Genomic DNA, 72,089 nt, shown 5'->3' with positions numbered 1-72,089 from the left:
TGTTATTTCAGGCTTGTGGATGAAGGGAATCAATCCACAACATACATGAAGGATGGAGTAGCAATCATTGAAACAACTACCAAACTTGGAGACAGAGAAATTGCCACAAAGTATCCATTGGGCTTGGAGATGGAATCAATAAAACAACCCTCGAACTTAGACATTAAAAAGCAGCAGTGCAAATCCTCAAAGTTGGAGATGAAGAAGCATTGATGAAGTTTCCAATCTTGCATTTGAATTTTTCCTAATGAAATCTTTCAACTTGAATTTGAAGAAACACTAACAAAGCCTCAAAATTGAAGAACTTCTAAACTTGAAGATAAAGTATTGAACTTCATGGGAGTGATACCCTTATAAGCATTTAACATTGCAGCGTCTTGCTTGTGGTGCATCCTCTCTTTGATTTCTTATATTGTAGCCAACAGAGCATCTTCGACTCTAGGTTTATATTCTTTAATGTGAATGAACACCATCGGTTGTCTGATGTCACGCATTACATGGTCACTGCTCTTGTTTATGTGCGACTAAACTAATTAAGATTTATTTTAAGTTTCCTATGTACTGTTATAGAAATAAAGTCATAACGTAGTTTTAACCTCTTTTTTTTCTTTGTTACTAGAATGAACTTAAAGTTTTGTTTAAGCTGCCTACATACCATTTATAATTTACGGATCAAGTTATAACGTAGTTCAACTGAGTTTTGTTTTTCAGCCATTCACCTTTTAAGCTATAGTGGGCTAGAAGCACTATGCAGTTTAAGCTCATAAAATTTCTTGAGATAAAGAGCTCATTCTTCGATAAAGAGCTCTTTACACTTGTAGTTGTGCAAACTTCTTTGATAATGTAGGGTCCATCCAATTTAGGTGTGAACTTATGCCCTATATATTTCATCGTGATGATCGACCTTCTTACAGCTAGTGTAATACTTGTATCTTCTGTCTCATTTCCTTGCTAAGAAGTTGAGAAGAAGCTAAGAGTTTTGTCCAAAGTTCCTGGGCCAGAAGTGTTCAGATTCGACCTTGTTCGCTTGAGAGAAAAGACAAAGAAAAGGCAGCTGTGAGTAATCTCGAGCAAGATGAAAAAAAGAGAGCAAATCCCAATGTTAAGTAGAACATCTCAGTTCATTTCGATCGCATTGAAAAACAGAAAGGTTTTAGAGTTGTCTCTCGGACCATCTTGGGTTGTGGCTGGCCAAGATGGATAATGGAAAGGTTTTAGAGATGGGTCTTGGGCCATCTCAAGGTCGTGTTTGACCGGGACTGGAAGCAAAAAAGGAAAATATTAGGGTTCTCAAGCATGATTTTAGACACGTTCGACCAAGAAGAGTGATCTTGTCGAGCCGATCTCGATCTCGATCATTAAAAGGATGTACGGCAAATATACTTTTTGGATATTTCTTTCACATAAGGGTTAATGATTTTTGGACGCAAATAGTCTTTTAAAAACCATAGACTCTCATTTCTTACAATTTTCACTTCAAGAGCAAAGTGGAGGGAAGAAGTAGAGAGAAGTTGAGTTTCCTTGTAAGAGTAAAGTCAAAACAAGAAGGTATTTGGCGCCAAGTTTTTGTGTTCGGCCAAGAGAAATCAGAGAGGTCAAGGGTGTTAGCAAGTTTGAGATAAAAAGGAAGAGTATAGTTTGAGGTTAGATCTAAATACGTCCAAGTTTCTTATTTCTTGTTTAAGAAACCTAAGAGCAAGTTTGCTAAGCTACATCTTATTGTTTTAAGCTTTAAATATATTGGAAGCTCATGTGGAGCTAGGGCAAACTTGAAGGACTAGACTTGAGCATGCTAAGACCACCCAAAGAGTTCAAAGAAATCAAGGTTAGTAAGAAAAAGTTCTCTTTAGTAGAAGAGGAAAAGAGGAGATAGGGAACATCTATAAACCAATAGTCTAGCCAAAAGTTGTGAGTGACAAAAATACATTCAAAATGAATTTCTAAGCTTGATTTAATAATTTATTATTTAAGGCTTGCTTTGAGTTCAAGCATTTGAATATGCTAGATTTATAAAATTATTTACAAAGCATGAGTTTGCAAGTTTAGAAATGAGTTATAAGAAAGTATGATTGAGTTAAATTTCTAAAGCATTCAAATTGAGAAATGTTTTCTTAAAACATGTGATTATAAGAATATGTTTGAATGTTGAGTTTCTACAAGTATTTGAGCAAAGAGATTATTTAAAGCAAAGCTAGATTTTAGACTTGCTTAATGCAAGAGTTTTTCATAAGCATGTTAACTTAAGTAAGTTAAAGTTTTAGCATGAGAATTTTGAATATGTTTAAGTCTATATCGAGATGTCCTTATCCCGTAGCAATCCTCCGGGGGACTTTATCAGATGCACAGAGGTCATGTGATGAGGGTATCCAGTAAATATCTAGAGTTTCAATTACATAGACAAGGTAAGAATTAGAACCTCTACAGACGCCTAGATCTTCCATCTCATGATAGCGATAGCGAGATAGGGTTCTATTGGCATGTAGAGCTTCATCTTATCGGTACCATGCCTAGAGTTTCATTCCATAGTTACAAGGAATTCTAGGTATAGCAATAAAGAAAAAGAGAAAGTTAAAAGTTAAGTTTGAAAAAAAGTTGCTTTGCTAAGTATATGTATATTTTGCTCAAAGTGTTCATTATCATGTTTTATTTTAGAAGTCGTCATTCACAGAGCTTTATAGCTCACCCTTTTAATTTTTTATTTTCCTTAGAGGTAGAGATCGTGGTTTCAGTGCCTATTAAATCCCCACCTACTCTGCTAGAAGTTATACTAAATTTTTTGTACGGCTCATTCCATTCATGCACGATAATTTGTAATTAAGTTAGTAAAGGACTTAGTCGTCGTTGTTTGTAATAGAGTAGTTGAAAAATTAAGTTTTGTATTGGTGTTGGCTTGTTGAGACTATGAATGTAGTTTTATCTATATAAGACTGTTGAACAAGTTGTCCATTGGTTGGGTAAACCTGAAGATGCTTGAAAAGATTTTAATTTATTATTTTCAAGTTTAGACATTACTTTCCACACTTGATGTCTAAGTTTATATCAAAAGAGATAGGTAAGAGCTACATGTTAAGTTGGTCAAAAAGTGGCACTAGAAGAAGAATGATGTTGGTTGGCTTCACGGCACATCTTAGGTATAGTGAGAAGGTGCTCTAGGATGGAGTGTGACATCAAGTACTATGTTATCAACCTGAAAGGAGCGAGGTTTAACATGCTTATCAAAAGCTTTAGACATTCACACTTGGTAACATTCCAATGTCTATTCGGCCCCTAGTTTTTTTTATCAAGTGCTTCTAACTCTTGAAGGTTTAACTTGGCGTTGTCTTTAGTAGCCAACCCTTTTTACATAGCCATTCATAGTGATAGGATTTCTCTTTTGAAGGGAAGGATAGCTTCCACATCATGAATAAGAAAATTTAGTGTAACCTCTGTAGGAGTGCGATGAGTGGCTAGATAAGCCCATAATGCTTCATCGATCTTTTCTTGCCAATCTCTCTTCGACGTGGAAATAATTTTCATAATAAAGTTGCACATTGTTTTGTTGAATGTTTTTGATAACCCATTGCAGCTGTGTTGTACAAATATGATTTGTACTACTTGAACTTGAATTTCTCAAATTTGTCTACTAAGCTATTAGAGAATTGCCTTCCATTGTCCATAATATTAGTGATTAATTGGTATATTTGGAACTACGTCATCCGACATCGTCAAGGTATTGACCAAATTTGCTAATGTGTCTACCCTCTTACCAAGCATTTGTTGGAATTTATATCCTAAAACTCGTACTTTGTAGTTTAAAATTATATTATATTTAATCTTGAATCCAACAAAATAAGGTCCAAAGGCTATCTTGTGTAGACTTGAATTTTATGTAGAGACATAAACGTAGATCAAGTTCGAGTATATAGCCCAAACAGTCTATAGTATATGAATAAGGTTCGGCGTCTTATTCTGGGAACAATATGGATACGGTCCACTTTGTAGTTAGTGCAAACGATTTAATCCTAAATTGTTCGTGTAAATACATGGAAGTAGGGGCATCCAATGTAAAGAGTTTACATAAGATTGGAACCATGAAATAGTCACTTGTAAGTTATAACATCGTTGACTGTATAAAATTAACTATTTTGATTATTAATAACCTAGGTAACTTAATTTTAATCCCGAGCTAACTATGAACTTCTGTTCAAACAATATTATCCTTAGATCTTCATAGGCGAGGGCAGCTTATCAGAGCTAGCCTAACAAACATTGCATTTTAAGTTTAAGATCGAGTGGATGGCTAGGGACATAGGGAGCAAGACGGAATTTACTCCTACCTGCTTTAGAGTTAGTAGATAGGTTTTTCCCTTCAGGATTGAATCCAAGTCTTGAACAAGGGCTCCCACCCTCTCATTGTCCCAAGAGGGATTCGATTTAAAGGTTGGACCGTAAATCAATTATCAATAATGGATCAGTGGGACTTAATGAACAAGATGTAGTCTCGGGGGTAAAAGGATATTTTAACTCAGTCAAGGTTACGAACAACCTATGAAGGATTAAGTTAATGATAATGGTTATATCAGATGGACCCAAATCACTACTACAAAACTGGGTTTACTTGACGCTTTTTACTTGTCAAGTATTGGTTTACTTGACGCTTTTGAATCTGTCAAGTAATCCAGTGTCAAGAATAAGGGAGGTTTACTTGAGAGTTTTTAAGCGTCAAGTATAATTATACTTGACAGTTTTTATGCGTCAAGTAATCCGATGTCAAGAATAAGAGGGTTTTATTTTTGACAGTTTTTATGTGTCAAGTGAAATTATACTTGACAGTTTATGAGTATCAAGTCTAAAAGGTTTATTGACATTTTAAAATATCCATATAATTTATCCTACACCTGTTTTCAAGTTCAACAACACTAAAATATGCATTAATTGCACAATTGAAATCAACTCAAACTTTCCATCAAAGAAATTGCATATATATATATGTATATATCAATGAACCATACATATATAAGTTGGTCATTACATACTTAATTACAACATATATATATGTGAAGCAAAAACTTCTAACAATAGCCTAAACTTTCCATCTATGTCTAATATAAACAAAATATAAGTGCAGCCCAAGGTATCAAAAAATATCATTGTGTAATGCCCCAAAAATTTGGGATGATTTAGTTTTAATTATCTTAAGTGTAACTATTGAAATTTTGGGTGTTTTGAATTAATTGATTTATGAAGATTTGATTTTTATTAGATATTACGAAAATATCTAGTGGCGGTAGTGTCTGGGAGTTGTGTTTTAATTGGATGTAATTGAGGAGACTTGATTAATGATATTTTTGTTGTGTAATTAATTAAGGTTGAGGATAATATAATTATTTTATTTGGATAATAAAATTGGTAGAGATATTTGTTTGAAGATAAAGATGATTGGGTTGAGGAGAGAGAAAATTGATTTATTTGGTTAAAGATAATGGTGAAATTTTATTTGGAAAAAAAAGGTTGATGTGATTGGTTGATTTTGAATTTTAAAATGGAGAATTGATGGGTTTAAATGAAGAAAGAGATTGAGTGGTTTTATTTGAAGTGTAAACCTGATATTTTCTTAGTTTAATTTCTTTAAATGTGGAAAAAAAAAAGAGAAGAAAAGAAAATGGAAAATAAGTGTAAATATATATATATATATATATATATATATATATATATATATATATATATATAATTGTTTTATTAAGTAAAATAAAGAAAAAAAAGAAAAGAAAGGATAAAAGGAAAAAAAAAAAGAAGAAAATTTTATTTCTTCTTTTCTTCTTCTTCTTCTCTTCCCTTTACCGCCAAATATTTTGAAGAAAAAGTTCTCATCCATCTTCCATTTTTCCTTCTTCAATTTAAAGAGAATATTTGAGAAAGAGTTTGGAAGGAAGAAGAAGAGGAATTTTATTAGAATTTTGAGGTTGAAGAAGAGAAGGAGAACTCAAGCAAAGTGTATCCATGGCTGAACCTTGGTTCATTATGCACATCACTGGTTTTTAATTCGGTTTGAACTCTTCAAAAGGAATTAAAAGGTGAGGTTTATATTTACTGAAAGATAACTCATTTTCAAAAAAAAATTATGAAGAAAGTTGGAGCAAATTCGGATATTCATTGCGTGCTTTTTGATGAAGAAAACGCGGCAGTTGGTTTTCACGCGAAATTAGAAGGTCTCTTGTTTTTCTTGTATTTCAGAGTGTACTAATGAAGTTAGGATCTCTACTTGGTATGGTTGGAAAGCTTATTCAATTTACTACAACTTTCATGAAGAAATTGTGAACCAAAAATGACTAAAAACAAGTTAAATTATAGGGACAAGTTAAAGAGGTCATGTGCGCGTGATTCTTAAAGTTGTTCTGTTTTGAGGGTTATCTGAGTTAATTCACAGAGAATCAAATTTACATCTCTTCAGGTAAGTTTTAGAGGACCTCAAAATGAAGATTTTGATATAAAGAAAACTTATTTTGGTTAATTATTGAATAAGCTATAGTCATTTGAAGTTTATGTTAGAAATCTGGAAATTTCAGAGAGTTGTTGAAATAGGATTTAATTTCTTAAGTTTTGTTTTTGTGAGCGTCATCTTTAGTGCAACATATTATGTATATCTTTAGAAAACCAGAATTTTTAGAGTTCTAATACTCGGTTGGGTTGTTGGCAGGCCGAGAAGAATTAAACCGAGCTTATAGACCAAGGATCTAGCCCAAGACGCTGAGTATCAAAACCAATTTTGAAATATTTTCCATAACTGTTATTTATGATTGAATGCGATAAATGTTTATTTACGAAGCCATGAAAGGTATTTGGATTTCATGACTATTTCAAGTATACATTTGGAGACTAGATTTCTTAAAGAAATTTATCATAGCACGTGGATATTAAATGTTTGAAAAGTATTTAAACCACAATGTTTTAAGCAAAGCATGAATTAGTAAGAAGTTTTGTTTTAAGAACTACAGTTTTCCGCGAAAGAGTTGAGTAAAGTTCGAGCTTTGTGTAAAATTTATAAGCAGACATGTTTTAATATTTTTAGATGATTTATGAAATTTTCATTAACTACATGGCTGAGATCTTGAGCCTGAGGCTAGAGATTATCGTGTGCACACTGGTTAAATTCTGTTGTTGACGTTGAGTGAACTCCGTGACAACGATGCTGTCGTGAGTGTTGGGCGGGCCCCACTACGACAAAGACGATGGGAGTGTTGGGCAGGCCCCACTACATCATAGAGCTTGTAAATGTTGTTGTATTGGGTGTACCCTACACAACGTAGATTTGTCATGTTAGTTAAAATGCTTCGATATACTTGATATGCCTTGCTAGATTTCAATGACGAACATGCTGAGTATTTGAGGAAGCTATTCTTACTACTATACGTTTACATTTAGGACTTGTATAAACAGATTTATATGTGTAAAGTTTTCACATGCTCTTATCTTTAAATTCATAGTTTTAAACTGAGTCACTCACTGAGCTTCATAGCTCACTCTTTCCAAAATGCTTTAACCATTTTCCAAGTAGAGATTGAGTTCCCGATGCCTGATAGACTTTCTTAGTCTGCTGAAGCTCCGTTATCGATTGCCAGTACGTCTTTCGAGTTGGGCATAGAGTCTATTGTGTTATGATGTATATACACGCTTGTATGTTATAAATACTCCACAGTTTTTATAAGCTTTAGGAGCTGCAGTTGTGTAAATTTTTGTTGGTTATATTTTGATTAAGGTGTCTTTAGGTTTACTCGGGAAATTAGTTAATTCCGAGGTACACTTCATGTATGTGTTTGACTAGCCTAGGATCTGCTGTGTTTTGTTGCATGTATAATAGTTTATATACTAGATTGCAAGTTCATCACATTAAAGTTTTAAGCAGAGTCGACAGATACAGGTAAAGAAAAGTGTTGTTCATCGGCTTCACGCCATCTTTCGGTCTAAGCTAGCAAGTAGTCTGGGAGGGGGTGCAACAACTTAGTGTCAGAGCAGGTTGCTCCATGGGAATTAAGGTAGAGCGGTTAGCTCTAAGAAGAAACTGGAAAGTAAATAATTGAAAGTCAAGTTAGCTTAAAGGGAACTAGTGGAGTATGGTCTAGGTAAGGGTAGAAGTAAGTCAAATTATATTAATAAGTGAGTAGACAATTAGTATCATGCATTTAAGTTAAGTATCTATACTATGTCTAATGTGTTGACATATTATAGGAGTCATGCCACCACGTACTGGCAGACGACGCCGGCAGAATCAGGATGGGATGCAAGGTCCTACCCAAGATCCATCTGTAGGAGAATCTAGTACCTTAAGAGTTCGAGGTGGGGCAGGAAACGAGCAGTTTTTGAGAACTACACAGGAGATAGGAAGGCTAGAAAGAGCAGAGCCTAGTGATCTAGAAAAGGCATACGGAATTGAATGGCTGAAGAAGTTAGGGGCTACAGTGTTTGAGGGTTCCACAGATCCAGCTGATGCAGAGAACTGGTTGAATATGCTTGAAAAGTGTTTTGATGTGATGAATTGTCCTGAGGAGCGAAAGGTTAGATTGGCCACATTTTTGTTGCAAAAAGAGGCTGAAGGATGGTGGAAATCTATATTAGCTAGGCACAGTGACGCACGTGCTTTAGACTGGCAGACTTTTAGGGGAATATTCGAAGATAAGTATTATCCCAGCACATACTGCGAAGCCAAGAGAGATGAATTTCTGGGGTTGAAACAAGGATCACTTTCAGTGGCTGAGTATGAGAGGAAGTATATCGAGCTTTCACGGTATGCTGATGTTATTGTTGCTTCTGAGAGTGACAGGTGCCGAAGGTTTGAAAGATGGTTACATTTTGAAATACTTACCCCAGTTACAGCCATTGCTAAGTGGACGAATTTTTCTCAGTTAGTGGAGACTGCCCTTCGTATGGAGCAGAGTATAACAGAAGAGAAATCAGCAGTGAAGTTTAGTCGTGGGACTTCAACAGCTAGTGGATTTATAGGCCGTGAGCAGCGGAGGTTCATGCCTGGAATAAATATTTCAAGTCGTCAAGACTTTAAGAATCGGTCTCGAGGCCAAGCATTGAGGAACGTGAGTTATGGTAGTGTTTTTCAGAGACAGAGCCAGAGAATACCTAGTCAACTCACTAGATCAACAGTAAGATTGCAACCAGGTCAGAAGTCCGTTGCTAGTATAGTCAGGCGAACACCATGCACGAGTTGTGGCAGGAACCATTAGGGTCAGTGTTTGGTAGGTACCGATTTATGTTACCAGTGCGGACAGCCAGGACATTTCAAGTAAGATTGTCCGCAGTTGAACATGACAGTTCAAAGAGATCAGGGAGTTGGGTCCCGGACAGTTGAGCAATCGAGAGTTTCAGTGGTTCCAACAAAAGACACCAGTGGTGCAAGGCAAAAGGGAGTTGTTGGAAGACCTAGACAACAGGGAAAAGTCTATGCTATGACTCAACAAGAAGCTGAGGATGCACCAGACGTTATTACTGGTACGATTCTTATTTGTAATGTATCTGCAGATGTCTTATTTGATCCAGGTGCTACGCATTCCTTTGTTTCTAGTAATCCGCTTAAGTGAAAAGAACTGGGAGAGACAATATGTTTCTAGTAAACCCTCAATAGTCAGGCAAACACCATGCACGAGTTGTTGGAAGAGCTAGGCGATAGGAGTTAAGTGAAAAAGTTATTTTACGCTGCAAAGTTTGTGAACGTTTCTAAGGCTCACCAAAAAAGCTTTGAAAAGAGACAAGAGAAGAAGTTGATCCGCTTACTAGGGGTTCAGCACGTCATCTCTCAGAGAGATATGCGATGGATGTCTAAGCAACATGCCTTCATCTGGTCACATGGAGTGACAATTGGGACGGGGCATGACTATTGATTTCTTATCCTGAATTCAATTTGGTGGCAAGGTCAAATCAATCATCGGCTTTCTAACAAGATGACGTCGCTACTTTCCAGTGAAGGAAGCTCAAATTGCATAACGTAGCTTAGAACGCAAAATGTAAGTTACCTTGCAATCTCTCTAACCACCAACTTTCATCATTTAGTAGTCTCATCACATAGTGGAGAACACGATCAGGGCCTCACAATTGCAGACAATTCGTCGCTTCTCTTTCTTCTCCTCTTCCAGATTTCATCTCCTCTTCCAGATTTTTTTTCTTCTAGTTTTAAATGATTTATTCTTCTATTTAAATCTTCTATTTCATCTTCACAATTTTTGACAAGATTCTTTGAAGCTACTGATAGAAATAAAACGTGCACGACGAAAATAGGATAAAAGTCTACCTTAATTCTACTTAATTAACATGAAACCCTAAACCGTAAAATAAATGGAAATTAGTGTTTTTTAAGAAAATTTATATTCAAAACTCCAATTAATACTTGAACCGCCACTAGGGCTGACATGTTATCCTCCGGACTCTGAATCGAGTTATGAGACCCGCGTTGGGTGAAAGAACTGTGAGAGACAATAAGATGGAAAATAAGAAAAATGGATTTTCTTGTGAGATTGGACATTAGGACTGAAGAGGAATTATTTTGGTTTTAAACTCATCAGCCCAAATTAATTAAAAATACCAAAAGTTCTCTTCATCAAAATAAAGGTCCTATTTATAATGAAACTCATGCAAAATTGCATGTCTCAACCTTATTGTGACCCAACATCTCACAGTCCACTTTCTCTAATGGGTTTTTTGTCTTCATCAAATGACAACACCTAGCCCACTATAGTTAGTAGGATTCTTCAAAAAAATGTTGGATTTTTCCACTAACTATGATCAAAGGGCAAAAAAGTCATTTGGGCAATGTCAAACTTTGACTTTTCAAAACCATATAGTATCCGTTTTAGTCCAACCATCAATTACCTAATAAATTTGAACCCACCACATGCAATTGAGTAAAATTAAAACATGCTCTGATACCACATGAAAGAAATAAAACATGGACGGTTGAAAGTGAATCAAAATTCTGCCCTAACTGCACTTAATTAACATAAAACCCTAAACCATAAAATAATTTGAAATTATGATTTTTTAAAAGAAAACTTACATTCAAAGCTTCGATTAATGCTTAAGCCACCACTAAGTTTGACCTACTATCCTCTGACTCTGAACCGGGTCATGGGACCTGTTCGGTGAAACATTCGGGAGACAGAAAAAGGGATGGAAAATTAGAAAAAAAAATAGATTTTCTTGTGAGATTGGACTTTAGGGATTGAGAGAAATTATTTAGGTTTTAAATTCAGTAGCCGAAATTCATTAAAAATACCAAAAGTTCTCTTCATCAAAATGAAGGCCCATATTTATAAAAAAATCTCATACAAAATTGCATGTCTCAAATTCATTATGGCTCAACATCTCACAATCCACTTTCTCTAGTGGGTTTTTTGTCTTCATCAAATGACAACGCCTAGTCCACTATAGTTAGTGGGATTATCCAACTAAATGTTGGGTTTTTCCACTAACTTTGGTCAAATTCAAACTTTGACTTTTTACAATTTTATCCGTCTTGACTAACTTTAACCTCCGAAGCATGAATCCGCATTTATTTTCTCAAGATTCAAACCAAATTTGAATATATTATCGGTCAAAGTTTGACTTTTCAAAATCAAAAAACATTTTTTACTTTTTACAACTTTGACTATTTCCATCATTTTCGAGCTTCCGACTATGAATCCCCATTCATATCTTTAATATTTAATTCTTATTTAAACATAAAGCTCTATCTTTAGTCTGATAACTAACGACTATATCACATTTACTTATCAGTTTCTCTCTCCTCACATAAATCAAAAAATTTGACTCATTCCATCATACTGTTTTAAGTTATTTCATATGAGCAAGCAGGGCAACCCAATAGACCTATAGATCATGGGCTCTAGCAATTTTAGATTAGCTAGCTAAACTCTTTTAGACTGAACTAATCAACATTCGTTTACTAATAGTTCATTCCACTAAAGTCCCGTAGTTGCAATCCCCTCCCTATAGATACATTTGTGTCCATTTGATACGACAATGATCAATAAGTGAATCCTTCATAGGTTGTTTATAACCTGGACTGGGTCAAATTATTGTTTTATTCCCGAGACTAAATCTTGCTCCTTAAGTCCCACTGATCCACTATTGAAGAATTGGTTTAATGTCCAACCTATAAACCCAATCCTTCACAGGTGGGGCCCCTTATTCAAGACTTAGATTTAGTCCTTAAGGGAACAACCTATCTACTAACCCTAAAGCAGGTAGAAGTGAATTCCATCTTGCACCCTATGTCCCCTGCTATCTACCCGGTCTTATGAAGTTGAAATGGCTTGTTTTGCGAACTTAGCATTCAGTAGTAGTTTTATGTGTTGTGTTCCTTATTCTATGCAATAAGACATGGTCATGGCATGCAATATGCTCTCTATGTTTTGCAACTCGTGTAATTACTAAGTCCTTGTTGATAAAAAATTTTCTATTACTTGTCCAAGTATAAGCGGAACAATAGGTTTATCTAGATGATTTAGAGTCGAACACAGGGAATTACTATCAAAGATTAGTTCTAGGAATCATTCATCATTCAAGCAGTATAGAAGAATTATCTATACAATGTGATGAACTGTAAGTTTAAACTATATCTACTTATCTACACTAGAGAGTCTATAAAAGGGGATAAATATGGAGGCGAGATGGAATTGCAAACTAACTTGTATAATAGAAAGTCGAGGAATTCTCCGCATTACTAGGCATTACACCATGCGAGAGCCCTGGTGCGATATGTCTCAAATAACTAGCTTATGATTAAGACAAGCACCTCTCAGTGTCTTAATCGTCACACTTACTCGCCTCTCGGGATGCAAATGACTAAATTTACAAGGTTTCACTTGTAAAGCTTATAGAACTTTTCTTTTACAGATGAAAACCTCCCAGCGCCTAATACCTAAACTTGTTCTCCTTTCCGGATACAAATGATGGAAGTTATCTTGCCAAGGTGGAGTTTATCTCCAAACTCCTCTTTACACGCATTAGCCATATCCTTGTTACTTACCCTCTCGGGTAGTTGGCGATAAGCACTGGCCAAGTGATGACTATAGCTTAACTAATGGGATAAAAGTTATAAGCTATGCTTCTTATATAAGAAATGATATATCAAGAACTTATCACAAGACCAAACTACAAGTAACACACTGACAGATGAATAGTAAAGAAATGATGGTAGAAAAGGTATAAACATGCAACATATTAAAGAATGTAGGCCTTAGGTCACCATACAATATGAATAAATACATTGTAAAGTAATACAAAAATGAAAAGTGTGGAAATGAACATTACAAGTTACGGGAAATGGAAGGTGCATATTCTCTACTCATACTCTAAGCTCTCACTTACAAATTGATCGGGGAAGAAGAAGATTACTTTTACAGATGGCGGAAAGGCTTTACCTTTACACCCTTCTTTAGGGTTTGGTCCATTCAGGCACTGGCCGGACACAATCATATGGCTCCTCACACAGCCAACCCCCTCTGCTTGGTATAGAAGGAGACTTTATCTAGGCAAGTTTCAACGAGAAACTTCTATTTTTCTAATCATGTCAGTGCCAATTGAAGCCTTTATCAAGGCACATCAGCTCCAACAACTATTATTGTCCTCTAGTAAACCTTCCTCTTGAGATGACATAGATTCTCGCCTAGCAGTTGCTCTCGCACGATGGACTCTTCTTGCATAGCTCTTGCACGAGAACCTTTACAATTCACTAGTGTCTTCTTCTATTTCTATTCCTGCGTTTAGACACTGAAAACACAGTACAATAGGTACGGATACTTCTGTAAAGTGTATTTCTAAATACTTATGCTTTTTTAACATAATCATGGTGTTTTGATACACTTCTTCTACATTTTGGCCTCGTTATTCTATAAAAGAGGCTACAATAACTTGTATCTGTACAAGTTATCATCTTACCCCTGAAATGAGAGGATTATTGGGTCACCATTGATGAGCTGCCCTCACCTTTGCAGACCTAAGGATCATCTTGTATGAACATGAGTTCATAGTTAGCTCAGGATTAAGATTAAGTTGTTTAGATCATCAATAATTGAAAATAGTCAGTTTTAAATAGTACACGGCATTATAACGTATAAGTAACTATTTCATGGTTCAGTCTTATGTAAACTCTTTACATAGGATGCCCTCACTTGCAAATCTCTACTTGAACGATTCAGGATCACATCGTTTGTACTAATTCACTATGGGTCGCATCCATAGTGTCCTCAAAATAAGGGTGTCCAACCTTATTCGTATACTAGACTATTTAGGTTATATATTCGAATTCGATCCATGTTTATGTCTCTACATAAAGTTCAAGTTTATTCAAAATAGTCTTTGAACCTTAGTTTATTGGATTTAAGATTATATTATTTAACTTCACTAACAAATTCTCAATAACGACTTTATTGAATAGAACATGATAGCAAACCACGAGTTTTAAAACATAAATTCCAATAGTTACTTCATCTTTCTCATATTTGAGAACATCAAGATCATTTCAATACCATTTTTTATTTGATATAAACGATCGTTTACCATTGTTAACACGATTATTTACCATGGTCAACATGATCGTTTAAATATGAAGCCTTTTTTTCCATCGTTTAAATAGAACATTGATGGAAAAACGAGACATGTGCAGTGAAAACAAATATCAAAAAATTAATCTATATGCAACTAAAAACTTTAGTGATTAACATATTAAATAAGCCCTAATTACATTAATTGGGGTTAAAAGAAATTCTAACCTTTGAAGCTCCCCAATCCTTCAAATCTTCTCACGATCACGAATCCAGGACCACCACTAGAGTTGATCCACTATTCTTCGGACTTTAAACCGGGTAGTGGGACCCGTTAAGTGAAGGAAAAAAATGGAAATTGGAGGAGGGGATTAGGTTGAGATTTGAGATAGGAAAAGTAGATTTAATTTTGTAATTCAAAATTACAAAAAATGGCAAAAAAAATCTTCTTCAATTTGAAATTTTCTCTTTAAATAGACAAATTACATGCAAAATTCCATGTAATTAGTTTATTAAATCTCAACACCTATTAATCCACTAACAATTAATGGAACTTAGTGGGCTAGGTGATTACATCTCATGTAGCTACCTATTCCACTAAGTGTTAGTGGGATTATGCAACAAAATGTTGGATTATTCCACTAACTAGTTCAAGGGTAATATGGTCTTTTTGAACATTAAAGTCAAAGTCAAACTTTGACTTTTTGAACTCAAAAGTCAACATTTTAACATTTTACCATTTTTTCCATCTTGACTAATTTGACCTCCCGAGCATGAATCCGCATTCTTTTTTCTGAAATTCAAATCACATTTGAATATAAAGCTGGTCAAAGTTTAACTTTTCAAAGTCAAAAGTCAACATTTTGACTTTTTACAACTTTGACCATTTTCATCGATTATGAGCTTTCGAATATGAATCTATATTCATATTTTTAATATTTAAATATAAAGCTCTATGACCAACGGCTATATCACATATATTCGTTAGTTTCTCTCTCTACCTAAGTCGAATAATTTCAATTATTCCAACATATTGTTCTAAGTTAATTCCATATGAGCTAGCAGGGGAACCTAATGGACCTATAGATTATGGGATTCAACGATTCGAGATTAACTGGTTAAAACCTTTTTAGACCGAACTAATCAATATTTTTTAACTAACAGGTCATTTCACTAAAGTTCTTGTCCATCTAATATAACCATGATCAGTAAGTTAATCCTTCACAGGTTGTTCGTAACCTCGGCTAGGTCAAAATATCGTTTTACCCATGAGACTACATCTTTTTCTTTAAGTCCCACTGTTCCACTATTGAACATTTGGTTTAAGGTCCAACCTATAAATCGAATCCCTCTCGAGCCAATGAGAGGGCGGGCTCCCTTGTTCAAGACTTGGATTAGTCCTTAAGGGAACAACCTATCTACTAATCCTAAAACGAGCAAGGGTGAATTCCATCTTGCACCCTAGCCATCCACTCGGTCTTACCCTTGAAATGGGAAGCTTATTGGGCCAATGCCGTTAAGCTGCCCTCACCTATACAGATCTAAGGATAATACTATTTGAATAGAAGTTCATAGTTAACTCAGGATTAAGATTAAGTTACCTAGGTCATCATAATCGGAATAGTCAGTTTATATAGTCAATGGTGTTATAACTTAAAAGTGACTATTTTATGGTTCCAGTCTTCTGCAAACTTTTCACATAGAATGCTCTCACTCCCATGTCTCTACATGAACGATTCAGGATCGCATCATTTGTACTAACTACAGAACGAGCCACATCCATAGTGTTCCCAGAATAAGGCGTCTAACCTTATAAATACACTATAGATCGTTTGGGTTATAAACTCGAACTTGATCCATGTTTATGTCACTACATAAATTTCAAGTCTACACTAGATAGTCTTGGGACCTTAGTTAATTAGATTCAAGATTATAGTATTCTATTTTCACTAATAAGTCCTCAATAACCACTTTATTGAATAGAATATAATTTTAACTACAAACTACAAGTTTTAGAACATAAATTCCAACAAACATGAGACAAAATATTTACACTTCATAGAAAAATCAAGTGTAATAAATTTTATCTTTTAGTGGCTTTGTTCTATGAAGTTTAAATAATTTGTCAATTTTTTCTATTTTTGAAAAAGTCTCATAATAATAATAATAATAATAATAATAATAATAATTATTATTATTATTATTATTATTATTATTATTATTATTATTATTATTATTGGAGTTTTTTTCAAAAATATAACAAACTGAGAAAATATTTATACTGTATAGAACAATTTTAAAAATCAACCCACAGGCCAACAATGGAAAAGACCAAAAATGCGCTAGGCAACACAAGATTAATTGGCTACTCGCACGTGTAATATATTTGTTACACGATCGTCTAGATTTGGTTACACGATCATTTACATTTGGTTACACGATTATTTAGATTTGGACCTAAATCTAATCAATTTTTCTTCAAGATTCTTTATACACAATTGTTTAGATTTGGTTACACAATCATTTAGATTTGGCTTTAGTTAGTAGATTTGGCTTTAGCTAGCAAAAAAGCAAAAATCTAAACGATTTTTTTTTAATTCTTTGGTACACGATCGTTTAGTTTTGGCTACATGACCGTTTAGATTTAGCTACAAGATCGTTTGAATTTGGCTACAAGATCATTTAGATTTTGTTACATGATAGTTTAGATTTGGTACCAAATCTAAACGATCGTGTACCAATATGCCAATGATTTTTTTTAAAGATTTTTTATATTTGGTACACGATCTTGAACCAAATAACACTCTAAAAAAGATAAAAAATCTATGATTGATTGAAAACAAAGACCATGATTTCAAAAAAAAAAAAAAAAGATAAAAGAAAAATTGCAGAAGAAGAGAAGAAAGACGATAGAAAGGAAAAAAAATTATAGAAGAAAAGAAGAGAGAAGATGGAAAGGAATGGCAAACCTGGACTATTTAAAAAAATGATTGACTTAATGGGCTTTTTGATTTTGTTACACGATGTTTTGTTATATTTAAGAAAATTAACCTTGTACTATGACGACGGCAAATGCAAAGACTAATTCAATATCATAAATAATAAATAATAAAGTAAAATGACAAACTATGGGCATATTATAAGCAAAGGAAGAATTCAACACTCCATAATAATTGCCGAAAATTTTATTTGGATTTGGAAGGTTCGTTCAAACAAAACTTCTACTTTTTAATTATTGTTATTAAAATGGTCGAGTTTAATTTTAAAATATTAGAATTTCATGCAATAGTGTTCAAAAAAAAAAAACCTCTAAAAATGCTTTGAAAACTATCGAAAAAATATATTAAATTAATTTTAAAGGATTAAAAACAGGTATTCTAATAAATAAACATACCTCAAGTTGCATTAAATATATAGGATAAATCCCGATGTTAGAGCTTCAATCACTTCTCCCCTAATTGTCAAAAAAATAATAAAAACAATATCGAACACTTCTTTTGAAGTCATTTTGTACTTATAAAACATGGTTTCAGTCTGTTTGAAATCTATAGTTATAAAAGATGCTTTTAATCCATTTGAAATTGCTATTGTTTTTAGAGTTATTTTAAATATAGTAAAATGAATTAAAATATTCACGACCTATTTTTGATATATCGTGAGAGATTACTATCTGTGTCTAAATGACATACTATAATATTTTGTTATATTTGTAAATAATTTTAGCAAATTTATATATAAAGTAATTTTCTTTTATTTTCATGAATGGTGAATTTGAAATTATTGGGATGAATACTTATCTCAAGTTCAAAATCATTCTAAGACTTTTATAACTCAAATTCTTTTTAATATAATACTAGGTATTTTATACCTTTAAATTGAATTTTTCATATTTTAATTAATTTTGAATCAAAAACATGTTTTAAAATTATTTTAAAGTTGATGATCTAAACCATTCAAAATCACTTCCAAAAACATATCTTTAAAATCATAAAGATATGAGAGTGACAAATATAAGCCTTTTCTTTTATTTTCTTTTCTTATCTTAGTCTTATACCCAAAGAGATAATAATTAACAAAAATAGAAATATACTTGTTAAGGGTAAAAAGTTATTTTTATAGGATATACCTAAATTTAAATATTCACAATTAAGATATTATAGAGACGTTACCAATCATATTTTAACCGAACAATTTTATTCAAATAAAGTTTAATCCTTTCCATCCATTTTCAATTTTTAATACATTACATCTAAATCAGAAATCTTAAAGATTATTTTGAATTAATTCCATTTGAAGAAATTTCTTTCAATAAGGCTCACTTCTAGCAATAATGTTTATTTTGGGTAATATCCTTAATTTCAGTAGATATAGTAGTATCTACTGAATTCACACTAGATTAAAAGAATGAATATGATTAATTTAGAAGCTGAGTTTAATAGATGGTTCATTTAAAATATTTTCACTTAAAACTTTTAAATAAGATTCCTTTACATCTTTTATTTATAAAGACAAATTAGAAAGAGGTAATAAATATGAGTAAGTTCAATCAGAACTAACTCCAGTTATAAATTCGAAACAGATCTCTATAGCCTCTTCAACAATATAATTTTCACCTACATCCTTCTAGTCGATTTTTGTTTTGCACATAAATTTTTAAAACTTTCATTATATCATTCAAAAGGATACATCTATATTAGATGAATAGGTCCACAAAACTCAATTTCTCTTATGAAATGCACCACAAGGTGTATCATTATAGTGAAAAATAATGGTGGAAAATACTTCTCTTATAGGTATAGAGTGAAAACTACATCTTCTTGTCTTTCTTTTAAATGTGATGAATCAATTGTGTTGTTACATATAGCATTGAAAAAGAAGCATATCAAATAATTACAAGTCTTACATGTTTGGGTAAAATACCACGAATTGCCACAGGTAACAACTTTTGAATAAGCACATGATGTTCATGCAACTTTAAGTTCGTAAAGTTTCAAATATGTGAGTGACACTAAACTTTTAATGTTCGATGAATAGCCTTTAGGTACTTTAAGCTTTGATAATATCTTACAAAAACTCAACTTATTTGCTCGAGATAATGTATAACATCTTAGGGGTAAAAAGATATTTTTCTCCCCTATTTGAGGGGCTAACTTTGATCTAATGTTAAGTTCCACCAAATTTAATCAAATTTTTATTCCATCTTTCGTTTTACCGGGAATATCAAGCAATGTGCCAATGAGATTTGCATACACATTCTTTTCGATGTGCATCACATCTAAGCAATACCACACATCAAAGTACTTCCAATATTTTAACTCGAAAGAATGGATTTTTCTTCCAATAAGTTCTTGAAGAACTTGCTTCACTATTATTTTCCTTGATACTTTTCTCACCAAGTGGTTGTCCATACTTACTTATTTGTACAAGAATTTCTTTCCCAGTCAATGGTTCTAGAGCGCATTCTAATTCGTGTGCACCATTGAAAACTTTCTTCTGTTTCCTATATGGATTATGACATGGTAGAAACTTGTGATGCATAATATATCCCGTCTTTCTTCCTTTTGGAAAATAAATGGATGAAATTTTCTCCCTACAAATTGGACGTGCATGATACCCTTTGATCGTACAACTCCACAAGTTGACATGCGCAGGAAAATTCATTAATGGTCGACAGTAAAATAGCTTTAAGCGTGAACTGGCCAACAACTATATCAAATTATATAACTTTATCAATGTAGATATTTTTGTAAAATTTTTATAATTACGATATAATGGTTTCTTGGCGTCATCTAGTAGTTCCTTAAAATTTTCTGGCTTTCCATTAAAATAATTGTGTGTAACCTCAAACATTCCAATTGTGTCATCAAGATTGTCCTCATCAATTTCTTCTCTTGCACTAGTAAAGACACTTTCATTGTTTCCCTTCATTGGTAGTGATTCACCATGAAAAATCCATACTTGATAACTCTGATCAATGCCATTAAAAAATAAGTAATCTCTAATTGTATTCGCATCGCTAAAATCTTTGCATTTACGCACTTTAAACATGGGTTGAAGGGTCTAATAATTCCAAAAAAAATTTATACTTTCTTTGTTTTCCTGTACCTATAAACAAAACTCTGGACTGCTATACATCCTTTTTGTTTTGTGCTTCGTGTTTCTTTTTTGTTCTTCCTTTGATCTCCCTTTATCTTATGTAACAGATATATATAAACATTGTGACAGATGTATATAAACAACAAGAATATTAACAAACATTGTAACATATATATATAAACAACAAGAATATTGACAAACATTATAACATATATATGTAAACATCATATTCCAGAATAGAGAAAAAGAAGACAAATTGGGGTCGAGGTAATACATCTCTACTAAAATGAATAATTATTAAAATCGTTGATGGAGCATGATAAATCTTCCACGAAAAGATCTACTGTAACGCCCCAAAAAATTAAGATAATTAACTCCAAAAAATTAAGATAATTTTGGAGTTGATTATCTTAATTTTTTAGGGCATTACATCTAGGCACGAATGGATCTACAACAACTCTAGGCATGAACACAATAGATCTAGGCATGAGCACAACATATTTTGGCACGAAACGACAGCACAACGACGAGACAACTTCTCTCCAAACGGAACAATGGCACGACAACTCGACGACCTGTTGTCCAACGAAACAACGGGATGACGAGCTTCGTGGTGCAATGGTGGCATGATGTGCTTTAGCAATGACTGGCATGGCATGCTTCGAAAAATCTATTGTGGTGGTTTAGTAGGATGGTGGAAGAGTTAGTGAGTGAGAAAAGAGGGTTTTTGGAAAGTGAGGGTTGAGAGATAAAAAATTTTGAAGAAGAAATGGGGGAAAATTGATTTTACTAAAATTAAAAAAAAAAAGCAAAAAAAAGAAAGAACGAAAGAAAGGTACCTTTGGTGTCAGTTTAAAACTGAAATTAATCCTTCATCTTTGATGTCAATTTAAAACTAACATTAAAGGTCCACATTTTAAAAACCGAGTTGCATGCTTGGATTTCCTACAGATGTCGGTTTAGAGAGTGGTCATCTAGTATATGGTTAGTTCTATTGAGTTGCATGCTTGGATTTCCTATAAATGTTGTGGAGTACAGTTAATCCTGTCTCATGGGAGTTGTTTCAACTTTCATACTGGTTCATGTGGTGTGTGTTCTCAAGCACTATTCGAGAAGTTAGGTGGGTGTGATTTTCGTATAGTTTGGGAAGGATTTTGGTGACTAGCATTTAGAAGATTTTGCGTCCTCCACGTCCTAAATCAAATTTTAAAAGACAAAGGAAAAGAAAGAACTTAAGATACCACATTTGTTCTTATTGTGAATGAAAAAAATGGGTGGACCTAACAAAAGACACGATCCCAAGCACGATATCAAAGCAATATATCCAAGAAGAGGACTATTACGAAAGTCGGCAGAAAAAGTAATGACACAAAGATTGATAACCTATAGTTTGGTACAAAAACACGTACGTTTGAGGGAAGTGTGTCCAATGGAATGAAACTTCATATATAGAGAGTTTAGCAATACTTATCTAGTAGACTCTGTCTGTAGTGACTCCCATATAGTTTTCTCTTCAATATTTCAACTTAAGCTCTCCCTAAGAGTGAGATCTTCTGACATCCACCAATATTTAGGCTCCCCCTTAGTAAGACCTATGCTTGAATGAAAGGTTTTGAAAAAAATATATTTTTGTCAAGTGATCGTATAAGAAAGTAAACAATCATGTAAGAAAGATAGACGATCGTATAAGAAGAAAACGATCGTTTAAAAGGATAAATGATCACGTAAAAGGATTGAACGATCGTATAAGAGAGTAAAAAATCGTGTAAAGGGTTGAACGATCGTGTAGAAGGATGAACGATCGTGTAGAAGGATGAACGATCGTGTAGGAGGCTTAAAGAGGTTCTCGAGGTTATAATTATCATATCAATGGAGTTGGAACCCAAGTGTCTTAAGCATATTGCATGCATTTAGCAACTAAGCAGGAGCTGACAAGATTATAAGAGTTTAAGTAGTCACTAATCTATTTAAAGATTAGTTTAAATAAAAAAAGACATAAAGAAAGGAACTATTATGAGAGTTTACAAAGAGAAGGAAACTGAGGGTTGCTGCTGAAGAAGTTATTCAGGCAAGAAGTGGAACTTGGGAGGAGCTACACTCTATGAATAAAGGAGACTTAAGTTCATCAATGGTTTTCTTAAAAGAAATTCCATATTTCTAAAGCTTTCCTTCCTTAATCTCATGTCTCATGTGTCATATATTATTATTATAATGCCCTGAGTTAGGAGAGAGACACGAATAAACCGCTATCACATTTGAATGAGAGGGATCCTGAAAACATGAAAGTAAGGTTAAGAAAGACTTAAAAGAATTAAAAGTTATTATTTATACCGATAAGGTGCACCTTCATTTATGGTGGCTCGATCATAGGAACTCCAAAGTTAAGGGTGCTTAGCTTGGAATAATTCTATGTAGGTGACCTTCTAGGAATTTTCCTAGAATGCATGAGAGTGAGGATAAAGCATGCTGAAAGGATTTGTGTTGGTTTGTGGGGACGACTTTCACTCTAATAAGCCTTTAAGACAAGTAAGGATGATGTTGTCAAGTCATATGAGATGTAGAAGAATGTCAGAGATCCAAATTCTGAATCCTAGTCTGAATCCTAGGCTTAGGGCATTACAATTATGCATGTTTATGTTTATGAAAAGCATGATTTATGAAGATAGCTCTAATGTTACGTTTCAAAGTTAAAGTTCATGTTTTACTTATTGTATTGTATGATTTGACTGAGAGTAAATTATTAGTCATATTCCTATCAATGAGCTAGCTATTATGTCACTATAAGAATTTTGGTTTCTGCCGACAGTTTTTTCTAGCAACGTAAAAAAAATGTGGGCAAAGATATGACATGCTGATGTAGTTTTCATTGCGTTGACACATCTTACTTTTTGTCGACGAAAATATGTATGTGGGCAAAAGTTGTGTATTGGGCATATTATCATTTTTTTCGATGAAAATATACACGTCACTACAGGAAAAAAGGTCTACAATAGCTAACGAAAAATTCTATCGTAGACATTTTATAGCGTTTAACAAAAAGTCGTGTCAGTCCACATTATTAAAAGTCTGGATTTTTAATAGTATTTTTCCAAAGCTATAAAAAGTGTGCATTTTTATAGCGTTTTATGTAGGATATGAAAACAACTTTGTAATAGCGATTTTCTATTTGTATCATTTATGATAGTGTTTTATTGAAACTATGAAAATGTTTTTATAGTGTCTTGTGAAGGCTATGAAAAGTGTGTATTTTGATAGCATTTCTTGTATGTATATTATTTATGATAGCGTCTGGTTAGAGCTATGAAAAACTTTTTATAGCAAGTATCAATTGTTATTTATTGTTTATAATAGCATTTTTTAACAAGTTTAAACATTTAATCATACCTTTAGATAAAAGCTTTAATAAAGTAGGACTTTCACATAGTTTATCTATAATAAACTTTTTAAATATCAATATTTCATTCCCATCATCAAAATATAAAAGTCATCACACTTATGTGAAGAAAGTATATTTCAAATCCTATGGTTCATGACTCATACATAAAAAGTCAAGTAACAAAAAATATCCTAAAAAATATCCTTACATATTGCCCTACACAAAATACAACTCAAAAGATTTATAATGCCCTACACAAAATGCTATTTCTATGGTTAAGTATTCACACAAAAGATAGTCACTAATATATCATCTAATCCAGCACGATGATAACCTATATTGTCCATTAGTTACAAAAAGGTTAGTGCTTTGTACAATTCTTGGTCATGACATTCTTGGGCTTTGTACAACTGTTCTTTCATCAACCTACAAAAAAATTATGAACAAAGCTAAGTTTATACACAAAGATTTTAGTTGAAAGAATGAGCTAGAAGTTAATAGTTAAGAATGTACATACTTAAAATAACTTTGTCAAGAGGTCATGCTACTGTGCTTCCAACAGCATCCTCAATGTATGTCCTCTCTGAGTTAGGTCTCCATAAAAATGCATCTAACTTCTTTGGCAAGTCCACCCAAACTCTAACAGCATGAGGACCGAGAGAAACATGGTGAACAGTAACTTTAGGATCATTTGAGGACCATCGACCTTCAGCAACCACCTCTCCTGTACCACCCCAATCTAGCAATGTGCACTTGCGGAGAGTATTGTTGTTATTAATACTCTACAACAACAAGGAAATATAAAATGCAATATTAAGCATAATGAGCAAGTTATAAAAATTAGAAATAAAGTATTAGAAATTAACAATTAAAGACCTTATCGGAGGTGAAGTTCCAATTTGGGTTAGTAGCAACATTGTTAACCACTTGGTCATTCGTACCATGAGAAAGTTGGTCGCTTCCATTACCTTAAAGTTAGAAAATAGAAAAATAATGTATAGAATAAGTTCAACAATTAGAAATAAAGTTAAACAATTAGAAATAAAGAATATAAACCTATATTAAAGTATGCAATGAAACTTCATACTTGTTATTTAAGAATGTGAGATATTAAAGATCCCATTTGAGTCATTTCAACCTCCATCTTCTCACACTTTTCTTCAAGTTTGGCATAATGGTCATCTTTTTTAGACAATAAAGAAAAATTCGATGTAGTGACTCCAAATCCAAATGCTCTAATATGACCCTGATCAAGACCAAGAACCTTACTTATTGCATCGTTTGCCACATCTTTTGAAGAAGTGTTTATCCCTTCATTTTCAATTTTATTGATACGCTTCTAAATTACATAAATGCGTAAATACAAAAAAAAAGTAACTAACTACTTGACTAAGCATCCAGATCAAAGACTCATGCTTGACTCAAGTCTCTAAACATCAAAACCTGCCGACAAGTAAAACATTAATATACCACCAATGGAAGTTATTGTACTTAAAGGTACTTTATTCAAAAAGAGCAGAAATAGAACGTAACCACAAGCCATTCCAATTTCAGAATACAGTAACTAGGAAGTAACAAGGTTACCAAGCAACTCAATTACAGACTAGGATTTATGACTTCATGCAATCAAGAATCCGACTCCAATCATGATACTTCCAAATAAAGGTCTAAAAAGTCAAATGGTCCTACTCCTACTATTATCGTAAACATACACTTGAATGAATATAAAGTACTTCCTTGATAGCAAATAGTAAACAAACTCAAATGAACAAATTCTCCTCATAACCAACAAGCAAAGATCAAAAGTAAGGAGAAGAATATGGTAACAGTAAGTCGTTAAAAAAAGAGTAACTAACTACTTGACTAAACATCCGGATTAAAGACTCATGCTTGACTCAAGTCTCCTAACATCAAAACCTGCTGACAAGTAAAACATTAATATCCCACCAAAGGAAGTTGTACTTAAAGGTACTTTATTCAAAAAGAGCAGAAATAGAACGTAACCACATGCCATTCCAATTTCTGAATACAGTAACTAGGAAGCAATCAGGTTACCAAGCAACTCAATTACAAACTAGGATTTATGACATCGTGCAATCAAGAATCTGACTCCAATGATGATACTTTCAAATAAAGGTCTAAAAAGTCAAATGGTCCTACTTCTACTATTATCATAAACATACACTTGAATGAATATAAAGTACTACTTCCTTGATAACAAATAGTAAACAAACTCAAATGAACAAATTCCCCCCATAACCAACAAGCAAATATCAAAAGTAAAAAGAAGAAGAGGGTAACAGTAAGTCGTTAAAAAAAGAGTAACTAACTACTTGACTAAACATCCAGATTAAATACTCATGCTTGACTCAAGTCTCATAATATCAAAACCTACCGACAACTAAAACATTAATATACGACCAAAGAAAGTTGTACTTAAAGGTACTTTATTCAAAAAGAGTAGAAATAGAATGTAACCACTTGTCATTCTAAAAAAGCAAATGGTCTGATTCCTACTATTATCATAAACATCCACTAGAATGAATATAAACTACTTCCTTGATAGGAAATAACACAAAAACTCAAATGAACAAATCAGGTAGCAATAATGATCAACAAACAGATGGAAGCAACATGGCCTTTTGCAATATCTAGATTAAAGAAATTGTCTATAACGACAAGAACTAAATATTTTAAAAAAAAAATAGACTCCAAAGTAAATATTTGATCAAAGAAAACAACCCTTTAATTATCCAAAAGTAACTGAAATAAAAAATATATATATTAAAAAAGAGTTATTGAGGATGAGAAGAGAAGAAAATTGTGTGGCTCCCGTAACTGTCTCATGAAGAAACTGAGTCCTTATCCTAATCCCAATCCCAATTATGTGATTCTGTCTTTACCATGAAACTCGTAAATAAGTGATACAAGAAGTGATTTGTATTCAATTTCGGTTCCAAGTGCCTTAGATCTTGTGTTTGAACCTTTGCAAAGTTATTTCTATTTAAGGATAAAAGATAAGAAGAGTGTTAACCAGAAATCAATAATTTAAAAGAACCAACCATCATTTCATCCCATGTTGTATTTTTTGTTTTTTTTTTTTTCAATTGACAATGATTTGTGAGGTTATACTGTTTGTTCATAGGTGCTAGAGTTAAAGTAGAATGTAGAGATAAAAAAAAAAAAAAAAAAACAAATGCCAGTTTCAAATAACAAGTTAAAACCAACAAAAATAGGAAATTCAAAGTTTTTTTGTCATTCTTAATTGTTAAACATTTCAAAAAAAAATTAAAAGATATTCTGTTAAATAGATCAAATCCAGTGAACCCTTCTGCTCTGTGGCCTCCTCTGCATCTTTAATCTAGATATTTAAAGACTTTTCCCCTCTCATTGTTCAGATTCGATTTCATATGTCAACAACTATTGATTATTTCTTATTTTAATACATATATACATATAGAAACCACAAGCAATCAAACTATAGTGTTTAAGATTAGTGAGAAAAAAAGAAAGTAATAGGAGATGTTATTTATAAAAGCCTAAACCCAAAGTTGTGTCCACAGCATGATTTTGACTCGCAAACAACACTTTATTGGGGTATTAAGCTAAACAAATAATGAAATCATTGACACTATCACTATCTTAACAATGAAATAGAGAAAGTCGAGAAATAGAGAACGTTACTTACCGGGAGAGATGTCATCATCGTCGAGAACCGTCGTATTCGATTTTTTGCTTTGTTTTTCGATTCAACGGCCGTCGTCAGTTGGGTGGCCGTCATCGGTTGAGCGGTCGTCGTTGAGATCTGTCGTTGGCTGTAGAGAGACGAACGACAGAGATCGCGATCGAGTAGGTCTTTCTTCAGATCAATCGCCTTTCGTTTTCGACTCCAAACGTACAAGAAGTTTCCCCTTTTTTCCCTCTTTTTCTTTTTTTATTTTGGGTGGGCCGGTTTTTCCCCCCTTTTTTTCTTTTTAATAAGAGCCTATTGTAAAAGGGCTATCCTCCAAAGCAATTAAAAGCCATATTGTTGTAGTACTACGTGGGCAAAAATTTGTGTAGTTTTAAAGGAAATTTTTAAGTTAGATTTCTAGACGTTTATTTTAGTTTATGGTCATGAATCGTATGTGGGCAGATATTTTAAATATTTGTCAACGTAATTTTCGTGGTGAAAATCTCATAATTTTTGCCGATGCAAAATTTAGATATATGGCAACACAAATAATGTGGGCATAAGTTTTATAAAAAAAAAAAAAAAAAAAAAATCTCTAATTTCTTTAGTTTTCCCCTTTTTTACTTTTTCCCTCCCTTTCTTCCGCACAACTTTTCCCTCCCTCTATTTCTTTTCACGAAAAACCAAATATTGTGAGTACACTACAATCCTCCTTAAATTGTAAGCAACATTGCACTAGTCTGATAGTGGACTGCATAGTGGAGTGAAGCTGGCCAATGCATAAAAGAAGCGTGTTGAGCTTAGTGGCCTGAGCAACGAGAAGTGAACTAGGATTATTCTCAAATGTTGTTGATGAAAATGACATCATATTAGTCTAAACACGAGATGCTAAGTCTTAGCGTAGGGAATGGTTAATGTTCTTGGTGGAAAGACATAGTGGAAGACTAATGTGTATTTATGTAATTTGAAATGTGTTTTTAAAGTGAGGGTTGAGCCTATGTTATGAAATTAAAATGATTTATGAATTATTCCCAAAAGGTTTTCAAAAGTTATCACTCATGAGTCATAAACTTACTATTGAAGTTTTTCCTTCCCCAGGTTGTAAGGAGCTAAGCGATCAGGTTAAAAAGGTAAGTGATCGTGGAAAGTAAGCGATCATGTAGAAAGCTAAGCAATTGGACCAAAGAGCTAGATGATCGTTGAGGGTTGAAGACTGAATTTCTTTGTTGAGATCTTCTATATAAAGAATATTTATATCATTGTAATCGTAGAAGGCATGAGTTTGAGTTAATAAATGTTATTAAAAGTGAAGTGTTCTACAATGGTATCGAACCAAAAGTCTCAACGGCAAGTAAAAGAATTTTTCATGTCAATACATGAAGGTTGATGCTTAAACAAATTCTAAGCTCAAAACATTCCATTTGCAAGGTATGAGCGTAAAAGTATTGAAATATGTCTTGAAATAAGCATTAGTTAATTATTCCCTAATGATTGCTCGCTAATCCCAAAACCTTACACTAACTTCATCTAATTAAATTCCAACTGTTTCAAGTTATTTGTAGTTAGAAATCATATTTAATCTTACTTTTAAATTATTCTAGTTGACATTTTATTTTGTCAACTTTATCAGTTAAGAAACTATAAAGATTCAATTGATCAAATTTAAGAGTTTTCTGTGTGAGTATTTTATCACAAACTCCATAATTTCAAAATAGTTTGTGGAACAATCATCCAATATATGTATATAAAGTGGGGAAAACATTCAAACCTCAACATTTATAATATACCACTTTTAATCTTAGATGTCTTCAAGATAAATTAAAGATTATCCCCCAGAAGAGAATTCGAACGTATTTCTTCACCACTCATTACATGCCAAAGTATGCATACATGTCATCAATAGATTAGGTAGTTTTAATTGAACATATAACTTTGTCATTGCCAAGATGAATTGATTAATATTTTCCAAATCCTTCAAGGATATGGACAATGCACATGTAAGCCAATTACAATTAAAATTAATGAAAAATTAACTTCATTCCCTTGGGGTATATGCATATAAAACCAATCAAAACACAAAACACCATTTCTCTCTTCACCACCACCTCCATTATTTATAGATACAACCTTCTCTCGACCTTTTACCAATACCAACTCACAATCATGACTGAAGACGGCCAAGTGGTGGTCGTCATGGTGCCACTGGCGGCACAGGGTCATCTCAATCAGCTCCTCCACCTCTCCCGCTTTATCTCGGCCCGCAACATCCCCGTCCACTACATCGGTGCCACCACCCATAATCGCCAAGCCAAGCTCCGCATCCATGGATGGGATCCATCGGAGCTCGCCAACCTCCATTTCCACAGCTTCTCCATCCCTCCTATTCCATGTCCTCCGCCCGATCCCACGGCGGAGACCAGGTTCCCCGCCCACCTCATCCCTTCGTTTCGAACCGCAGCGACCCACCTCCGCGGCCCTCTCAAAAATCTCTTACACTCCCTCTCTCCACATTCAAGAAGAATCATTGTGATTCATGATTCCCTAATGGCATCAACCGTTGAAGATATTGACTCCATACCAAACGCTGAGTCTTACAATTTCCATAGTGTGTCAGCCTTTGCAATGGCAATTTATGATCTTGAACAAGATCAACAAACAAAAGGCATGGAAAGTTCCATAGTTAAGGATCTTGATATTCCATCTCTTGATGGGTGTTTCACTCAAGAGTTTTGGGAGTTTGTGGAATTGCAATTTGGAGGTCCAAGAAAGTTCTCTGGGAATCTCTACAACACTTGCAAGACTATGGAAGAGCCATATTTAGAGATCCTTCAAAGAATCAACCATGAGACTAAGCATTGGGCTATTGGTCCATTCAATCCTTTGGAATTGAGCTCATCAAGCCACAATATTCACCCTTGCTTGGAGTGGTTGGATCAACAAAAGGCTAATTCTGTAGTCTATGTTTCCTTTGGGACTACCACCGCCTTGGAAGACGAGCAAATCGCTGAAATAGCAAGTAAGGGTGTACTTAGAAATTAAAATACATTTTTGGTTATTTAGTTTTATTTTAATCATATTTAGAATAAGTTTTGTTGTTAATACAATTGCATTTTATTCTTTTCTTAACATCTACCCTAAAACTATTTGATGTAGAGTCAAAAGATATTTGTATGGTATAATCATTTTTATTTGTGATCAAAAATCAGATAGTTTCTCGTTTAGTAACTATTTCGTTTTTTTAATTTTGCTTTTAAAAGTTAATTCTATTTTCTATTTCGATCTCATAATGATTAGCATATTTCTTAAATATAATAGTTGAATTATTAGCTAAATTTCTAAAATACTACTCTTTTTCAGTTTTCAAAAATTTAGCTTTCTTTGTTAAACCATTAATAGAACGTACCTAAATAACAAGTGAAAAAAATGAGAGACAGAAGTAGTATGAGTAAGGTTAGTTCACATAAACAAAAATAAAAACAAACTAGTTTCTTAATTATTTAGATTTGTTTTTGAACTAGAGTTGGTATTATGTATTCCTCGATCTTATCAAACCTTTATTTAAGTTGGTTAATGTTCGATGTTGTGTATGTACCTTCGTTCCTATCAATTTAGAATATTTAGTTTGAAATTTTGTTCCGTCTTTTTCCCAAACATTGTTGAGTTAGCGATTTTTCAAGTATTATTTAAATTTTAGTTATTTTTCTTTCCCTAAAAGAATTAGGAAAAAGGACACTTTTTTTCTTGTCCTCTATGTTTGGATTTAATGTCATCTGTTGCTAGCTTTTAGAACCCTATATTTGTAGTCATTATTGTTTGAATTTGGTTTTAATATTTTAGTCTCAACGTGTCAAAATATTACAACTTTACTCTTCACATTTAAGTTATGTTCAATCGAGTTTAGAGGTTTTAAGATTCATTTTTGACTCCCATTTGTCACTTGATACTATCTTTTAATTTTAGTTTTTTTTCTTTTTTAATCTCTATTAACTATTTAAAATAAATATAAAATAAAATTTTAAATTTAAATTTAATATAGTGAAAAAATGGTGAAACTTAATTAATTTTAATTATTTTAAAACAACTCATATAGATCATATATTACACTATAGACAAAACGTGAAGCATCTAGAGCTCTTTGGAAAGACTTCCTACATGTTTGTAAAAACACTTGTTTTCACTTATAAACATTTATTTAAACCTTTAGAATGACAACTAAAACACGATCTTAGGGAAAAATGGAAGTTGCAAATGTATGTCTTAAGCACCAAATTGAAATAAATTATAATATTTTAAAACTAAATTTATAAAACCTAATATTTGTAAATAAATTTGAGAATAAATAGAAATTAAATTCAAAACATAGGGATTGATGTCACATCATTCATTTAAATACAAAAGAAAGGGAAAATCATGTCAACCTCTCCTCCCTTTCCTTTATATTAGCATTATTATTACTATCGTAGGTGGATTGGAAAGAAGTGAGCAGAAGTTCATATGGGTATTAAGAGATGCAGACAAAGGAGACATCTTCAACGGAGAAGTTAGAAAATGTGAGCTACCAGATGGCTTTGAAAAACGGGTGAAAATGGAAGGGAAAGGGTTGGTGGTCCGAGACTGGGCGCCACAGTTAGCCATTCTAAGCCATGATTCGACAGGAGGGTTCGTGAGTCATTGCGGGTGGAACTCCTGCATGGAGACCATAACCATGGGGGTTCCAATGGTAGCATGGCCGATGCACTCTGACCAGCCGAGAAATGCTGTGTTGATGACGAAGGTGCTCCGAGTCGGTTTGCTCATAAGGGAATGGGCTCAACGAGATGAGCTTGTAATGGCAACAACAATTGAAAAGGCAGTGAGAAAGCTTATGGCATCAGAGGAAGGTCATGAGATGAGGAAGACGGTGGAGGAGCTCGCCGTTGTCATGCGACAAGCGGTAGAAGAGAATGGAGTATCTCGAGTGGAGTTTGATTCTTTCATTTCTCATATTACAAGAGATGTTTAATAAAGAAAAATAGTTAAAGTGAACTATTTCAGACCTTTTTCTAGTAATACTACAGATATTTAACATGTTATAAATTTTAATGTTTTAAAATAGATTAATATTCGTAAATATAATAAGATATCAAAACATTTACCGTCCCTTTAACAAAATCTATAAAGTCGACCATTTTTTTAAGATATTCTAGGTTTGCCTTTCTTTTCTATCTTTTTTCTTCTTTTCTTCTACAATTTTTTTTCTTTTCATCGTCTTTCTTCTCTTCTTCTTCTACAATTTTTTTTTCCTTTCCGTCGTCTTTCTTTTCTTCTTCTTCTGCAATTTTTCTTTTATATTTTTTTCAAATCATGATTGTTTTGAATCAATCATAAATCTTTTGTAATTATTTTTCAAAGTGCTATTTAGTTCAAAATTTTGCACCAAATATAAAAGATTTTGAAAAATATCATTAGAATATTAGTATACGTAAATCTAAATGATCGTGTACCAAAGAATCTTTAAAAAAAATCGTTTAGATTTGGATAGCCAAATCTAAACAATTGTGTACACAAATCTAAATGATTGTGTAACCAAATCTAAACGAATCGTGTACTAAATAATCTTGAAAAAAATCATTTAGATTTGAGTAGTCAAATCTAAACAATTCATATACCCAAATCTAAACGATCGTCTAAAATCTAAATGATCGAGTACCAAAGAATCTTGAAAAAAATCATTTAGATTTAAGTAGTCAAATCTAAACGATCATGTATCCAAATCTAAATTATCATGTAACAAAGAATCTTTAAAAAAAATCGTTTAACTTTGGTTGTCAAAACTAAACGATCATACCAAAGAATCTTAGGAAAAATCAAAAAATCGTTGGGAGATATTGATATACGATCATTTAGATTTTCGGTAGCCAAATATAAACGATCGTGTAGCCAAATCTAAACAACCGTCCAGCCAAATCTAAACTACCACATATATTACACAAGCGAGTGGTCAATTAATCGTGTGTTGATTTGGGCATTTTTTGTATTTTTCATTGAGGACCTATGGGTTTTTACCATTTTCGAAATTGTTATATACAATGTAAATATTTTGTCAATTTGTTATATTTTTTTATAAAAAAAAAACCCTTTAAAATATAGCATTTTGAAATTCTAAAATTTTTTACTTTCATGGTGATTTTAAAATATATATCATCTTTACACAAGAAAATTAAAAGGTAAATTATAGTGGATAGCCTCAACACATTGTTTTAGAATTTTGTAGATATGGTAAAAAATTTATTCGTTAAAATACTCAACATTTTAAATTTGTTATTATTGTCAAACTACCTTTCACTAACTTATTTCTTCTCCCCTTTCTAATATTCTAATCATTCCTTATTTCCTCTCCCACTTTTCAAGGTCTTAATCATTCTTTCTCTTACGAAAAAAATAATTTGTTTCTTTAATAACGTACATATTTCTTCTTCCTTTTTTTAAGTCCTAATCATACTTTCTTACACAGAAAAAATCATTTGTTCTTCCTTGTTTCCCCTTATGGTAGATTACAATCGGTGTAAGAAATTGGTAAGTGAGTTTTCATCATCACTTTTTCCTTCTTCTTTTGCAAATTGCTCATATGAAGATTTTTTAAGTTTTGTTTATTGTTTTATTTGCTTTTTACTTTGGTTTTGTAGCGGGCGTACTATTATTATGCATCCATGAATTCTTGTCTTTTATATTGTATAAATCTTAATTTTAGGGTTTCAATGTTACATTAATTGCAATATAAAATATAATGGATACTGATTAGAGTAATTTAACTTTATTTGTGATTGTCGTTCTCTCTACTTTCTCCGATGATTTTGTTTCAAATGATTTTATTTTATTTTTCTATGTTGGTTCTATTTTGGTTTTATTTTATATATCAGTTTTATATATCAGTAGTGTGATGTACTTATATTATATGTATTAGTTAACTAATATACTTACTACCTATTGTTGTTATGTTTAAGGTGGCAGTAATTGTTTTTCATATTGGTCAATGGGATGAGCGACAGTGCTATGTGAATTACAAAATAGTGTTTTGGTTGATGCAATAATGTCGTTTGATTCTTTGGTGAACTTGATACGTACTAAAACTCAGGTTAACAATTAAATCTATTATTGTCAACTTTGCATGGTAATGAGCTTCATTTCCAAGGTTCCTTTCAATATTAACCCATTTCAGTAAATTGAAAATGATTCATTCAATTAAATTGATCATGTATACAAATCAATGCATCATCAACAAGATATCGTGTATAAAACGTATAATATGGAAGTGCACTAGCGAAGTATGTTATGTGTATTAGCAGAACCTCAAATATATCAAGTGAATTTAATCAATTGAGTATATCAATAAACATCGAAAGTGTACCAACAGTATATCAAGAATATCAAACATATAATTGCATCAAACGTATTAAATATGACAAGTGTATCAGTGAAGTATAAAAAAAAATTATTAGTAATGTATCAAATGCATCAAACTTATTAAGTGTATTAAACTCATCTAGTGTATGAACCCCTTTTTTATTTAATAAATAAATTTAAAAAAAAGAACACTAATTCTCAACGATACAAACTCTCCAAGAGAGCTAAACTCAACGCAACCGAATTAGCATACAAATGTATTAGTTACCATGAAGCATATGGTTTGAATCCTTGTATCCCAATTCTACTAAGAAAAACTCAACAAATGAAATAAGATAAACAAATTAAACCTTAAAGACGAAGGGATATAATTTGGAGCAAAGCACAAAACCAATGAGAAACAAAGAAAACAAAGAAATAGACAAAGGCAAAACAAGAGCCTGAGAATATCACCAAACCAACCAACAAACTATAAACCCTAAACAACAAAGAAATAGCAGCATAAAAGAGCATAAGAAACAACACAAAAACCATAAACAACCCACTAAAAACCACACTCAAGGCGAACAAAAACATTCAAAAAGGGCACCGCGAAACCTCTCTGATAGATCAAAAAAACAAGAATAACAAAAGAATTGAAGAACCGAACAACAAACAATCCCCAACATTGTTTTCAACTGAATTTGTTGAAAGAATTTCCCAAAAACTTAAGACCACACGTTTTGATAAAAGATGCAAATTTCTTAGGCATTGAGGAAGGAGGACGAGGAATCTCATTTGTCACATTCTTGAAATGTGAAAGTAGATCTAGATTCTTCAACCAACTAAATCTTCACCAAATGGTGAACTTTATGACTAGATACACACACTAATATCCCGTTTACCATAAGAATTGAAATTTGAGGCTAAAGAAAACTAATTAGTTATTCCAAACATATATAAATCATCAAACGTGTACATTCTTGTAAAGCAATACGATAATTTTTCTATACATAGATGATCTGTTGTTTTTTCTTCTAGGAATGCTGAATGAAAACAAATTGAGCTGCACATAAAAAGAAAAATTGCACTTTCAGTTTGCAAAACGGGTAAGCTTTTATAATGTAATAATACAAAACCCTCAAAGACACCCAATGCTCAAGATCACTCCGTATTCTCATTAGAAAACAAATAAATCGTATCGCATTGAACATTTAGCAAATAGTAAGTAAGAAGCTTAGTATAATTATCTATTTCTTTTTCCTTCCTTTCTTTTTGTCTCTTTTACTTCGAAGCTTTGGCCTTGACCTCTGTTTTGCTACTTTCTTGAATAGCTTCTTTTTGGTAATTGGCAGGTTATGCTTCTTATCCTTTCCAAGCAACTGAGCTATTGCTGTCTGTGGCTTGTCAATTGGATCAATTTCGCCCTCCCGAGATACCTCACTTGTTGTCACAGTTACTTTGACATTTCCGTTGTCATACGTTCTTGCCTCTACAAAGAATCAAAGGCATGTTCAGATCGAAGATGACACTCATACTTTAAGTCTAAGAAGTACAGACACTTTAACTTGGCTAGCATGTCAAGACACTTGGACACTGCCATTCGTGAGATATGTATTGGACACTTGTTGGTACAATAAATATGTTTTTAGACACTAGTTGCACAAAGTAAAGAAATAAGACCAACTTGGTAGACACACATCAAACACTTGTTAAAGTACAATAAATAGAAATAATCAAATTTAGAGAAAAATACAGGTTTTGGTCCCTACCTTCTGAAGAATAGGTGCATTAGTCCCTCAGGTTAAGTTGACAATTTTTTTTTATAACTGTGAGCATCCAGACCAACTTGCGTGTACCTCGACTAATCTCATGAAATAACCTATCTGACCTTACAACATTTGGGTGCCAAGAAAATCTGTAAGAAATTAGTTCCCTAGGTGACCATCATGTATTGATTCCTAACCTCTTAGCCATTTATCAATTTTAGTCTCTAAGTTCTCATGATAGGTTTTAGAAGATTATTCTCTCTCCCCTTGTCCATCCTCCCTCCTTCTCCCTCCCTAATCCTTATCTCTCCCTAATCCTTATCTCTCATTCTCTCCTCCCTCTCTCTCATTCTCCCTCCCTAATCCTTATCTCTCATTCTCTCCTCCCTCCTTCATAGAATGAAAATTTGAATCAATCAAAAAACTAAATCCACCTGGTCTCAAAATCCTGGACATACTGAAATTCTTCTCAATTTGGAGCTTTCTCTCACAATGCATCCCAACAATGCTAACCAGTTATCAATCTTGCTCAGGGAAGACGTCTTCTAGAACAGTAGGAACTGGCCAAGACGGTGGGTTTGAGTTCTTACAACAACTCTCCTACAACAACAATCAAACTCGATTCGAATTTAATCTAGTGTCCAATGAGAGAAACTGATAGACCCCTATAGTAAAGGTGTATACAGAGACAAGATAGGAAAGAAGAAAGAATGATTGAGAGTTAGTTGGTAGTTTTCAATAGTGTGGGCCTTAGGAATGTGTTTGTTAGAGTGGGCCAAGTATACTGTTATTTCCTTTAGTATTTGTCGATTTTTTAAATCGAGTAAGGTAGGGCAAGGGTATCTTTTTCCTTAATGATTTTGGTATAGAATTCTTATTAGATAAGTGTGGAGAGATTGGGGAGCCATCAAATCCTTCTCCAACAGTTGATAAATATAATTGTGGCCAAGGCCTTACAGAAACTTTTTCGAATAATATAGCCCCAACTTATACCAATTATCTCCTACAGAGATGAAAAACAGATGGTTTAGATTCTGTAGATGGTAATTTAGAGTGGGAATATGTGAAAATCATAGTCATATGCCCCCTTCTTTGAAAATGAATTATCTTGGTCAAGTGACTCCAAGGAGAATATTTCAAAATTAGATGGATGTGTGTGGAAAAAGAAGCACGAAATGCCCACCTGCAGGAACCTGTAGGAAATATTCAAAATTGAAGATTTGGAATGTGTATTCTTTTTATAGTTCCATCTGGATTTCATGAACATGCGAAGATATGAAACGGTATTGATCGCCAAAAAAAATATTCCTTAGACGGAGGTGTGGGCTTACATTCAGCCACGGTGAGAGAGGATAGGTTATGAGAGAAGAAAGAAAAAAATGTTGTTTTTTTCCTCAGTTTTGTTCTGGGAGATACGCTATGAGGGGTAGGGAGAGAATAAAAGAGATGAGGATTAGGGAGGAAGAAAGTGGGAGGACGAAAATGGAGAGAGAAAAAATAAAAAATAAGCTTTTTTCCGACTTATCTTGCAAATTCAGCATCTAATCAATTTTTTGTTCAAATCTATAGTTACCTTTTAATAGAGTAACCTTATAAACCTATCTTGGAACCCATTAACTAAAATGGCCGATTTAAAACATGGGGTGCTAAATGTCACGAGCATGCTTGTTCAAGGCGTTGTTTGCTTATAGCCGCATGCCCGAACATCCACAAACCACCTTATCTTTATGTTTTGTACTTAGTTTAATCTATTGCTTTCCTTTTGTTGTCACCGACCTAGAAAGTGACGTTTCGACATTTTCATATGCAAGTCTATCAAAGCTAAAAATGTTTAGAATGTACTATATGGAAAATATAGTAGTTAAATCCTAACCAAGCTTTATTGTACTTTTTGCAATCTAAGCTTTCTTTGCAATTGACAGTTTTCAATGCTTTCTTTAACGATGTTTTCAATGCTTTTCTTTCTCTCACGTTTTATAAAACCAATTTCTCTCAAAACGTGAAGGAAGGCTACATCGTACAATGAGTTTCGGATTTCATACGACTAACTTGTTCACCGAGTTAAAACAAGTGCTGCACATCCCCCGTCCCGCGTTTGAAAAGTTGCGATTGTGACAAGTGGTACCAAAGCTTTGTTAGCAATGAAATAGGCTAAGCTAGACGCAATTACATCGGCAATGAAACAACTGTCGAAGTCGTAGTTTGAGCAATTGACTAAGATTGAAGAGCAATTCTTGTATTGAGAGAATTGCCAAACAAAGTAAGATTTCTCCATGCCCGGCTAGAGGGGTTGGAAAAAAGGTCGGAGAAATAGACGCATTGAACGTCCGAGTAGACAAACTACTCATAAATGAATTGACGCTGAGGGTTAATTCGTTAGAATATAAAACTGCCTGAGCAGGTAGTTTCGAATGTGGGAGTAGCTCTTCAAGTTCTTAGCACACATGGAAGAGCGTATCGAGGAGCTTAACTGTTCCTAGAAGACCATGCTAAAGTTGTTCATCGATCTGTCAAACGACTTTAGAACAACAATAGAGACAATCAAGGTCGAGATGAAAGAGAAAGTAAATTTAACGACAAGAGTGGGGAACCAAACCCTGAATCAAGCATATAGTGTTTCGAGCAAGTTTAAGATCCCAGAACTCAAACCCTTCAATGGGAACCGCAATGCTAAAGAGCTTGAAATTTTCATCTTTGATATGAAAGAGTACTTTAAGGCCAGTGGAACCAACTCTGAAGAAACTAAGATGATATTAGCCCCCATGTGTTTGATGATGCAAAACTCTGGTAGAGGTCGAAAATGACCGACGTCCAAAATGGTCGATGTATCATTGAGACGTGGGAAGACCTTAAGAAAGAACTAAGGGCACGATTCTTCCTTGAAAATGTAGAATTTATTGCTAGAAGAAAACTACAGGAACTTAAACACACGAGGACCATCATAGAGTATGCCAAACAGTTCTCCGATGTTATGTTGGACATTCGAGACATGTCGGAAAAAGATAAAGTATTCTACTTTATAGAATGGCTCAAGCAGTGGGCTGTGGGCCAAGACTAAGTTATATGAACAGAAAGTTCAAGACCTTGTCTCTACTCTTGCTGCTACAAAGAGATTGTTTGACTACGATGGCGACCGAGGGTCCCACAAGAAGAGTGACCACACTGACCCAAGAATAGGATCTCCAAGCCTAATTCACCAAGGAACTTCACGAACGATAAGAAACAACATACCTCAAGCTTTAGTACTCCTCAAGGAGCATATCAGTTAAATTCGAATCAGACAAGACCTATTTCTTGCTTCTTGTGTGAAGGTCCCCCATCGTATAGCCGAATGCCCACACCGAGGCTCGTTGACAGCTTTGCAAGCCTCCTTACAGTGTTATAACAATTTGGAGGTAGAAACAGAAATGGAAAGGGAAGATGCCCCTCAAATGGGTGTGTTAAAAATCTTATCAGCAATTCAAAAGAAGGCATCTTACCAAAAGGATGCTTTCGAAAAGGGACTCATGTTTGTCGATGCGGTCATAAACTCCAAACCCGCAAAAAGCACCATGGTAGACTCAAGTGCAACTTATAATTTCAGTGTATGGTAGTAACGAGCAGTAATTCGACAATAGTCCAAGCAAAAATCAAGCAACCGAGTGAGGTGGATTTCAACCCTGCAGTTGAAAAAGGGGCTCAATAGAGAAGAGCCGACCTCTATGGCCATCCCTTTGGTGGATGAACAAATGGACCTGGGACTGTCCCAGTCCAGAAAGTTTTGAATGAATATGTTGATATAATGCCACCTGAACTGCCAAAGTCACTGCCTCCTCGACGGGGGATTGATCACAAGATTGAGCTTGTCCCAGGAACCAAGCCTCCAACAAAGAATGCTTACCAAATGGTTCCACCTGAGTTAGCTGAATTCTGGAAACAATTAGACAAACTGTTGGCTCCGAATTTATCAGACCTGCGAAAGCGCCTATGGCACCCCTATGTCGTTTCAGAAGAAGAAAGACAGAACACTCCAACTGTGTAGACTACAGAGCTTTAAACAAGGTCACAGTTCGAAACAAATATCCCCTCCCGATCATAAATGATTTGTTTGACCAATTGAATGGAGCTCAGTACTTTACGAAGCTCAACCTCCGGTCAGGCTATTACCATGTTCGGATAGTATAAGATTTCTTTTCAAGCTTTTACTGATTTGAAATAATGTTTGATCTATGAATGTTTCCAAATGGTATTTCAAATCAAAGTTTATACTATGATCAAAGAATGATTTATGTATTTCCAATGACTATGAAATGGTGTTCAAACCATTAGTTTTCTTCCTATTAATGAGCTAACTGTTACGTGCACATAAAGAGTAAAGGCAACCATGTATAAAGGCATGCATGGTGAAATTTGGCGAGACAATACATAAAAGATGTGTATTGCGCTTCGGCCTGAACAACAAGGAATGAATCAGGATATTCTCGAATCCTATTGATGAAAAAGCCACCTTAGTAGTCTAAACACGAGATGATGAATCTTTGCATAATGAATGATTCAGGTTCTTGGCGAAAGGAATGATCGTTGACTAATGTGTGTTTTTGTGAAATGTATGTTTGTGCAAATTGATTTGTCTATGTGAAAAGATATGTTTAAGCGGTTTGATTGGAATAATGATGTTTATGAAAGGCAATCTGCGAAAAGGATTTCTCAAAACCTCACTAAGTCTTTTGACTTATGTTTTTAAGTTTTACTTCCCAGGTTACCGGCATTAAGGCTAAAGTAAGGAAAGGGTGAAAAGCTAACTAGGCGAGAAGAGCTACCAGACGTTTTGTTTTAAAGTTTAAGTGTTGTTTTATGTATTGTTGTAAAGTGTTGTAAACAAATGACTTAAGTATAAAAGTTGAGTATGGTTACTTATGATTGTGTTAAGATTATATATCGCCTAAGGTTTATTTTTAAGTTACAAGTTAAGTCAAGGAAAAACTATTAGGCGATTAAGAAAAGCTTAAGGACCTCAAGCTGAGTTTATTTGACGTTTAACGCGTCAGAGAATCTCAAAGTCACACCGCATCTCACATGGCGAGTTGGGTCGCATGCAGGACAGGGTGTGACATGAATGGACGAAGATAAGTTGCGAGTTATTAAGGAGTGGAGAGCCTCCACTTCCGTGACAGAGTTACGTTCCTTCCTTGGATTGGCTAATTACTATGTCGGTTCATTGAAGGATTCTCAAGAAGGGTTGCCCAATTGACAGAGTTGTTGAAGAAAGGTACAACTTGGAGATGGCCATTCGAATGTCAAACTGCTTTTGACGAATTAAAGGTAACAATGATGAGGGGTCCTGTCCTCAAATTGGTTAACGTGTTCTAAGTCGTTTGTAGTTGAGATCGACGTGTTAGACTTTTCCCTTGGGGGCATCCTTACCCAAGAGGGTCACCCAATAGATTACAGGAGTCATAAGCTTAATAGTGTTGAGAGGTGGTATATTGTCTCCGAGAAAGAAATGCTTTTTGTGATTCATTGTCTGAAGGCCTAGAGGCAATATTTACTAGGATCATCGTTCTGATGGGATCCGATAATGATGAATTGAAGTAGAATTTTATTGATGAATTACAAAGTAATTAATTGAGAGAAACTCAATTCAATGTATTAGGGCTACTTTCTCTTGTTATCCTATCTTGCAAGGATGAACAGAGCCTAACAAACTTTCTAAAATGCTAACTGCTATTTATACTTATGTCTACTAAGCTTATTATTAACTAACTAATAACAACTTCAGTCTTCTCATCTCCTTTCACACGTGCAGTGCTCTTCTTCCCTTTTCTACTATATTGTAGCATGATTGGAGGTCTATCATTACTCTTCCTCTCCAAATTCACCTTGTCCTCAAGGTGAAAATTTGGATACAACAGCTGAATTTCCTCATAGCTTTCCCATGTAGCTTCATGCCTCGGTAGACCTTCCCAACTCAACAACACTTCCCAGTTCCCTACCTTATTCTATTGATAGTCGTATACTTCATTAGGAACTGCCTTCCACTCATGGTTTTCTGTTAAGTACTGAGTAGTAGGTTGGACATCAACATGTTCTCCCAACATCTTCTTCAACTGTGATACATGAAAAACTGGGTGAATAGATGTGGTGCTAGGTAATTCCAGTTTGTAGACCACTGGTCCTATTTTCTCAATAATTTTGTAAGGACCAAAGAACTAAGGGGAAAGCTTCTCATTCCCCTTCTTCCTCGAGCATACTTGCCTATAAGGCCTTATCTTGAAAAATACCATATCCACAATTTGAAACTCTACATCTATTCTTTTCATGTCAACGTATTTCTTCATCTTTTCTTGTGCGATTCGCAAATGTTCTCTCAAAGCTCGTAAGGCCACATCTCTCTCCTTAAGTAGCTCATCCAACACTGAGCTCTCTGGTACGTGGTATAGTACCAATACTCTGCCCAAGGTAACCATCTCACCCACTCCTTTGGCCTTTCACTACTGAAGCAACATAAGTAATATTCCACCCCACGGTTCACAACCTCAGTTTGTCCATCTGACTGTGGATGGTAAGTTGAACTTCGATTCAATTTAGTTCCTGCCAGCTTGTATAATTCTCTTCAGAAGTTGCTGAGGAAAACCTTGTCCCTGACAGAGACTATAGGAAAGCCATGTAGTCTCACGATCTTCTTAACAAATAGATTTGCTATTGTTTTGGCAGTGTAAGGGTGTTTCAGTGCTATGAAATGCCCATACTTACTGAGGCAATCCATCACTACAAAGATGACTTCAAACCCATTGGCCTCTGGTAATCCTTCCACAAAATCCATGGAAATGTGACTTCACCCTTAATTAAGAATTTCAAGAGGAAGCAATAATTCAGCAGGGGATAAGGCTAAGGATTTGTTACGTTGGCAAACTAAGCACTCCTTACAGTATTTTTTTCACATCCTGCTTCATCCCTTCCCAGTAAAGTTCTCCCGTCAACCTCTTATAGGTTCTTAAGAACTCTGAATGGCCTCCAAATAATGAGTCATGATAAGTATGAAGTATGGTAGGGATTAAAGTTGAGGATTTAGAAATTACCAACCTATTCTTGTACCTCAACATCGCTTGCTATAGTGAAAATTTTCCTTCCACGGGTTCTTCTTGATCATTCAGTTCAGCTATCGCATTCTGCAGCTTGCTATCTCTCTCTACCTCTTCTTTGATCACCTTCAAGTCGATTATAGTTGGTGCAAATAAATTATACAAGTGCACGGTTGGTGGCATTCTCAAAAGAGCATCTGCAACCTTATGTTCCAACCCTAGCTTATACACTACTTCAAATGAATATCCCAGCAATTTGGCTATCCATTTCTGATATTAGGGCTGAATTACTCTCTGGTCTAGTAGGAATTTTAAAGACTTTTGATCTGTCTTCACTATGAACTTAGCTCCCAACACGTAAGATCTCCATCTCTGTACTGCAAACATAACAGCCATTAATTCCCTTTCGTGCTCTATCTCTCAATGCCAATGTATGGTTGTAATAGGCAATTGGATGTTTAGCTTGAATTAGCACTGCCCCTATGCCATAGCCTGAAGCATCAGTTTCAATCTCGAAAGGCAAGCTGAAGTCAGGTAAAGCTAACATCGGAAGAGTCATCATGGCATTCTTTAGTTTCACAAATGCTTCTTCAGTTTCTATTGTCCATTTGAATGCCCCATTTTTCAGCAGTTGTGTTAATGGTGCAGCCATAGAGCCATACTGATGCACAAACCTTCTATAGTAGCCAGTCAATCCCAAAAATCCACGCACCTCTTTAACATTAGTAGGACTTGGCCATTCAACAATAGATCTGATCTTCTCGGGGTCCACTTCAACTCCTTTCCTTGAGATTACGTGCCCCAAGTACTCTACTCTTGACTTTGCAAAACTACATTTCTTCTTATTCTCATAGAGCTCATGCTCCCTCAACATTGTTAACACTATTTTCGGATGCTTCAAGTGTTCTTTTAGGCTCTTACTATAGATCAGTATGTCATCAAAAAAGACTAACACAAGCTTCCTCAAGTGGCCGGAATATCGCGTTCATTAAGGACTAAAACGTGGCTGGTGCATTAGTTAGCCCAAACAGCATAACTAAGAACTCATAGTGCCCTTCATGTGTTCGGAATGCTGTTTTCTCTATATCATTCTCACTCATGCGTATTTGGTGATAACTGGCTTTTAAATCTCAATTTGTATGCTCCATTCAATTCGTCGAATAACTCTTGAATGAAAGATATGGAAAATTTGTCTAGTATAGTCACATTATTTAGTGCTCTGTAATCCATACAAAGCACCAGCTCCCATCTTTCTTTTTGACCAATAACACTAGGCTTGAATAAGGACTGATGCTTGGCCTTATTACTCCAGAAGATAGCATCTCTCCTACTCGTTTATCCATTTCTTCTTTCTGTTGGTAAGCATATCGAGATGGCCTCACGTTAATAGGATTAGTATCCTTTTTTAAGTGAATGTGATGCTCAATGCTTCTTCTTGCGGGTAGCTTCTCAGGCCAGTTAAAAACATCCGCAAACTTATCTAGTACGACGAGGATAGATTCTTCTATAGTGTAAACTTCATCAACTCCATAGAATTCGGCCATTGTCATTCCTCCAAACTCTATTGCTCTACACACAACTTAGAATCCTTGATCAGATTCTCCCTATGTCTTGATCATGTTTTTTAGGCTCACTCGACATTTAGTGAGGCTTGGATCAACCTTGATATTTAGTTTCTTGCCGTGATGTAGGAATGTCATTGATAAGCCCTTCCAGTCTACTTCGGTTACTCTAGCATGGGTATTTTCCACCAACATTGAGAGAGAGAGTATGGGTGTTTTTCTCCAGCATATCCTTTAACAAGAAGGAAGCTTGTTATTTGTCGTCACTCCATGATGCCGCATGGAATGTTGAATTGTCATGCATCTGTGACTTATCGAGAAGGAAGCTCGAACACAGACTCAACTCAAGTTAACTTTCATGGTATTAGACAGGCCCATGGGCTCCCCACAATCAACTTCAGCTCAAATCCATGTAAATAAGCCTATTTAAAAAAGTATTCTCTAGAACTTCCACCGGTAATTAGGACAAAGGAGCTATCATTCAATCAAAATGGTTACAGAATTCTTCCATTGTTGTTTGCTGTTTGATTTCCAAGAATTGACTACAAACTGAACCTTGACGTGAAGAACAAATACGTCCCAACAACCAGCATTTCAAATCATTCCAATTCAAAAACAGTTCACGTTCATCTGTTACTCGATACCAATCAAGTGTTGCTGCTTCAAAACTATGACTGCCACAGTCAATTGCTCTGAATGTGTAAGCTTATGGATTTGAAAGTATCGATCTGCTTGAAATAACCAAGAATCTAGATCCACTCCATTAAAAATTGGCATTTCAACTGTTTTAAATTTGTTACGATCATGATCACCATCTACACTCACCACGCCTGAATCATGAGCCACCAACGTATAGGGCTGATCTCTAGCCGCAACACCTAAAACCAAAGAAGCCAATGTACGTATATCATTTTCATTTTTTCCTTGTTTGGACTGCACCATTAACTTGTCAACACTTCTGACAAGAGACAATAATGTTTCCTCGATTCGTGGCAATTTCTGATCGTCAAAACGAACGTGAGCAATTTCCTTTGTTACGATCATGATCATGAGAGAAATTTCTGATAGGTTGCTTCCAATTGTTACGATCATGATCATGATCATGTGAGCAATTTCCACGCTCACAATTTCTGATAGGTTGCTTCCAATTGTCCATCAAACTTCTTTTGTGCCATCTTCTAGATTTTCCCCAATTTGAGGGCTCTGATACCAATATGATAAGGAAACAACCTTCCTTTATTATATGGTATTTGACTAGTACATAAACTTTTCCTCTCCGTGAGAGAAACCCACACACTTCTAACTCAAAGATTACGTACCCTTCTATACTGAACAACTTCTTATTTAAACACATAATTTAATAACAGTTAACTGTATTATAACTCCTTGTATAACCAACATCTAACCACCAGAAACTACCCTAGATGATCATCCTAGCCATTGGATGACTCACCCTACTCATTAGTAACCAATGCCTTTCCCTTTTTTTCCTCTACGAACATAATGATGTAAAATTGGTGGTCTATAAGTCACCTAAGAACCACAAACACAGATACAATACGACATGGACACAGCAACACACCATTTTTAAAAAATATACGACATAACATGGAAATGACAAGTTTATTAAAATATTCATTTTTAAAAATATATATCATTTTTATAGTAGAAGAAAATTCTTAGTAAATGAATTGATACATTTATATGCTTAAAAAACTTAGCTTGATGTATTCCACAATCAAAAGTTGTTATTATTGTCATATAAGTTTCTTTATAGTCTACTCAACGAGTGTTCTATGCATATCAAATGCATTTGTAGCACTAACAAGTGTTCGATAGGTGTCCACCAAGTGCTGGAACATCCAAATGTCTGACACGAGTACAACACACACATGTTAGCCAAACTAAAGTGTCCTTGCTTCTTAGCATGTCACTGTATCCATATCGTGTCGTATTCATGACTCATATCCGTATCCATGTTTCTTAGCATTTTGAGGTTAACTATTGAAACATATTTCGAGCTAATACAAATGAACACTATTATTTTTCTAAAAGAATGCATATCATTGTCAATGTAATCAACTTGCCTACTTATTTTTCATATATAACTGACTTTTAGCTTCTCTGTGAGCAAAAATAATTTATGATCTGGTTCTTAAAGATGAATACTTCGTTTTTCCTTGTGCAAGAGAAAAACTTGTAACTATTATATGCAATTTTTATTAATTGAACATACTTGTGTTTTAAGCAAAGCTAGCACAGATGGCGTATCACATGCGCTTAATATTTTAGAGTGCAATGCAATCATTAGTAAAATTACCAGAAAATGGTGCTAATGGCTCCTCTTCCTCATCCTCTTGATCATCATTCTGATCATCAACTGCCCGGTCAGCTGGTAGAACACCACCATATAGCACGAGATCCTTTTCTAATTTTCTCTGCAAGATAATTTGAAACTTTCAGAGAATGTGCCCCAGATGTTATAGAAGAAAAAGATAGCTGCACCAAAGGTTGTTCCCTTCCTCGTTTCCTCTAATCAATAATATTTCACACAGTTTATGCTATAAAAGTCTTCATAAAATACAACGCATACATAATGACTAATTTGTAGCATTTTATTTGAAGGATACATGATTTTTTCTAATGAAAACAAAATTTTACATTCAGAAAGAAAATGAAAGAATACGCGACGTGGCTTGAGTAAGATGGTAGACGACATGGAGGTGTTGAGAGATATAAGGGAGAGTTGTGGCAAGTTATTTGGTCCAATGCTTAGTAATGAGCCTCAATGGCTAAGGCCTTTTGTAATTGTCAGAGAGATTAGAACAAATCTTCCAAATACAATGTGACCTCTGCAACTAAGAATTGAATAATTCATATAAGTGCAAGTCTTCCAAATAAAATGTGAGGTTTTGGAAGGAAATCTCCCTTTCCTTCGGATGGTACACAACCCTCCCAAATGACACCATTGCTGCTCTCTCATATGCTCTCACCGGACACACCTTCACTAAACAAAAGCAACACATGTGGATGCATATAATTCGTGCTTTCTTATGGACCACTTGGAAGGAGAGAAACAACCCCCTCTTCAACGATAAGGGAAGCTCTTTTGATAGTTAATTTGACGTCATTATCTATCATCCTGTAAGTTGGTGTAAAAGCGCATCTTTCTTTAAATCATACACCCTTTCTTCCCTATTGACAAATTGTAGAGCTATTATGTAACTCCATTGGCTTCGGCCTCGACCATTTTTACAAAATTTATACATTAATGAAATTTGTTTCTTATAAAAAAAAATAGAGGGAGACGGGAATGGAGAAGATAAGCAATATTTGGCATATGAACTAGGGCTTAAGAGTTATCTCAATATAGGCTTAAGTGTGATCTCAAGAAAGAAGAGCCCAAGTACCTCGAATCACTTGGTTTATCGTGTATTTCTATTATCTTTTATATTCAATATACCCAGGTTCAATCATAGTATTTATAAAGTTAAATTTATAGTGTGTGTGAACAAGGGGAGTACGGTACTTCCAAAGTACTAGAAAAATTCCCGCACCTTTAATTTACAGACATCCATAGTCCGAAGAAAATTAACTTTTCGAAAAATTAATTATGTGCTTGGTTCTCTCTTCTCCTTATACCCCTGAGAATCCAATTGGTTCAGCAGTTCTGTTGGGAAATCAACAGCCTACAGAAGGGAATCCTCATGCTCTTTCCTAAGTTCATCGAATGCTAGTCGTATTATTCAAAGAAAACAACTCTCGTGTGTAGATTCCTCTTCGTATATAAACTCTAAAAAGTAGTCTTCCAAAAGATAAAAGAGCTATCTATTTTTCAGCAGTTGGTTCCCAAAATTAGAATAGTTTTCCAAACCTTTTTTCGTGCTTCGATGCGCATCCGCCGCATAGCTTCCTCTTTTTGCTTCTCTGCTTCCTTCCTCCTTTTCTTCTTCCTCTTGTGAAATCCAGTTACATAGTCCCTAAGAAAACAAGAATTAACCACTGAAGGAAAATCGATAGTAATAGAAATCAAACAGAAGTCTAAATTAGCCCATTAATGAAGAAAAACCTCAAGTCTTTTTCATTGAAAGAGACAGAAAGTGCTTTGTTCTTGAGAGCTCTCTTCTTTATATGTCGAGCATGAGGTTGTGCAAGTTCGCCCCCTTCTTCTCCGTCGTTCTTTACCATGGCACCGCCTTGTAAGTGTAAAACTCTCTTGAAAGAGAATAACAAACTCGACTTCTACGCTGCCGCGGAACAGAGCAAAAGACCCCGCCGCTATAACCTCCAAAACTGAGACACACCGCCTGAGTTCCGCACTCTACACAGAAGACCGACGCCGTGCGTTTTTAGCTCCAAATTCCGGCGCTTCGGTTTGTTCCCACGGTTGCGTGTAGTTTTTTCCCTCTCTCACTGTGTTTAGGTTTTTTCTTTTTTTTTTTCTTTTTTTTTTGTTGATGAAATAACGTGAACTTTCTATTTTAACCCAAAAAAAATTAAGAATAAGAGAAATGGACCAATTTTAAGATAGATTGAATTGTTTTTTGAAAAGTTTGGATGGGATGAAAATTAAAAATGTCCCTACATCAAAATTTGGGGTTTTTTCAAAAATATAATGAACCGACAAAATATTTATGTTATATAGAACAATTTCAAAAACAAAAAAAGCTGATAGGCCTACCATGAAAAATACTAAAGATATCCCCGTTAACATATGATTAATTGGTCACTGGCGCACATAATATATTTGGTACATGATCATTTAGATTTAGCTACAAGATTTGGCTACACAATCGTTTAGATTTGGATATAACAAACTGACAAAATATTTACACCGTATAGAACAGTTCTGAACAGGAAAAAGTTCACAGGCTCACAATGAAAAATAACGAAGTACCTCAGTCAACAAACGATTAATTGGTCACTCGTGCATGTAATATATTTGATACACGATCATTTAGATTTGGCTGCCCAAATCTAAACTATTTTTTTTTAAGATCATAGACGATCGTTTAGATTTGGTTAACGATCGTTTAAATTTGGCTACACAATCGTTTAGATTTGGTTACACAATAATTTAGATTTGACTACCCAAATCTAAATGATTTTTTTTTTCAAGATTCTTGTTACATGATCATTTAGATTTGGATTTTTTTTCAAAATTCTTGTTACACGATCGTTTAGATTTTGGTAGCCAAATCTAAATGATTTTTTTTCAAGATTCTTGGTACATGCTTATTTAGATTTGGCTATCCAAATCTAAACAATTTTTTTCAAGATTTTTTGGTACACGATTGTTTAGATTTGGCTATACAATAGTTTAGATTTAACTATACGATTGTTTAAATTTAGCTATCCAAGTCTAAACAATTTTTTCAAGATTAGTTGTGTTGGAATTTGTGTCCTAAAACTCGTATTTTGTTATTTGATTCAATACATCTTATTATTGAATGTTATAATCTTAAAACCAATAAATTAAGGTTCCGAGACTATTTTACTGAGTTTGTCAATACACTTGAACTTTATGTAGAGACATAAACATGGATTAAGTTCGAGTTAATAGCCCAAATAGTCTATAGTGTATGAATAAGGTTGGGCGCCTTATTTTGGAAAAACACTATAGATGCAGTCCGCTCCGTAGTTAGTACAAACGATGTAATCTTGAATCGTTCATGTAGAGACATGGGAGTGGGGGCATCCTATGTAAATCGTTTGCATAAGACCAGAACCACGAAATAGTCACTTTTAGTTATAACACCGTAAACTATAAACTGACTATTTCAATTATGATGACGTAGGTAACTTGATCTTAATCCTGAGCTAACTATGAACTTATATTCATTTGGTAGTATCCTTAGATTTGCATAGGTGAGGGCAACTCATCATCTCTGGTCCAATAAGCCTCCAATTTCAGGGATAAGACCGAGTGGATAGCTAGGAACATAGGGTGCAAACGAAATTCACTCCTTCCCATTTTTGGGATAGTAGATAGGTTGTTCCCTTAAGGATTGAATCCAAGTCTTGAACAAGGGGCTCCACCTTCTCATTGGCTTGACAAGGATTCAAGTTTATAGGTTGGACCTTAAACCAATTGTTCAATAGTGGATCAGTAGGTCTTAAGGAGCAAGATGTAATCTCGGGAGTAAAACGATATTTTGACCCAGCCAAGATTATGAACAACCTGTGAAGGATCGACTTACTCATCATGGTTATATCAGGTGGACAGAAATATATCTATACTGAGGGGAATGCAACTAAGAGTCTTTAGTGGAATGACTCTTTAGTTAATGAATGTTGATTAAGCTTGGTCTAAAAGAGTTTAGCCAGTTAATCTCGAATTGTTGGAGCCCATGATCTATAGGTCTATTAGGTTTCCCTACTAGCTCATATGGATTCAACTAAGAACAAGAATGTTGAAGTAACTCGAATTGTTCGAACTAAAAAAAGAGAGAGAAACCGACAAATATATAAGATATAAGTCGGTAGATATAAACTTTAAGTTTTATGTTTAAATATGATTTAAATAAATATGAATATAGATTCATATTTAGAAGCTTGAAAAGTTTTGAAACGGTCAAAGTTGTAAAAGTCAACTTGTTGATTTTTAACTTTGAGAAACAAAACTTTGACTGAATTTATATTCAAATATGATTTGAATTTTAGAAAAATGAATGCGAATTCATACTCGAGAGTTTAGAATTAGTCAAGACGGGTAAAATAGCAAAGAAAAGTCAAATTTTGACTTTGACTTAATTGGTCAAATGACCAATTTTCCCCTTTGATTAATTACTTAATTAACTAAAAGTTATTGGGCAATGTGACAACTTATTGTGAATTAGAAGTCATTAATTCCATAAGAGTTAATGGATTAATTAGGTGTTGAAATTATATGAAATAATTTACATGCAAATTGCATGTAAATTTTATATATAAACTTCTCATTACAGAATGAGAAGACGATGATGTTTTTCTCATAAAATCACCTAAACGATACACCACCTTCCATCTCTCTAAAAGATTTACTTCACAAAAAACGAGTCCCACAACTCTGTTCTTGGTCCTGAGATTAGTAGGTCAACATAGTAGTTGTCCTTGCTCGTGATTTTCAGACAAAGAAGAAGCTTTGGATTGAAGAAGAAGTTGAGAACTATAAAAGGTAAGTTCATCATTTACCTTTCGCTCTTTTCGTTTAGGTCCATCGCATAACAATTGCATGTTAATTTCTAAATCGTTTAGATGCATATAGAGTAAAATATGATCCTAATTCTTCTGCTGCTTCATGCTTTTTTATGTTTTTTCCATCATGTGGTATCAGAGCATGCTTAGTTTTACTCATATGCATATGGTGGGTTCTTACAATTTATATGATAAATTGCTATGGTTGAACTAAAATGGATTAGTTTTGGATTTGACTCTAAATTAAGTTGTTAATTAGCATTAATCATTGTAATTAGCCCTGTTGGTGGCTTAATTTATTTTTGCAAATAGTCTGTAATTTATTGGAGTCATTAGAGTTGAATTTAGGTTGTAATTACTTCATTCGGGAAGAAGAAGGTGTTGTTTTGAAGCTCGGACCCGGTAAGGAGATGTTTGAAGCCTATCGTTCACCCTCTCAACGATCGTGTATGGTACACGCATCGCTTGGGCCAGTGAACGTCGCTCTTACCAGCTAAACGATCGCGTATGGTACGCGTATCGTTTAAACAAGACCCCATCGTTTATTTGCTAAACAATCGCGTATGGTACGTTTATCGTTTAAACAAGACCCCGTCGTTTATTTGCTAAACGATCGCGTATGGTACACGTATCGTTTGCATAAGAAACGATCATATACCCTCTAAGCGATCGCGTAAGGTATGTGTATTGTTAGCGCTTAAACGATCACTCATTCGCTAAGCGATTGCATAAGGTACTTGTAACTCTAGAGCTTAAACGATCGTTTACATGCTAAGCGATCGCGTATGGTACGCATGTGGCTGGCACCTATAAACGATCGTTTACCATTATAAACAATCGCTCACCTTTGTAAACAATCGCTCACCTAAAACCCTGTCGTTCAACAATCGTTTACATGCTCAACGATCGCATATGGTATGCACATCGCTTATGCCCGTGAATACCATCTTCCTACTCAACGATAGTGTAAAGAATATCAAACGGTTTTTGTACTCCATCAAATTATTATTGTAATAATCTAGTTTTAACTTAATTTAGAGAGCCAAAATCAAACCATTTTAGGGTGTTTTAATTAATCTTGCATGTGATGTATGATTTAATTATTACTAAAATTGTATGACATATAGTTTTAAAATCCCACCATAGGTTAACATGTTCATGCATGCTGAGAAATTAATATGGAAATTAATTAATATGATTAATTAATTGTTAAAATTTAAATTAATATGATTAATTTAAAGATTAATTGAATTAATTTTATTAAATATGATTTAACAAAGTTAATCAATTATTGATTTATTTAAAAGTTAAATAAATCAAAAATACCATATTAATTTGTTGTTCTTCTAGATGAATGGTTATAGGTTTGTCTAAGAGTTTTATAATTATTATAAAATAAATTAGACTTTAAAATCTATAATAAAGATAAGATGCATGCTCACTTAGGTTAATACCATATCTTCCAAAATTAGATTTAGGTCAATATCTTGTAAAAATAGGTTACAAGAGGCACACCTGATTCGATCTTGTCAACAAGTCAGATAAGATGACTAAGGAGTGGAGGTTTTTAAGTTGATGGTTTACGGAACACCTCCTACTTGGAGATTGTAATCGGTTCTTGAGCCTAGATAACCTAATTTTTATGAGCATGCGTGAGAGATGTAAGGTAATAAAATTGGTTTATCACCTAGACATCGTAGGTTAAATCCAGTATAAATGTTATGCTTGGATGTTTTACCCTAATTTAGGATTTGTTTAAGTTAGCCTAAATTAAATCTTGAATAATTTACCCAAAAATCTTTTTAGAACACTTCAGCTGGAAAAAAGTATCGTACTTTTAACTCTAGCGTCACTAAGAGTTCTCACCGTGAGGTTCATCCAGGGCTTTGGGTCATATATAGGAGCGATCTCGCTTCAGAGAGTGTTTGCATAAGCTATGAACAAGGTGAATGGGGGAAGTAGTTCATAGTAAGTGGGTGAGGAATATATGATAATGCATCCCACGGTCTCTTCCATTGGATCGCACCATGAAATTCCTATAACGCACCTGCTTGTCTGCCCTAGAGTGACGTACCTTTCGGAGGGCTGCATTATAGGATTCAGAACACCGCGAACTCTATATTTTGGATAGGGTCTCTTAGATAAGTTTTCATATTGACTTTCCACTTTCGGGAGCATAATGATTCTCAATCTCTAAAGATCGAAAATGGAGGGTTACACTTACAAGAATTACTAAAATAGTTAGTATATTCTTGACCGAAGTAAACGGTAACTAAATGCTAAGTAAATATAATATTTTTATGAGTATTTGGTCAAGATTGTCTTAATCAAAGGACGAGTAATCGGCTACCCCTCGGTAGAGGTTATTCTGAACCTTTGAAATATCGTTGCAAAACATAATAAAAGGGTATATTATTAAAAGTTTTGCTAAAAAGGTTGGTTTATTTAGATTATAGTTTCTAAACAAAGTATGTTTGTTTTTCAGCATGAATAGCTCGATAGTTCAATTGTTAGCTTCTGAAAAACTTAACGGCGATAACTATGCGGCATGGAAATCAAATCTTAACACAATACTAGATGTTGGTGATTTAAGATTTGTCTTAACTGGGAAATGTCCTCAAACTCCTGCCTCAAATGCAAACCGAACTAGTCGGAAAGCATATGATCGATGGATAAAGGCTAATGAGAAAGCCCGTGTCTACATCCTTGCTAGCATGTCTGATGTTTTAGCAAAGAAACATAAATCCTTAGCCACAGCTAAAGAGATAATGGATTCATTAAAAGGAATGTTTGGGCAACCAGAATTGTTCTTAGGACACGATGTAATTAAATACATTCACACTAAGCAAATGAAGGAGGGGACCTCTATTAGAGAACATGTCCTGGACATGATGATGCACTTCAATATTGCTGAGGTAAATGGTAGTGTCATCGATGAGGGTAATCAGGTTAGCTTTATCTTAGAGTCTCTTCCGAAGAGCTTCATACCATTTCAAACAAATGTGTCCCTGAACAAGATTGAGTTTAACCTGACAACCCTTCTAAATGAGCTCCAGCGTTTCCAAAATCTTACCAAAGGTAAAGGAAAAGAAGTAGAAGCAAATGTTGCTACTATAAAAAGAAAATTCAAAAGAGGATCGTCCTCTAAATCTAAAGTTGGACCCAGAAAACCCAATCGTAAGATAGAAAAGAAGGGAAAGGGGAAGACTCCCAAACAAAACAAGGAAAAGAAGACTACATAAAAAGGTAAGTGTTACCACTGTAGTGAAAATGGACATTGGTTGAGAAACTGCCTAAAATACCTTGCTAAAAAAAAAGCAGAGAAAGAAGCACAAGGTAAATATGATTTACTTGTTCTTAAAATATGTTTAGTGGAAAACGAAAATTCTACTTGGATATTAGATTCAAAAGCCACCAATTATATTTGTTTCTCATTTCAGGAAAATAGTTCTTAGAAAAGGCTTTCTGAGGGCGAGATCACTCTCAAAGTTGGAACTGGAGAAATGGTCTCATGGAGTGGTCTCAGCTAAAGCAGTGGGAGATTTGAAGTTGTTTTTTAATAATAGATATATCATACTCAAGAATGTCTTGTATGCACCTTAGAAGAGAAATTGATATCTGTCTCTTGTATGTTAGAACATATGTACAGAATATCTTTTGAAATTAATGAAGCGTTCATTTTCCGAAAAGATATTCATGTTTGTTCTTCTATACTTGAAAACAACTTATATAAGTTAAGACCAACACGAGCAAACTTTGTCTTAAATACTGAAATGTTTAGAACAACTGAAACTCAGAATAAAAGACAAAAAGTTTCTTCCAATGCCTTATTATGGCACTTAAGACTTGGTCACATAAATCTCAATACGATTGGGAGATTGGTTAAAAGTGGACTTCTAAATCAGTTAGAAGATAACTCTTTACCTCCATGTGATTCCTGTCTTGAAGGAAAAATTACCAAAAGATGTTTTACTGGAAAAGGTCTTAGAGCTAAAACACCTTTAGAGCTCATACATTTGGACCTTTGTGAACCAATGAATGTCAAAGCTCAGGGAGGATACGAATATTTCATCAGTTTTATTGATGATTATTCAAGGTATGGTCATGTTTACCTAATTCAGAACAAGTCTGATTCTTTTGAAAAGTTCAAAGAATATAAGGCTGAAGTTGAAAATGAATCAGGTAAAACAATAAATAGTACACTTCGATCAGATAGAGGTGGAAAGTATATGGACTTGCGATTCCAAGACTATTTGATAGAACATGGAATCCAATCACAACTCTCTGCACCTAGTACGCCTCAATAGAACGGTGTATCAGAAAGAAGAAATCGAACTTTGTTAGACATGGTTTGCTCTACGATGAGTTTTGCTCAGTTGTCGGATTCTTTTTGGGGATATGCTTTAGAAACAACTATTTATATTTTAAACAACGTTCCCTCTAAAAGTGTTTCTGAAACACCTTATGAGATTTGGAAAGAGCTTAAAGGTAGTTTATGTCACTTTAGGATTTTGGGGATGTCCAACACACGTGTTGGTGCAAAACCCTAAAAAGTTAGAACGTCGTTCAAAATTATGCCTATTTGTAGGTTATCCAAAAGAATCAAGAGGTGGTTTATTTTATGACCTTCAAGAAAATAAAGTATTTGTATCGACAAATGCTACGTTCTTAAAGGAAGACCACATAAGAAATCATCAAACTCGTAGTAAACTAGTATTAGAAGAAATTTCCAAGAATACTACAGATAGACTTAGTTCATCCACTAAAGTAGTAGATAAAACTAGGAATATTGGTCAAACATATCCTTCTCAAGAGTTGAGAGAGCCTCGTCGTAGTGGGAGGGTTGTACGACAACCTGATCGCTATTTGGGTTTAAGTGAAGCTCAAATCACCATACCTAATGATGGGATAGAGGATCCATTGACCTATAAACAGACAATGAATGATGTGGACTGTGACCAATGGATCAAAGCCATGGACCTCGAAATGGAATCTATGTATTCCAATTCTGTCTGGACTCTAATAGATCAACCAAATGATGTAAAAATCTATTGGTTGTAAATGGATCTATAAGAGGAAACAAGACCAAGTTGGTAAAGTACAAACTTTCAAAGCTCAACTAGTGGCAAAAGGTTATACACAAAAGGAGGGAATAGATTATGAAGAAACTTTCTCTCCTGTTGCCATGATAAAGTCAATTAGAATACTCTTATCCATCGCCACTTTTTATGATTATGAAATTTTGCAGATGGATGTCAAGACAACCTTTTTGAATGAAAATCTTGAGGAGAGTATCTATATGGTCCAACTAGAGGAGTTTATACAAAAGGGTCAAGAAAAAAAGTTTGTAAGCTTCAAAAATCCATATATGGATTAAAACAAGCATCTAGATCCTGGAATATAAGATTTGATACTGCGATCAAATCTTATGGTTTTGAACAAAATATTGATGAACCTTATGTTTACAAAAGGATCATCAATTCTACTGTGGCATTTTTAGTTTTGTATGTAGATGACATTCTACTCATTGAGAATGATGTAGGTCATCTAACTGATATTAAGAAATGGCTAGCTACGCAATTCCAAATGAAAGATTTGGGAAATGCACAATATGTTCTTGGTATCCAAATAGTTCGGAACCGACATAACAAAACACTAGTCATGTCTCAAACATCTTATATAGCAAAATGTTGTCAAGATATAAGATGTAGAATTTCAAAAAGGGTTTGTTGCCGTACAGATATGGAATTCATTTATCAAAAGAACAATGTCCAAAGACATCTCAAGAAGTTAAGGATATGAGTAACATTCCCTATGCTTCTACTGTTGGCTGCCCAAATCTAAACTATTTTTTTCAAGATCATAGATGATCGTTTAGATTTGGTTACACGATCGTTTAGATTTGGCTACACAATCATTTAGATTTGGTTACACAATAATTTAGATTTGACTACCCAAATCTAAATGATTTTTTTCAAGATTCTTGTTACATGATCATTTAGATTTGGATTTTTTTTTAAGATTCTTGTTACACGATCGTTTAGATTTTGGTAGCCAAATCTAAATGATTTTTTTCAAGATTCTCGGTACATGCTTATTTTGATTTGACTATCCAAATCTAAACGATTTTTTTCAAGATTTTTTGGTACACGATTGTTTAGATTTGGCTATACAATAGTTTAGATTTAACTATACGATTGTTTAAATTTAGCTATCCAAGTCTAAACAAAAATTTCAAAGATTATTTGTGTTGGAATTTGTGTCCAAAAACTCGTATTTTGTTATTTGATTCAATACATTTTATTATTGAATGCTATAATCTTAAAACCAATAAGTTAAGGTTCCGAGGCTATTTTACTAAGTTTGTCAATACACTTGAACTTATGTAGAGACATAAATATGGATTAAGTTCGAGTTAATAGCCCAAATAGTCTATAGTGTATGAATAAGATTGAGTGTCTTATTCTGGAAAAACACTATAGATGTTCATGTAGAGACATGGGAGTGGGGGCATCCTATGTAAATCGTTTGCATAAGACTGGAACCACGAAATAGTCACTTCTAGTTATAACACCGTAAACTATAAACTGACTATTTCAATTATGATGACATAGGTAACTTGATCTTAATCCTGAGCTAACTATGAACTTATGTTCATTCGATAGTATCCTTAGATTTGCATAGATGAGGGCAACTCATCATCTCTGGTCTAATAAATCTCCCATTTCAGGGATAAGACCGAGTGGATAGCTAGGAACATAGGGTGCAAGACGGAATTCACTCCTACCCATTTTTGAGATTGTAGATAGGTTGTTCCCTTAAGAACTGAATCCAAGTCTTGAACAAGGGGCCCCACCTTCTCATTGGTCCGAGAAGGATTTAGGTTTATGGGTTGGACCATGAACCAATTGTTCAATAGTGGATCAGTAGGTCTTAAGGAGCAAGATGTAATCTCGGGGTAAAACGGTATTTTGACCCATCCAAGATTATGAACAACCTGTGAAGGATTGACTTACTCATCATGATTATATCAGGTGGACAAAAATATATCTATAGTGAGGGGAGTGCAACTAAGAGTCTTTAGTGAAATGACTCTTTAGTTAACGAATGTTGATTAAGCTTGGTCTAAAAGAGTTTAGTCAGTTAATCTCGAATCGTTGGAGCCCATGATCTATAGGTCCATTAGGTTCCCCTACTAGCTCATATGGATTCAACTAAGAACAAGAATGTTGAAGTATCTAGAATTGTTCGAACTAAAAAAAGAGAGAGAAACCGACAAATATATAAGATATAAGTCGGTTGATATAAACTTTAAGCTTTATGTTTAAATATGATTTAAATAAATATGAATATAGATTCATATTTAGAAGCTTGGAAAGTTTTGAAACGATCAAAGTTGTAAAAGTCAACTTGTTGAATTTTAACTTTGAGTAACAAAACTTTGACCGAATTTATATTCAAATATGATTTGAACTTTAGAAAAATGAATGCGGATTCATACTCGGGAGGTTAGAATTAGTCAAGATGGGTAAATTAGCAAAAAGTCAAAAAGTTGACTTTTTGACTAAGAAAAGTCAAAGTTTGACTTTGACTTAATTGGTCAAATGACCAATTTGCCCCTTTGATTAATTACTTAATTAACTAAAAGTTATTGGGCAATGTGGCAACTTATTGTGAATTAGAAGCCACTAATTCCATTAACAGTTAATGGATTAATTAGGTGTTGAGATTATATGAAATAATTTGCATGCAATTTGCATGTAAATTTTATATATAAACTTCTCATTACAAAATGAGAAGACGATGATGTTTTTCTCATAAAATCACCTAAACGATACACCACCTTCCATCTCTCTAAAAGATTTACTTTACAAAAAACGAGTCCCACAACTCTGTTCTTGGTCCTGAGATTAGTAGGTCAACATAGTAGTTATCTTTGCTCGTGATTTTCAGGCAAAGAAGAAGCTTTGGATCGAAGAAGAAGTTGAGAAATATAAAAGGTAAGTTCATCATTTACCTTTCACTCTCTTCGTTTAGGTCCATCACATAGCAATTGCATGGTAATTGCTAAATTGTTTAGATGCATATAAAGTAAAGCATGATCCTAATTCTTCCGCTTCTGCATGCTTTTTGATGTTTTTTCCATCAATTTGGTACAATTTTTTCAAGTTTAAATGATCGTGTACCAATATCCCAACTATTTTTTTCAAGATCTTTTATATTTAGTACACGATCTTGAATAAAATAAAACTCTGAAAAAAAAAACATACATTTATGATTGCAAAATTTGTGATTGATTGGAAACAAATATTATGATTTCAAAAAATATATATATAAAAGAAAGATTGCAGAAGAAGAGAAGAAAGACGATGGAAAGGAAAAGAAAAATTGTAGAAGAAGAGAAGAAAGAAGATAGAAAGGAAGAACAAATTTTGAATATTATAACCGACTTCATAAGCTTTTTGATTTTGTTACACGAGCTGTAAATATTTTGGTGTTTTTTATATCGTGGAGACCTTCTTTCACTCTTTCTTAACAAGTTATGTCACGCATCCATCTCACCACTTTTTTTATTTCTCCTTTTACAGATTCTCTTGTGTAGATAGTAAATATAGTTTAAACTTATACTTCACCATACTGTTACCGCTTGAATGAAGAGTAAGCCTAGAACTAAGCTTTGATATCAATTCCCTGTGTTTGATCCTAGATTATCCAAGAAACCTATAGTTTCGCTTATACTTGAGCAAGCAATTGAAAAACGTGTACTCAACGAGGACGACTTAGTAAGTATACGATGAAGAGAGACATAGTGAGCATATTGCATGATTGTGACCAATGACGCACCACATAAAATTAGATATAGACATACACAATACCAAATGATCTAACTCTCAATTCTCACCACTCCCTCAACCGGCCTTTTCAACACTCAAAACCTTCTCTTAACAAATTATCAAAACACTTGCATCTCATGTCTTCTCCTATTTTGGTCTGTGTTCCTATTTAGAGTGATCTTTTACTTCCATGGGTCCTTTACGTGCTTCACACGTGTCACTTCACCGTTTCACCGCACTATGCAGCCAACCCACGCTCAACACATAATTCAGTCATCGCTTTGTGATTAGATACTTCCCTTGAAACGCTAACCTTAACTTCTTGAAAGACTTAATTCGCCTGACTCTCTTCTTGGAAAGCAACAGACATTTAATTTCCTTAGAGGGTCGTCTAATCCTTTCAACAAAATACCTACTTCACCACAACATGCATACTTAGGTGTAGGTACTTCTTCCCGCCTTACTACCCCAAACACCTAGTTCATAGCGTCAAACGCCTACTTCTTCTTCACGAGCTAACCTTATCGCGTTGGTTATTCTAACATGATAACACTTAGACTCAAATACTTTTCTTTGCAGCGCCTTATCTTCCATTGCATCCTTCTTCGTAGAATGCCTCTTGTCTACACTTAACCATCATAACTCTTCTCAACAGGGTTCTGCTTCAATAGGACTCCCTTTTGGTTCAGGGCCTTGCAGAAACTGAAAATTTAAAATCGTATAAAAAAAGCCTAACTTTCAATGGAGGAAAAAGCATGTATTGTTGAAATCGGAGACAATGACCTTGTTGAAAAGGAAAATGATCTATGAAATACAACAATTTGCAAATTTTTGTCTACAAAAGGCATAATTGTTGATATTTTCAAGAACATCAGGCTAAAGATTTGGAACCTGAAAGGAAAGGTTGAAATAGAAAGCATGGGGAAGGAAATGTTTTCTTGTAGATTCCAAAACAAACGGGAGAAAAAACGTGTTACTTTGGGAGGACCGTGGAGTTTTGACAAGGGGTTTATAGTCTTCAATGACCCAAAGGAAGCTAGCAAATTTTCAATTCTAGAATTTATATTCATATATTTTTTGGTCCATTTTCATGATTTCCCTTGGTTTGTTTTTGTAGGAAAATGGCCATGGCACTGGGAAATTGTAAGACCCATACCAAAATTACAAATAAACAAGAACAACTTGGCTAAGTGTTTTGAACTGGGCGTTTTGAAGTAAGAGTAGGCGAGAAGAAGGGGAGGACTAAGGTAGTTCGCGAGAAAGATTTTTGAAGTTTAAGTATTGCTATACGATTAAGGTATTACGCGAGAAGAAGTGAGGAAACTTCTAAAAAATTTCCCAAGTTTATAGGCCACATGCAGAGATTAAGTTAAGCATATTTAGGATAACTCTTAAGCTTACACGTGCACCATTATGTGTAGTAGCTGGCAAAAGGACAAGAGTTTAAGATCAGACCATCAATTGTTGTGACTCTCTGCTTGTTTGAGAAAGAAAACCAAAGAGCTGAAGTGCTGTCATTTTGTCTATGCGAGAAGAGGAAAGTAGGAGCAAACCAGGTTTTAGTTTAAGATTGATGAGTGATTTCTTTAAAATGTTTAAATGATTTCTAGTTTTTCTTATACCTTCTTCCATGATTTGAAATAATGGATTTCAATGTGAAAATTTATAAAAGAGTTTTGTTTGAAAAGTTTTTTATGTTTCAAAGTATGACTTGATTGTGAAATAGTGTTCAACCATTAGTTACTTTCGTTTAATGAGCTAACTTTTATGTGCACATAAAGAATAAAGACCACCATGGGACGTACGAAACTACATGGTGATGAGATGCTAGTTAATACGTTGAAAGGAGTGTATTAAACTTAACAACCTAGGCAACAAGGACGAATCTGTATATCCTTGGGTGTTGTTACAATAGTCTAAACACAAAGTTAAGTGACCTAGTGTAGGGGATAATTCGGGATCCTTGGCGAAAGGAATGTTGATAACTAATGGGCGTTCTGCGAAATGAATGTTCATATATGAAATTGTTATGTTTTATGTAAAGATGAATTCAAATGTTGTGAAAGGTTTGGCGAAATGATGCTTATAAAAGATATTTGTGAAAAGGATTTATTAAAACCCCACTAAGTCAGTAGACTTATGTTTTCAAAACTCGTCTTCTAGGAAGCAAGCGTTAAGACCAAGTAGGAAAGGTTGAAGTGCTTGCTAGGTGAGAAGGCTACTAAGACATTTTGGCGTAAGTTTTAAATTGTTGTACTATGTTTATGTATGTAAAGTCGTTGTAAGCACTCAGATAAAGATTAATAAAGTTTTGTTTGGTTTATCTTCTTTGTGTTGTATGATATCGCTTAAAAGATTGTGTTAAGTGGTACGTTAGACAAAGAAAAGATATTGGCCGATTAAGTAAAGCTTAAGGACCTCAAGAATGAGTGTCTTTGGTGTTAGACGTGTTAGGGATACTCAAGTCACACCGCGTCTCGCGTGGCAAGTAAGGTTGTGTGTTGGGCAGGGTGTGACTGAAACACGATTAGAGAATTCTTTGAAATGGATACAAATTAAAGCGAATACAAATTAAAGCGGAAATGTTAGAGAGAAACACTGAGGGTCAAAATCAAAATTAATATGAAGAAGCCATTAAGGAGAGGAACGTTAAGCTTGGAATGATGGTACAGGAAACATGGGTTAGAATTTCATATGAGAATTATCGAATTTTTGCTATCAATGTGGAATGATAGGACATACAATCAAGGATTGTGAAAAGATTGTGGAAGCCATAAAATCTGAAGAATATCCCTATAATGAAGATCTTTGAGTGTCCCCTCGGGTAAAATTGAACAACAAAAACTTTTCTAGTCATGTTAGAGGCAGAGGAAACAAAACTAGAGGAGAAAAAGTGGGTGATCTTGTGAGAAACTATTGGAAAGATAAGGAGGTAGAAATATTGTAGAAAATGATAGACAGATAGAGGGAAAAAAATGAAAAGATCATAGTGATCGCTTAGAGGAAAACACGATCAAAGATAGTCAAAAAATTTATTCGTCTAACATGCACAACAATTGGATCAATTCCTAAGAATACAGAGAAGGCCATTATGAGCTGGGATAAGGAAAATCATGTCAAAGAGAGAGACAAAGCAGTAGAAAGGGCATAGGTCTCTCAAAAAGCAAAAAACTCTACCATTGCATTGGCTCAAAGGCTAGAAAATGAGAATGTTGGGCTTTAGAATGGTGGGCCTCCAAATAATAATACAAATTGGGCCCAAATAAAAATTTTACTGATAAAAAGCCATCGGTTGATACTCCATAATTGGTTAACATGACATATTATTCAACAGGCCAAGTCCATTTGAGTAATAAGGAAAATGAAACATAAGCAAATATGGGGAAAATTAAAAAAAAAAAAAAAAAAAAAAACTAGTGGAGGAAAGCAAGAGAAAGAATGGGTAACTCATAGTTAGAATATATTCAGGCATGTAGAGAAGGAGGAAACCACAGAGGAGAGGAACTAATTGAACCTCGTGAGTCCAAAAAACATTGTATAACACAATTCGAACTAAGCAAAGGAATATAGGCGGAGGCTGGAGGCCAACCCTACTTGTCTCGTAATTTATATTATAACATTAATTCGTGAATATTGTTGGAATTAATGTCCTAAAACTCGTAGTTTATAATTATATTCTTTTCAATAAAGTTGTTATTGAGAAATTGAATACAATATTCTTAAATCCAATAAACATAGATCCCAAGACTATTTTGGAGTAAACTCAAACTTTATGTAGAGACATAAACATGGATTAAGTTCGAGTTAATAGTCTATAGTATATGATTGAAGATTGGGCGCTTTATTCAGAGATACTATGGATATGACCCACTTTATAAATAATACAAACGATGTAATTCTAAATCGTTCATGTAGTGACATGAAAGAGGGAGCATCTTATGTAAAAGGTTTACATAAGACAGAACCATGAAATAGTCACTTTTACGTAATAACGTCGTTTACTGTTTAAAACTAACTATCTCATTTTTAATGACCTAGGTAACTTAATCTTAATCCTAAGCTAATTGTGAACTTCTGTTCACCGAGATTATTCTTAAATCTGCATAGGTGAAGGAAACTCAACTTGATTTTATATAGACAACATTTCTTCATATAGAATCTTGCAAAGCAAATAAGAGAGAATATGTTGCCCTAGTGCTTAAAGGCTCCTTAGCGCAAGTGAAGAATGACGACTATCCTAATTAGGGGGACAACGCCCTCAGAACCAAGATCTAATACGGACATAAAAGGCTTATTCTACCTCTGCGCATGCGGGGAGAGTTTCCTTTCTACCTCCTCCCTCTTTTGGGGAGTTTGTCCCGAGACCTCTAACTTCACGGGTCTGATGTCTAACTACTTGTCTGGCTCAATAAGCCTCCCATTTCAGGGATAAGATCGGGTGAATAGTTGGGAACATAGGGCGCAAGACGGAATTCACTCCTACCCGCTTTAGGGTTACTAGATAGGTTGTTCCATTAAGAACTGAATCCAAGTCTTGAACATAGGGGCCCCAACCTCTCATTGGCTTGAGAGGGATTCAGTTTATAGGTTGGACCTTAAACGAAATGTTCAATAGTGGATTAGTGAGACTTAAGGAACAAGATGTAGTCTCAAGGGTAAAAACGGTATTTTGACCCAACCAAGGTTATGAACAACCTGTGAAGAATTAACTCACTGATCATGGCTATATCAGATGGACAGAAATATATCTATAATGAGGGGAGTTCAGCTACGAAACTTTAGTGGAATGACTCGTTAGTTAACGAATGTTGATTAACTTGGTCTAAAAGGGTTTAGCCAGTTAATCTTGGATCGTTGGAGCCTATGATCTATAGGTTCATTAGGTTCCACTGCTAGCTCATACGAAGTTAACTTAGAACAAAAATATTGGAATAATTCAAATTGTTCGAATTAGGTAATTAGGTAAAAAGAAAGAAATCTACGAATATATGTCATATAATCGTCGGTTATAGGACTTTATATTCAAATGTGATTTGAATTTCAAGAAAATGAATGCGAATTCATGTTCGGGAGGTCGAAATTAGTCAAAATGGATAAAATGGTAAAAAGTCAAAATGTTAACTTTTGACTTAAAAAAGTCAAAGTTTGACTTTGACTAAAATGGTTAAATGACTATTTTGCCCTTAACTAAAATTAATGGGAATATCCAAAAATCCCACTAAATGGAATGGTGAGTAATTCCACTAAATGTTAGTGGAATACAAAGTGTTGAGAAATTATCCAATTAATTACATGCAATTTTGCATGTAATTAGGTTATAAATAGTTCTTCTTTTTCAAGCTGAAGAAGTATTGTTTTTGGCTAATTTTTATCAAAACTTCATTCTATATCTCTTCCTTCATTCAACGGGTACCACGACCCAATTCTTAGTCCGGAGTATAGCGGGTGATCTCTAGTGGTGGTTCCGAGTGTGTGATCGTAAGAAGATTTGGAGCATCAGGGAGCTTCAAAGGTAAAAAATTTCTTTTAACCTTAATCATTGTAATTAGGGTAGTCTTAAGCATGTTAATTACTAAAGTGTTTAGTTGCATATAGAGTATTTTTTTCCGATCCTGTTTCTGCTGCATTTGTATGTTTTCCAGCAAGTGGTATCAGAGCATGCTTATTTTACTCATATGCATATGATGGGTATTTTAATTTATTTGATAAATTATTGTGGTTTGAACTAAAATGGATATATTATGGTTTTTAGCCCTATATTAAGTGTTTACTGTATTAATTATTGTAATTAACCAAGTTTGGGGCTTAATTTATTTTTGCTAAGAGTTTGTAAATTTATTGGGGTCATTAGAGTTGAAATTAGGTTGTAATTTCTTCAATCCAAAGAGAGAAAGTTGTTTTTTTTTTAGAAAATTGAAGACATACCCGAAGCTAAACCCAACCATAACGATCGTATACATCTGGCCTAAACGATCGTGTTCGACCGACCTTGGCCTAAACGATCGTGTACATCCTCATCCGGGCTGCTCTAAACGATCGTGTTCATCCGGCTTGGCCTAAACGATCGTGTTCATCTGACTTGGCCTAAACGATCGTGTTCATCCGACTTGGCCTAAACGATCTTGTTCATCCGACCTTCCCTAAACGATCGTGTCTGTTCGGCCTCCCCCTCAACGATCGTGTACCCGGTTGAAGTAGTTCAAGAGCGGTTTATGTACTCCACCAAATTATTATTGTAATAATTTAGTTTTTAGCTTAATTAAGAGCCAAAAACCAGTCCATTTTAGGATGTTTTAAGTAATTATGCATTTGATGTATGTTTTAATTAATATTTAATTGTATGTGCATATAGTATGCCATATAGTTTTAAAATCCCATCATAGGTTAACATGTTCATGCATTGAAAGTATGCTATAATGGTTATAATTTATAGTTTGCATGTTAATTAATTAATATGATTAATTAATTGTTTAATTAATTAAGTTAATTTTAATTAAATATGATTTAATTAAAAGTTAAATAAATTCAAAATCCATATTAATTAATTTTGTTTATATAATGGTTATATACTGCTAGATGTTTGTTATAGGTTTGCCTAAGTTTTTTTTTTTATAAGTGTAATAAAATGAATTAGACGTTTAAAATCTATAACAAAGATAAGATGCATGTTCACCTAGGTTGAATATATCTTCTAAAATTCTTAGAATTAGGTCGATATCTTGTAAAACTGGTTATAAGAGGCTCACTCGATTCGATCTTGTCAACAAGTCAGATAAGACGACTAAAGTTGAAGGTTCTTAAGTTGACGATTTACGGAACACCTCCTACCTGGAGATCATAATCAGTTCTTGAGCCTAGTTAACCTAGTTTTATGAGCATGCGTGAGAGGTGTAAAAATGGTTTATCACCTAGACATTGTAGGTTAAAATCCAGTATAATAAGTTATGCTCGGATTTTCTAACTACACTTAGGATTTATTTATGTTAGCCTAAATATAATCCTAAAAGTTTCAAATACCCTTAAAATCATTATAGAACACTTCAGCTAGAGAGAAGTAATGTACTTTTAGCTCTAGCGTCCCTAAGTGTTCACACCGTGAAATCCATATAGGGCTTTGCACCGTGTATAAGAGCGGACTCCCTTCTGAGAGTGTTTGCATGGATCAAGATCAAAGGTGAATAAGGGAAGTAGTTTATAGTAAGTGGGTGAGGGATATGTGACAACACATCCCACAATCTCTTTCATTGGATCGCACCGTGAGATTCCTATAAATACACCTGCTTGTCTGCCTTGGAGCGATGTTCCCTTCGAAGGGTTGTATTATAGGATTCAGAACACCACAAACCTCATATATGGATAGGGTTTCTTAGATCAGTTTTCAAATTGTCTTTCCACTTTCGGAAGCATAATGATTCTTATCTCTAAAATCTGAAAATGGAAGGTTACACTTACAAGAATTACTAAGTTGTTAGTATATTCTCGACTGAACTAGCGGTAACTAAGTGCTAAAGCGAATATGAGATATTCAGAAGTTGGCATTTGATCAATATTGTCTTGGTTCAAAGGAAGAGTAATCGTCTACCCTTCCATAGAAATTATTCTGAACCTTTAAAATATCGTCACAAAAAACATAATAATGAAAAGGTATATTATTAATATTCGTCAAATTAGATTGGTTTTTTGAAGGATTATTATAGTTTTTTCTCTCTCTAAAAAGAATATGTTTGTTTTTCATAAAATTAACTTAATTAATTAAACAATTAATAGTTCAACTGCTAGCTTCCAAAAAACTTAATGGCGATAATTATGCGGCATGGAAATCAAATCTAAACACGATACTAGTAGTCGATGATTTGAGATTTGTCTTAACGGAGGAATGTCCTCAAACCCCTGCCTCTAATGCTAACCAAACTAGTCGAAAAGCATATGATTGATGGGTAAAGGCTAATGAAAAAGTCAGTGTCTACATTATCGCTAGCATGACAGATGTTCTGGCAAAGAGACATGAATCCTTAGCTACATCTAAAGAAATTATGGATGCATTAAAGGCAATGTTTGGGCAACCAGAATGGTCTCTAAGACACGAGGCAATCAAATACATTTACACTAAGCGTATGAAGGAGGGGACCTCTATTAGAGAACATGTCCTGGACATGATGATGCACTTCTACATTATTGAAGTAAATGGCGGTGCCATCGATGAGGCTAATCAGGTTAGTTTTATTTTAGAGTCTCTTCCGAAGAGCTTTATACCATTTCAAACAAATACGTCCCTGAAAAAGATAGAGTTTAATCTGACAACCCTTCTTAATGAGCTCCAACGATTCTAGACTCTTACCATAGGTAAAGGAAAACAGGTGGAAGCAAATGATGCTACCACAAAAGGAAAATTTTCAAGAAGATCGTCCTCTAAAAATAAATCTGGAACCTCAAAACCAAAACCTCAAATAAAAAAGAAGGGAAAAGGGAAGACTCCCAAATAGAACAAGGGAAAGAAAGATGTAGAAAAAGGTACGTGTTACCACTGTGGCCACAACGGGCACTGGTTGAGAAACTGCCCAAAGTACCTTGCTTAGAAAAAAGCAGAGAAGGAAACACAAGGTAAATATGATTTACTAGTTGTTGAAACATGTTTAGTAGAATATGAAAATTCAACCTGGATGTTAGATTCAGGAGCCACTGATCATATTTGCTTCTCATTTCAGGAAAATGGTTCTTAGAAAAGGCTTTTAGAAGCTGAGATCACTCTCACGGTTGGAACAAGAGAGATGGTCTCAGCTGAAGCAGTGGGAGACTTAAAGTTGTTTTTTGGAAATAGATATATCATACTCAAGAATGTTTTGTATGTACCGTAAATGAAAAGAAATTTAATATCTATTTCTTGTTTTTTAGAACATATGTATAATATATCTTTCGAAATTAATGAAGCGTTCATTTTCTATAAAGGTATTCCAATCTGTTCTGCCATACATGAAAACAACTTATATAAGTTAAGACCAACACGAGCAAAATTTGTCTTAAATACTGAAATGTTTAGAACAGTCGAAACTCAGAATAAAAGACAAAAGGTTTCTTCTAATGCCTATTTATGGCATTTGAGACTTGGTCACATAAATCTCCATAGGATTGAGAGATTAGTTAAAAGTGAACTTCTAAGTAAGTTAGAAGGTAACTCTTTACCTCCTTGTGAATCTTGTCTTAAAGGAAAAATGACCGAGAGATCTTTTACTGGAAAAGATCTCAGAGCCAAAATTCCTTTAGAGCTCATACATTCGGACCTTTGTAGACCATGAACGTTAAAGCTAGGGCAGGGTACGAATATTTCATTAGTTTTATTGATGATTATTCGAGGTATGGTCATGTTTATCTAATTCATCACAAGTCTGATTCTATCTAATTCATCAAAGAATATAAGGCTAAAGTTGAGAATGAATTAGGAAAAACAATAAAAATACTTCGATCAAATCGAGGTAGAGAATATTTGGACTTACGATTCCAAGACTATTTGATAGAACATGGAATCCAGTCACAATTCTCTACACCTAGTACGCCTCAGCAGAACGGTGTATCAGAAAGAAGAAACCAAACCTTGTTAGACATGGTTTGCTCTATGATGAGCTTTACTCAGTTTCCAGATTCCTTTTGTGGATATGCTTTAGAAATAGTTGTCTATATTTTGAGTAACGTTCCCTCTAAAAGTGTTTCAGAAACACCTTATGAGCTATTGAAAGGGCGTAAAGGAAGTATATGCCACTTTAGAATTTGAGGATGTCCGACACACGTGTTGGTACAAAACCCTAAAAGATTGGAACATCGTTTAAAATTTTGCCAATTTGTAGGATATCCAAAGGAATTTAGAGGTGGTCTGTTTTACAATCCTTAAGAAAATAAAGTATTTGTATCAACAAATGCCACATTTTTAGAGGAAGACCGCATCAAGGATCATCATCCTCACAGTAAATTAGTGTTAAATGAGATTTCCAAGAGTGCTTCAGATAAACATATTTCATTCACTAAAGTAGTTGGTAAAACTAAGATATCTGGTAAAACACATCCTTCTCAAGAGTTGAGAGAGCATCGACGTAGTGGGAGGATTGTTCATCAGCCTAATCGCTACCTAGCTTTAAGTGAAATTCATGTTGTCATACCTGATGATGGCATATAGGATCCATTAACTTATAAACAGGCAATGAATGATGTAGATTGCGACCAATGGATCAAAGCCATAAACCTCGAAATCGAGTCTATGTTCTTTAATTTTGTCTGGACTCTAGTAGATCAACCCAATAAACGTAAAACTTATTGGTTGTAAATGGATCTACAAGAGAAAACGAGACCAAATTGGTAAAGTACAGAGTTTCAAGACTCGACTTGTGCCAAAGGGCTATACCCAAAGAGAAGGTGTGGGCTATGAAAAAACATTCTTTCCTGTTGCCATGCTTAAGTTGATTAGAATACTCTTATCCATCACCACCTTTTATGATTATGAAATTTGGCAGATGGATGTCAAGACAGCCTTTCTGAATGGAAATCTTGAGGAGAGTATCTATATGGCACAACCAGAGGGATTTATTAAAAAGGGTCAAGAACAAAAAATTTGTAAGCTTCAAAAATCCATATATGGTTTGAAGCAAGCATCTAGATCCTGGAATATA

At 34.3% G+C, this 72,089-nt stretch overlaps 2 protein-coding genes across 2 annotated transcripts; one reads left to right on the top strand and one right to left on the bottom strand.

Annotated features, from left to right (window-relative positions):
- Positions 1-29,778: 29,778 nt before the first annotated feature.
- LOC103495883 (zeatin O-glucosyltransferase-like) lies at positions 29,779-32,822 on the top strand. The gene is made up of 2 exons (XM_051089414.1): positions 29,779-30,686; positions 32,134-32,822. The coding sequence occupies exons 1-2, from the start codon at positions 29,834-29,836 to the stop codon at positions 32,670-32,672; spliced, it is 1,392 nt and encodes a 463-aa protein (XP_050945371.1). The 5' UTR covers positions 29,779-29,833; the 3' UTR covers positions 32,673-32,822.
- Positions 32,823-36,105: 3,283 nt separating this feature from the next.
- LOC103495882 (ribosomal RNA-processing protein 17) lies at positions 36,106-49,907 on the bottom strand. Its single transcript, XM_008457563.3, has 4 exons — positions 49,494-49,907; positions 49,299-49,404; positions 47,745-47,862; positions 36,106-36,524 (listed from the first exon to the last, which is right to left on the bottom strand). The coding sequence occupies exons 1-4, from the start codon at positions 49,610-49,612 to the stop codon at positions 36,283-36,285; spliced, it is 585 nt and encodes a 194-aa protein (XP_008455785.1). The 5' UTR covers positions 49,613-49,907; the 3' UTR covers positions 36,106-36,282.
- Between the last annotated feature and the right edge of the window lie 22,182 nt (positions 49,908-72,089).

Source organism: Cucumis melo, chromosome 8 (genome assembly GCF_025177605.1).
Source record: "Cucumis melo cultivar AY chromosome 8, USDA_Cmelo_AY_1.0, whole genome shotgun sequence".
NCBI classification, from domain to species: Eukaryota; Viridiplantae; Streptophyta; class Magnoliopsida; order Cucurbitales; family Cucurbitaceae; genus Cucumis; species Cucumis melo.
This window is presented reverse-complemented; position numbering and strand designations above follow the sequence as displayed.

What these genes read in the sequence shown, in the direction of transcription:
- LOC103495883 (XM_051089414.1), top strand. Translation starts at nt 29,834, where the DNA reads ATGACTGAAGACGGCCAAGTGGTGGTCGTCATGGTGCCACTGGCGGCA. An exon ending in GCAAATCGCTGAAATAGCAA is followed by an intron (nt 30,687 to 32,133) that starts GTAAGGGTGTAC and finishes TTACTATCGTAG; the next exon opens with GTGGATTGGAAAGAAGTGAG.
- LOC103495882 (XM_008457563.3), bottom strand. Translation starts at nt 49,612, where the DNA reads ATGGTAAAGAACGACGGAGAAGAAGGGGGCGAACTTGCACAACCTCAT. An exon ending in GCATCGAAGCACGAAAAAAG is followed by an intron (nt 47,863 to 49,298) that starts GTTTGGAAAACT and finishes ATTATCTTGCAG; the next exon opens with AGAAAATTAGAAAAGGATCT. An exon ending in GCCATTAGCACCATTTTCTG is followed by an intron (nt 36,525 to 47,744) that starts GTAATTTTACTA and finishes GATTCTTTGTAG; the next exon opens with AGGCAAGAACGTATGACAAC.